The 63,531-nt window shown below is 53.8% G+C and overlaps 1 protein-coding gene across 2 annotated transcripts; it reads left to right on the top strand.

Annotated features, from left to right (window-relative positions):
• Positions 1 to 15,672: 15,672 nt before the first annotated feature.
• On the top strand, positions 15,673 to 62,055 carry TSPAN15 (tetraspanin 15). 2 transcript variants are annotated; one of them, XM_057308706.1, is made up of 10 exons: positions 15,832 to 15,898; positions 40,456 to 40,561; positions 41,139 to 41,250; positions 42,754 to 42,939; positions 44,175 to 44,249; positions 52,751 to 52,846; positions 55,251 to 55,367; positions 59,170 to 59,217; positions 60,600 to 60,716; positions 61,238 to 62,055. In XM_057308706.1, the coding sequence occupies exons 2-10, from the start codon at positions 40,545 to 40,547 to the stop codon at positions 61,385 to 61,387; spliced, it is 918 nt and encodes a 305-aa protein (XP_057164689.1). In that variant the 5' UTR covers positions 15,832 to 15,898; positions 40,456 to 40,544; the 3' UTR covers positions 61,388 to 62,055. The 2 variants fall into 2 exon arrangements, with proteins under 2 accessions (XP_048075141.1, XP_057164689.1); XM_048219184.2 differs by lacking the exons at positions 40,456 to 40,561; positions 41,139 to 41,250 and having other exon boundaries at positions 15,673 to 15,898.
• The last annotated feature ends 1,476 nt before the right edge of the window (positions 62,056 to 63,531 follow it).

Raw genomic sequence — 63,531 nt, 5'->3', positions numbered from 1 at the left:
CTCTCTCCCCATTATCACCCCCTCCTGTGCATTCTACGTCCCAGACCTTAACCCATCTGCTTCTTTCCATTCCCACTGTCTGGCCTCCTCCAATTCCCCGTTCAATTTACAGAGACTCGCGGGCTCTTGCCTCAAGCCCTGGTGTAAGCCAGCGGTTCCCACACTTTGCTGCACATTAGAATCACCTGGGCAGCTTGGAAAACTCCTGATGCCCGGCACCCCGCAGCCCAATTAAGGCAGGATGTAGGGGGGCGGGAGCCAGGCACCAGTGCTTTTGAAAGCTCCCCAGGTGGTTTGAGTTTGCACCAAGTTTAGGAACAACTCTTCCCTTGTATGGAGACCTTCCTCCACATGCTTTCATCTGGCCACTTCCACTTAGCCTGGCAGGCCTCCTTTGAACATTGCCGCCTCCTGGAAGCCTTCCCGGAACACATTCAGATCCAGGCGTTGCTCCTCCTGCATCTGGATGCTAACACTGCATTGTTTCTGCTTTTTCAAATGCCTGCCTTCCCCTCCTCCCACAGCCTCCTTCCGCACCTCCTGCTCCGTGAGGTGTGGAACCAAGAATGGGATGAATCTTTACGCCAACACAAGAGGGAGATTTTATTCTTATGATTTGGAATTTTGTCCCAGGTTTTTATTTCTGCAGTTATTTCTGCAGGGCTTCTCTGCAGAGAAGTTACAGTTAGTCTGTTTACAGTGTTTGAAGCATGAAGAAATAGATTTTCTCTTCAAAAGTGGATGTAATGTAAAGACATCTGTTCTTAATACCCTGAAAGCCATTTTCTATTTTCTGTTTGAAAATAGAAACTGTGGCTAATATCTGCCCAGGGGCCTTGAGACTATGGAAAATATCCAAAATGCTGTGGCTTATGGAAGACTGAAACCAAAACAACAATGTTTTTTAAGAAAGACTTATTTTTTTTAGAGGCAGAGAGAGAGAGCAAGTGTGGAGGGATAGAACGGAGGGAGAAGGAGAGGGAGAGAGAAACACAAGCAGATGCCATGCTGAGTGCAGAGCCCAACTCAGGGCTCGATCTCAAGATCCCGAGTTCGAGACCTGAGCCGAAAGCAAGTGTCAGACACTTAACCGACTGAGCCACCCAGGTGCCCCTAAACAATTTTAACCAAGAAGTGAAACCAGGGAGCTGATGCGCTGAGTTCATCTGCAAGGGTCTGCGGCTGGGGGTCGGGGAAGGGGAGAGGAGGGGAGGGGAGGGGAGGGGAAACTTCTGATCTAGTCCGAGAGGCTGGGGCTCATCCTTGTCCCCTCCTATAGTGATGTACAGGTCACTGCCCATTTTACAAAGGAAGAAATCCTGACCTAAAGGTGAAATGCACTGTCCAGGATCCTGTTACAGGTAAGTAGCAGAGGCAAAATTTAAACTCAGTCCTGTCTGTTTATCCATGTTCTTTCCACTATATCAGGATGGGTCAAAGTTCCCAGGTTCACTGTCCCTTCACTCTTTAAGTATTTTTTAAATTTAATGTTTTAAAAGATTTTATTTATTTATTTTTTATTTGAGAGAGAGAGTGAGCGCGAGCAGGGGAAGGGGCAAATCAAGAGGGAGAAGCCCACTCCCTGTTGAGCAAGAAGCCTGATGTGGGACTTGATCCCAGGACCCTGGGATCATGACCTGAACTGAAGTCAGAGGCTTAACCGACTGAGCCACCCAGGCACCCCTTAAATTTAATTTTTATCCAAGTAATACATTTATATAGTTTAAGAAGCCAATACCATAAAACTTAAAAACAATAAAAAGTGGTTCCCTGTAATACTTCCCTAACCCAGTTCCTGTCCCCCAGAGACAAATGATTTCAATTCTTTGAGCTATTTTTTTGGAATTGATGTCCATGTCTTAATAACATAATAACACTATTTCTTGATTTGTAAGCTTAAGTTATTAAACTCTTTTTTTTTTTTTAAATAAACTGTATGCCCAACGTGGGTCTCAAACTCACAACCCTGAGATCAAGAGTCGAATTCTCTACCGACTGGGCCAGCCAGGTGCCCCCACTCTCTTGCTTTTTTTGAGTGAGGGAATATGTTTGATCTTTTTTTAAAATTTTTTAAATTTAGAAGGTAGTCATACATTTTTAGTCTCCCGTTTTATATAAAAAATAATTTGCGGTCATAATGTTTCCTTTGAGTACATCTTTTTTTTTTTTTTAAGATTTTATTTATTTATTCGACAGAGATAGAGACAGCCAGCGAGAGGGGGAACACAAGCAGGGGGAGTGGGAGAGGAAGAAGCAGGCTCATAGCAGAGGAGCCTGATGTGGGGCTCGATCCCATAACGCCGGGATCACGCCCTGAGCCGAAGGCAGACGCTTAACCGCTGTGCCACCCAGGAGCCCCCCTTTGAGTACATCTTTACTATAATGCATAGGTTTTTAGATGTATTCTTTACTCCATTATTTTCTAGGGAATCTGTTATTTTAATTGCAATTTTCTCATTGATCTAGAAGTTTTATTAGAAAAATGTTTCATCATTTTCAGATAGTTGAGGGAATTTGGGGGTCCATCTGACCGATTTCTAGCTTTACTGGCCTGTGATCAGCATATGCTGTTTGCAAAATCTCTGCTTTTTATAATTTATTAGTTTCCACTGCAGCTAAAAACATGGCTACTTTGGTCAACTTTCTGGGGACATACGGAAAGGATGTATGCTCTTTATTTCTGATGTCAAAGATTCTAAGCATACCTATTAAATTGAGTGTGTTGACTGTATTCCTTAATCATCTATATTACGAGATTATTATTTGCTTCCTTGATCCATCGAGTTTTTTAAAAAGTACATTAAAATGTCCAACTATAACTTTTTCTTAAATTTATCTGTAGGCCTAGGAATTTTAGCTTAATATTGTATATATATTCTGTGTTATACGGACTGTAAATGTATAATATTATTTGGCGCATTCTTTGTAGCTTTTACACAGACTTTTAAGTTACATAATAACTTATTTCGTGCTTTTGGTCCTGTATGTCACATCGATATCACTGGGAGTGGAGGTCCCAAACCCGTCCTTGGTGATACAGGGGCTCTCTGTGGCCTCAGGTGCTCCTTCAAGGGTCCCCCAGACTTCCTGGTTGTTACGCAGAGAGTGAGTGAGCTGGCGGGGGCGGGGTTGGGGGAGGAGTGGGGGTGGGTAAGGGGGGGTGGGGTGGGTAAGGGATGGCAGTCAACGTTCCATCAAGCAAACTGCGGGATTCGCTGGAGGCAAGTCTATAAAGGCTTTGCTTCCGCTTCACGCCTGGATACTTTCTGTACAAACAAGAGTTGGCGATCCAGGTGTGGCCCGTCTGTTCGCTGACGCGGGTCTAGCAGGCTTTCTCTGACGGCATTCTGACAGTACTTTGTTTCGTGTTTTTAAGTAGGCTCCATGCCCAGCGCGGAGCCCCCGGGGCCTGAACGTAGGACCCCGAGATCAAGTACACTTTGAATTAGAGTAGTGATTTGCAACAGCAGGGTATGACTCGTGTTGAAACAGGGATAGCAGAGAAAATGTACGAAGGCATCTTGCTGGGAGGGGGTGTTGTGTTTCGTGGAACTTTTGCTCAGCGGTGTGTTTTGTGTCCACACTGGGCTATTGTATAAAACACATCTCCGGGTAAAATGTAAAGATGTGGGAGCTCTGCTGAATGGGAGGACGTCTGGGGGGCAGCTGGTTGGGCTTCACAGGAAGGTAAACGTAAAGGAGGACTAGATTCCCTACCACCCCTGGCTGACTAGAGTTACCAGGCCCCACGGCATTCACACTTACGATGCCCTGGAAGGAACCGGTGAACAGCAGCCTAAGCGGCCGGCCGTCTCTGCCCAGCCCGCTGTCCTGACCCTCCAGGAGCCCAGACTGGCCTGGTTTCTCTGCGGTCACTGGGACATGCTCCGGGCCGGCCGTGAGCTCGGGCAGAGAGCGAGCAAACGTCCCTCCTCCGTGTTGGAGGGCAGCTCGAGGGAGGTGGTGGAGGAGGGGGCGGAAGGCAGCCTGGGTTCTAGTCCCTGCGCGGCTCCTAAAGGGCCGTGAGTGTGGGTGACTTCGGGCATGCTCTGAGAGGGTCTCTTCGAGGGTCCTTCCTGTCCGTGTCCTGCACAAAGCTATTCTGACCACCCACGAGAGAGAAGAAAACAACCGTTCAGTCAACACATATCGGGGACAGAAAGCGGCCTTTTACTAAGGGAAGGCCTTTGTTTTCTCGAAGCGGGGCAGGGAGGGATGTGGGTAGGCCAGACAGACAGTAGGCGGGCGCTGAGCTGAATTGCTCAGAAAACAGGAAAGAGGAAGTGGAAATGACCTGAGGGAAAATGTAGGAAGTAGGAGAAGGGGTCAGAAAGTCTGGGAGAAGAGCACTGACCCCTCCTAGTGACTCCACAAGTCTGTCATCAAATGCCTGGGTCATTGGATTTCTGGTGGAAGCCAGGGGACGGGCAGGACGCTGCAGTGTGAAATGGGGTCAGTGCAGAGTCAGCCCACATGACCAAGGGCACAGCTGACTCGTGGCCTCCATGTCCAGTGAGCAGCCCCCCACCCCCCGGGAACCCAGATACCAAGGCGGTAGGACGGTCCTTGTCTGCTGGTGCTGACAGTCCGGTGGGGAAGGAGGGTGACATCCGGGCAAGCCTGGAAGTGGCGAGGGCTCTTGCATGTGGGTGAAAGCACTTTGTAAACTATAAACTGTGACGCGCACCCTGGGGCTGTCAGGCACCCCGCAGCAATCACCCACCCAGGACCTTCCTTGGGGCAGAGCAGCAGAGGCAGAGATGTTTTCGGGGTGTGAAAGCCTTCTAGCTCTTCCTCGATAGCTGAAGGAGTAAGTCCAGACCCCACTTCTGTGTCCCCCAGACCCCATTCTTGGTCCCCTCAGACTGCCCGAGCGCCCCGTTCCTCGGAGGCTCCCCTCCCCCAGCAGCACCCAGCACCCAGGCTTCTGGAAGCAGCTGCCCCGCCCTGGCGAGTGACAGGTGGAGCTACGATGGAGCCGTGCCGCCTGGGCACCCGGCCACTCCCCGTGAGTCATGCGGGCTTGGCCCAACACCCCAGCAGCCAGTGTTCCCAGGCCGCCTTCCCAGAATGTCTGGCTGAGCCCCAACCAGGCCAACCCTGCTGGCAGCCAGCGGGAAGCCCCTTCCCCGTGTGCAAGTGCCGGGAGACCAGCCGGGTCTCCTCAGCTCCAGGGGCCCTCGCCGTGGGGAGAAGGGGGTGGGATGGCATTTTCTTAGCCTGTCAGCCCTTCACATCGCCTGCTTCAAAGAGGCTATTACTTAATTGGAAAATGTGCAAAGGAGAAAAACAGGAAATTTATAGAGCTACAAATGGCTAATCAACATATAAAAATACACTCGACCTTACTAATTATCAGGGAAATGCAAATTAAAAAGAGAGAACATTTGTCTTTTCAAAAAAAAATGTTTTATTGTGCAAAACAGCACACACGTAGGCAAGGCGTAAATACACAGCCGTGAGCAGGGCGCTAACCCTTTTTCAGCTGAATTTCTGTCTGTTCACAAAAGGGTTGGACTGATGTCCAAGGAGCCTCCCAGTTCTGCCACCTCCCGAACCACCCCTGTCAGTTCTGCTTTATTGCTAATTCCCCCGGGGGAATATAGTTCCCTGGGGAAAATGTCCTAACCTCTCTCTTTCCTTGTTCCTAGTCGGGCGTGCAAGCATCTACCCACGGCCTCAGTGCTGACAGGCGGCTCCAAAATGTTTCGAAGGACAAAGCCAGCCAACGGGAGGTGGGTGCCAGGCACAGGCCGGCGCCCAGGCTGCGCGGCTGGCTCGGGGGGTCTCCCACGTCTTGCCCTCTCCACGTCTGGTGGCCCTCTGCCGCCCCCACCCGCTGGACTGGCCGAGGCGCATGGGCTCTGGGGAGATTTGACTCCTGCTTATTCAGTGCCTGCTTTGTCCTAGGCTCTGGGCTTGATCATTTCATCCGGGTGCCTCGAAAGGTCCCATTTCACAGATGGCACTGTCATGCTGGGAGGGTACTCACAGTGCCAGGTCTTCAGAGTTGGCTTGCATGTGGCAGGGCTGGCATGTGATCCCCTATGCTGACTCCGAATCAAACATTTTCTACCCCCTGTGCCGCTTCTGGGCGCCCAACTCACCCTCCACGTATCCCATAGGTCTCGCTCCCACCCCAGAGGTCCCTTGAAGGAGTTCTTCCCTTTCCCCCAGGGCAGCCTTGAGTGAACTGAAGACACTGGTCCCCACTGGTCTTCCCTCCCACTCCTATGATGTCCTGGGGCTGGGGGGGGGGGGGGCGTGCTGAGGCCCAAGGCTCTCTCACCACTGGCTATTCCCTCTGAACTTGTACGAGGTGCTGGGAAGCCTGGAAAGAAGTAGGGGGACCGACTTGTCCTGCTTTTGCACAGGACTTTTCTGGTGTTAGCACCAAAATCCTGCACCCCAGGAAACCCCTCAGTTCCAGGCAAGCGGTTATGGCTTCTAGGCACTGTCCTGGATTTTCCGACTGAACACACCACATGCCCCAAAACCCCCTCAGGATGGTTGATGATCCCAGAAAAAAAAGGGACAGAGAAAGGAAACAGATCTTGCCAGGGCATCCATTTTTCCCCCCTGAGGAATCAAGACAGGGAGAGATCGGGAAGGAAGGAAGCCCGCACGCCGTTGGTGTCCCGCCGCTGGACCGGGGTGAGGATCCCCCCCCAGGTACCCGGGGAGCCAAATGTGGGTACCAGCCAGCCTAGGGCCTGGCTGCCTCTGCGTGGCTGGAGCAGAGGCTCCCGTAGGCCATCCGTTGGGGCTGCTGGGATCACTGCAGGTGGAGAGCCTCCCACCGTCCTCGGAACGTGTACCCTGTCACTTGCTGAGGAGTGCAGTCCCAAAGGCTGTGCAGACATACCCGGGGCCCGGGCTGGGAAGCCAAGTTGTATAGGAAAGGACTGGACACTTGCTGGCCTCTCAATTCAGGAGAAGCCCTCCTACCTTCTTCTTAAAACAGAGCCCCCTTTTCGCAGGCGAGACCTCACACTGCACCTTGAGGGGTGGTACGTTTTGGGGAAAAGCTATGATCGTCTTGAACTTACCTTTGGGTACCTTGCTTCCTCCACCTGCCCCCCTCACCCCCACTTTCCCCTTGCAAAACGAGTCATGAGAAAGGCCTTCTGGTTCACACAGGCCCTCCTCACCTGGAGCCCAGCACCCCAACATCGAATGCTCCCCTGGGCTGCCCTGAAATTATGCATCCATCCATAAGCCAGAAGCAGTATGCATTCAGAGCCTGTCCCCTCCCCAGAAGACTCACGAGCCTCAGTAGCCAGCTCCTGGGATGTCAGCCTGGACCCACCCCATTCCCTGTAGACCCACCCACTTGCCAGATCCGGGATCCTCCAGCTTGGTTTTCTGGGTTCTAGCCAGGGTCACACCCCTTAGGACTCCAGAGATGCCCCTTCTGAAGGCTGACAACAGTTCCTCCATAGGCCCAGCCCTCCAGTGACACCACGGCTCTCCTCCCCCACCCATCACTGGGAGCAGAGCCCCAGAAAGCTGTGTTGAAACCCAGACCCCATCCCCACTCCCAAACAGGCAGAGTTTCAGAGTACGAGGAGCAGTTCCCACCACACTCAAGCCTTTCCACATCACTTCCAAAGTCTGCACAGGGCTCCCTGGCATGGCTGTGCCATCATTCAGTGAGTTCCCTATGACCAGCCAGTTAGGCTAACACCTCTCTCCCCCACCCCCCTGCTACTTGCACACACACCCACAGCTGCTCCTGAGGACATCGGCTCTAGCTTGCTGGTCAGGAGCAGTCTTGCTGTGGGGACAACAGGGGACAGCAGGAAGGAGGGCCTGGACTGACCTCCGTGGGAGGAAGCATTTGCAAAACCGGTCCAGGATCCTGTCTCTAGAAGGACGGGTGGGGAGGGGCATAGCACAGTGGGCCTCTGGGACCAGAGTGAGCCTCTAGGACAGGTGGTTTGGTTCCCTCTGCCCAGAAGGAGGCTTTTGAGTCCCCTGAGGCTTTTGAAGGCCTTAGAAGCAGTCTGGGGGTAGAGCTGTAAGAAGGGGTGTCCAGCAGACACGGGCAGGAGAGAGGCTACGGGATGCAAAGGAGTGGGGCTCTGGGGCAGTCAGCCTTCCTCGGGGACAGAGGAGCAAGCTTTCAGAGGCAGCTCTTCAGGGATTTACAAAATGGGAACCGGCTGGAGTGACCTGAGCCCCTCAGAGCACGAGCATCTGGCTTTCCTTGGAGGCTCTTGTCCAGAATTCACCTGGTCCCCAAGGTCATCAATGGAGTATGTGTCCCTCACCCCATGCAGGGCCCTAAGAGGCATGACCACAAATGGATCTGGTTGTGTGACAGTCACAGCAAAGGAAGTTGTATAATTTCGCAAGGTCAAGCACAAAACAGAAATAATCTGTTTCTGATTTTCCTCTTAAATATAACTTTGAAGAGGTCATTTCCAACTTTAAAAGTATCAGAAACCAGTCCCACAGGACAGCATTTCCCAAAGTATATTCTGAAGGATACTGGTTCTTTGAGCCATTATAGCTGGTGTCTGGGGGAAACCGAGTCATGCAATGAGGGACAGCTGAGAAAGGCCACATACCCCCCTCTCTCCTCCCAGAGACGCACAGCCCTGGTTCCCGTGGTAAAGGCTCTGAAGTCCGCAGCATTCCCAGACTTAACTTGGTAGATTCTTCTTTACAAAACGCTTAAAATCTCAGGGAACGACTCTTCGGCAGAAACTTACACTAACTCTACATGAAGTTTCCACCCTCCTCGGTATCGAACTTGCAATGTTTGAGCTGAGTGTTTTCTTCCCAGTTGCTTTGTAAGCCACGGAGTTAACTCATTTCTCTCCAGCAGAGCTGGGGGCTAATCGCTAATAAGCCACGGAGTTAACTCATTTCTCTCCAGCAGAGCTGGGGGCTAATCGCTAATAAGCCACGGAGTTAACTCATTTCTCTCCAGCACAGCTGGGGTCTAATCACATTAGCGTAGAACGTGCATTTCTTGCTGAGGCACGAAACACTTGAACTTCCTAATGGAGAAAAGTCCGTTTGCTTCTCTGAACTTCTGTTTCCTCCTTTGTAAAGTGGGATCTATCATATCAAACCCATGGATTTTGAGGACTTTAGCGCTGAGGGTGTGAAAGCCCACAGCTCAGTGCCTGATGCTAAACAAATAATTGGTAGAGAATAAATGGAGAACCTCGACTTCAAATGGGGACGTGAAGGAGGAGAAGTGGCCTAAAGTCTGAGCGGGGGGGGGGGGGGCGGGGGGGGGCACTGAAAACAAGGAAAGCCTGAAGGACCATCGAGTCTCCTTTTGAGAATAAACATAGACTCAGAAGTGCAGTACTTTGGGACAAGAATGAAAGGAAGAGAGAGAAAGAAAGAGATGGGTATTTGAGTTTGTGTTTTTAAGAATTTTTGACTCAGGGATGCCTGGGTGGCTCAAGTCGGTTAAGGGTCTGACTTCCACTCAGGTCATGATCTCAGGGTCCTGGGATTGAGCCCCGCGTTGGGCTCTGCACTCAGTGGGGAGTCTGCTTCTCCTTCTCCCTCTGCCCCCACTCGTGCTTGTGCTCTCTCTCTCTCTCTAGTAAATACATAAAAATCTTTAAAATAAAAAAAAATTTTTTTGACTCTAAGAATGTACCAGTTAGCTTTTGCTGTATAACAAACCAGCCTGGAGTTTAGTGTCTTAAAACATCAATATTAGTTCATGATTCTCTAGGTTGGCGCATTTGGGCTGGACTCGCGCACATGGGTGTAGTCAGCTGTTCGGGTGATGGTCCGGATGGTCTAAGATGCTGTCACTCACATGTCTGGTAGTTGGTGGCTGTCAGCCAGGAACTGGGGTTCCAGCTCCTGTGGTCTCTCCAGCAGACTAAATCCGACTTGTTCTCATGGCAGGAGCATTCTGAGAGGGGCCAAAGCAGGAGCTGCAAGGCCTCTTGATTCCAAGACGTACAATTCAAGCAGCCTTTCTGCTGCCACATTTTGTTGGTGAAAGCAGGTCAGAAGCTGGCATAGATTCAGGAGGTAAGGAAATCGATTCTACCTCTTGATGGAGAAGCTGCAAACAATCGATGATGGCCATTCAGATTTTCCCAAATAGAGGCCAACTCTTGTGTCCTTGGCCTGGGAGGCTATTTGGTGGACTGGGAAGAGTTTCAAGTGTACATTCCTGGGAAAATGGGTTCTTACACCTGTCTGGGAGTGTATACTGCCCTGTGGTGTCTGTTCTGGCCTCCTCCGTTCCTTCCCCTTCCTCTCTTGGGGCTTTTGGCCCCATTGCTCGGTTGAAAGAGATCTTATCAAAGTCACCAATAACCCACATCTTGCAAAGCTGATGGTCAGTTCTCTGCTCTGTCCCTGCTTGACCTCTGAGGTGTAGATGAATCCTCAGTGTATTAAGGAAAGTTCCCAGGACACTAACTCCCGTGGCACCCCTCTTAATTTCTTGAAGCTCTTTCCTCTCCAGGTTTCCCCGTCACCTCACCTCTTATTCCTTCTCCTCAAGGGCTGTACTTTCTCTCTTTCCTTTGCCAGCCCCTCTTGCTCTCCGTGTTGGAGGGCTCCAGGGTCTGTCTCTGTCTCTCTTCTCTTGCTACGTCTTCTCCCTAGATGATCTCACAGAGACCCGTGGTTTAATTTGACCTGATGACTCTCAAATTTATATCAATCAACCCAAATCTACCCTCTGAGTTCCCTGGACAACTCCGCCTGGATTTTGAAAAGATATCTCAAAAATTTAAATGGCCAAAAAAATTGATTTGTCAACCTCTCCCTGAGCTTCCTCACCTTTGTAAAGGACAGCGATATTTACCCAGTTGCTCAAGGCAAAAACCCTTGGGATCATCCTTGAATTCTCTCTTCCTCACATTCCACATCCAGTCTGCCAGGAAGTCCCGCTGGCTCTATGTCCAAGTGCATCTCCAGTGCTGTGCCCCAACCCAGCCCAGACTTCTTGCTCCGGGATTGACTTTCTCCCCAGCCTCCCTCCCTGCCAACGCCGGTACCCTTCCGTCCTTGCTGGGTGCAGCAGCCCTCCTGAAGCATAAATCCCATTTTGTATCACATCCCTGCTGAAAACCTCTGCATGGCCCTCACTGGAACTGGAAATAAGTCTAAACCACTTGCCAAAGCTGCAAGGCTCCTTCCTAGGTCCAAAGTCACCCCCTCTACCCTCATGCAGTCCTTTGCATGAGCCCTCCCCCGGCTCTCCAAGACTGTCCCTCTCTCATCATCTTTGCCCTTGCTGTCTTCTCCATCAGGAAGCTCTTCTTCCAGATCGTTAGCACATATCAGTGTCTGAAATGTCCCTTTCTTGTGTTTGTTTTCACCTGTGTTCTATGTCCCCACAACTCCCTGCCCAATAGAAGACAGCAGAGACTTGGCTAGCTTGCTTACGGATGTATCCAGAGCCCGGGGCAGGGCCTGATTCACAGGAAAAGCTCCGTATACACTCGCTCACTGATTTGACCATGAGGACTATAGCTAAGGTTGTTAGAGCTAGAAGGGAAAGTGTCCAACCTCATGGCTTCCCAGATGGGGAAATAGAGGCACAGACAGCCTTTTGCTGAGCGGCGTGAGGGCAAACTCACATGAGCCAGGTCGGTCCCGCACATCCTCAGGTTCTTTCTCATAAGCCGTAGGAGCTGCTAAGAGTGGCAGTTAGTTATTTCCTCCTACAATCTGCCTGCCAGGTTATCATGAAAACAGATCTCAGAACAAATTGTGACATCCATAAAAATATCTATAAAACAAACATTTATTGGCAACTAGCCACAAAACCAGTTCCTACAATCTGTTCCGTACAGTCAGTGAAGGGCCAGGTCTCTGCTTTTAGGCGCTCTGCTATCTCGCATGAAGGGTCCGCTCAGGAAGACGCAGCATTCTAGAGACTGCTGGTTGGGTCAGGCCACCGGGTACCTTGGAGCGTGGGATCCTCAAGGATTTAGCCCCACGTATCATCTCTAAGTGACATTCTTCTACTCTGAACAAGAAAGGGGTGGGGTCTCATTTTAGACAATCTGCATATCTGGAATACTACTGATTTCAGCAAAGGGGAGCCCATTTCTAATAACCTGTTATGCTGGGGCGCCTGGGTGGCTCAGTCGTTAAGCATCTGCCTTCAGCTCAGGTCACGATCCCAGGGTCCTGGGATTAAGCCCCATATTAGGCTCCCTGCTCCATGGGGAGCCTGCTTCTCCCTCTCCGTCTGCGGTTTTCCCTACTTGTACTCGTGTTCTCTCTCTCTCTGTCAAAGTAATAAATAAAATCTTAAAAAAAAAACCTGTTATGCTAACTGAGGAGCGGTGAATTTCATGGATGCATTCAGTCATGGTGTACCGGGTTCTCTGGGCTAATCGGTAAAGCTGCAGGGGTGGACTGAGAGAGGGAGAGCTGCAGAGGCATGGGGACCTGTTGGTGTGATTACATCTCATCTTAACGCCCAGGGACCACAGGCAGAAGTATTCCTACTCTGGAAACCAGTGACGGGAGCCCTCCCATCCACTCCCCACCCACGGAGAGGCAGTCATTAAACCTTCACCAGCACGCCACTAGCTATCTGGGTGACCTCTGGAGTGTGGCCTCTCTGATGAAACGACCACCTCCCCCACAGGATTACCTCTGGACTGGGGAGACTCTGTCCTGGCTGCATTTTAGAAATTACTTGGGACCTTTAAGATAATACTGATTCCCAGGTCCCTCTTTGTAGTGATTCTGACTTCACTGAACTAGGGTGGGGCCTGGATATCAGCATCCATTTATTTATTTTTTTAAAAAGATTTAACTTATTTATGTATTTGAGAGAGAGAGAGAGAGAGAAGGCATAGGCAAACAGGGGGAGGGAGAGGGACAAGCAGACTCCGTGCTGAACGCAGAGCCTGATGTGGGGCTCGATCCCACTACCCTGAGATCACAACCTGAGGGGAAACCACGAGGCGGAAGCTCGCCAACGGAGCCATCCAGGCGCCCCTCAGCATACATTTGAAACACACTAGGTGGTTGTGAACTGCAGCCGGGGCCACACTCATACGTGTATGTCACACTATCTATGCCACTCATTCTAACGGTTTCTCAAAACGTTCACAGCAAAACCAGGATTAGCCCTACGCCTGCTGACCCCCAGCCCTGGCTCCTGGCTAAAAGAGGGAGAAGTTCAAAATAAGGTGTGTCACTTCTTCTGAGGTCTCAGTGTTTGCAAAGGTGGCTGGGGGCAGCCCACAGTACTTGGGGTCAGGCTGGGGCGGGGGAGGGCAACAAAGGCGCTCAGGAGCCCAGGGAGGGGTGTGCTAGTCCCGCCGAGTTCCAGGCTTTGGGCAGGACTGTCACAGCCTCCTCCCCCGGGGCACTACTTATAGGGGCTCAGGGAGAGCCCCGAGGGGCTGCTCCAGATGGGCATGGCACCAGGAAGACTTGAAATAGAAGAGAAAGTGCAGCTAGCTAGAGGCCAGAACCAAGGCCAAGGGCAACTGGAAAGAAAACCCCAGTGGGGAGGCTCACCCCCAGGGAGAGGGAGATGGACAGCCCCTGGGGAGGGGGGCGAGGGAATGAGACCAGTACCTCCAAGAGAGGGTGTAGGGTGAGCTCTGCAGGGCTGGGGGAGGGAAGCTAGTCTCCCAAAGAAGGGTAAAGAGTAGCGTCCTCCTCAAAGGACGACTTTTAACACTGTGGTAAGATGTCTTTGCAGCCCTTGGCTACTCCTTTCAGGTAATGTTCCCCGTCCCTACCCAACACAAACACCCAGTCAGGACTCCCTCCCTTTGTACCAGGAAACTGAATTCCTTTTGCTTCTCTGGGCAAGGCATTGCCTTCCAGCGCAGGGGCCAAGGTCTGGCTGCCCCAAGATGGGCCACTTTGGCATGAAGATTATTTTGAATTGAAAAGCATCAAAGCCCAGCAGATTCAGGAAACGCTCTTTACCTCCCCCTCAACTGCCTAAAAAGAATTTGGGTGGAGAATCGGCTCCAGGAAGACACAGATAACTACATTATGATCTAGTGTAGGTATGGTAGGGGCGCCCGGGGGCTCAGGCGGTTGAGTCTCCAACTCTTTGGCTCAGGTCATGATCTCAGGGTGCTGAAATCGAGCCCCACATCAGGCTCTGCGCTGGGCGTGGAGACTGCTTAAGATTTACTCTCTTCTTCTCCCTCTGCCCCTCCTCCTCTCTAAAATAATAATAATAATAGTAATAATAATAATAATAATAATAATAAAGTAGGTATGATAGAAAGGGAGGAACCTAGCAAAGCCTGTTCGAGCCAAGTCCTCTATGTCCCATTGTTCCTGGGTTGGGGGGGAGGCCATAAACAAATATTTGTTTATTAAACATTTACTCCTTTTCATTTTCCTATGAATTGCATTTCCTCCTTGAAGTCCCCGACCCCTATCCCTTTCTCCTTAGTTCAGAATGACATATGTATCTCATTTTGCCTGCCTTTGGAATTTTCACATCTATGTGGATTCCTCATATGTATTCTATTAAATTTGATTTTCTCCTGTTAATCTGTCTAATGTCAATTTGATTCTTAGTCTGTTAGAAGGAGCTTGAAGCGGACAGTACATTCTTGCTTTCCAACACTCCGTATCCCAACCTTCCTTCCTTCCTTCTAGGGCAGAACCCTGGGGGCTGGAGCAGGCCGGGTCTGTCTTGGCGCCTGTCTCTCTCTGGGAGGCTTGGGAGCCCAGGGCAGGGGACAAGGACTAAGGTGCCATTCCTGCAGTCACCACCAGGGACCCAGTTCCAGCACTGCCTTGAACTCGACCTCTGGGCCACGCAATAACACCACCACAAACAACTGCTTGACTCCCAAGCCCCAGGCTGAGCTCGGCCTGAAACAGCACATGAGTCAAGATGGGGCAATGGAAGACAGACTCTGACCCCAGGCAGAGGAAACCCTGGAAGAGGAGAGACTGGGTCACACCTGGGCTGGGTGCGTGCAGGGGTGCCAAGGGAGACAGACTCTGACCCCAGGCGGAGGAAATGCTGGGAGAGGAGAGGCTGGGTCAGACCTGGGCTGTGTGCAGCAAGGGCCAGGGCCACTGACCTGGCCTGAGGATGGGCGGTGGGAGGGCTTCCCAGAGGAAGAGGCCCTGGGGGCAGGGTTGGGATCTCCACCAGCCTCCGAGAAGGGGATTCCCAGAGACTCGTTGGGGGGGGGGGCGGGGAAGGCTAGTTGGGGATCTGTGACAGAAGTAAACTCGCGGCCCCAGCTCCAAGGGGACCCCTTAGCCCCACCGGGTTTGCCACACCTTCCTAACTAAAGTCGGTCCCCCACCCGCTCAGGCTGAGCAGCTCCACCTCCGTATTCCATTCCCGTCTTGCACATTCGTTTGCACGCTTCTAACACAGCGGTTAATTCCTGCCCTCTTCCTACAGTCTGCCCTCTTGACAACAGTGGAAAGCAACGCATTTCTACGTACCCCCAATTAGGTACGCCTGCTTTCTCCCCAGCGCTCCTTTGTGCACACTCTCTCACGCCCCACTCGGCGCCCTTAGCACAGGCCCTCCAGAGCCGCCGCGGGCCTCGTTTGCATAACCCTCGCCCCCTCCCCTCTCTGAGCCTCCCGTGGGTCCGGGGCCTCGGCCCCGCCCCCTGCCCGCCCCCTTCCAGAGGCTGGGCCGCGGCTTCGCGCCCATTGGCCGCTGGGCGGACTGGTCCCGGCCGGGGCTGTGATTGCGGCCCGCCGATGTCAGTCCCGGAGCGAGCGCCGGTGGCGGGGCGCGCGGTCCGGCTGGCAGCCGCAGGTGGGGCTGCTCACGGCGAGGGACCTAGCCCGGGAGCCCCGCAGCCCCGCAGGCCCGCGGAGAGTGCCCAGGATGCCCCGCGGGGACTCCGAGCAGGTGCGCTACTGCGCGCGCCTCTCCTACCTCTGGCTCAAGTTCTCGCTGGTCATCTACTCCACGGTGTTCTGGGTAAGTGACCCCCGGGGGAACCTGAGTTGGGGGGTGTGGCGCCGACACTCTCTGGACCGCCCTACGCCGTACCGGGGTAGGGTCTAGACTTGGCTGCTGCAGGGAGGGCGCGGGGAGTGCACGCCTGGTTCCTCGTCCCGCTCTCCCAGGGAAGCAGGAAATTCTGGCGCCCCGGCTCAGCCTGAATTTCAGCCGCGGATGGGTGCGGAGCGTTAGAGCCCGTTGACTACGACGAAGGAACGCTCAGTGGCTCACCTGTGGGCACCTGCCCAGAGCGTTGGTTTTCCGTGTCTGCAGCGCATCGGCTGTTGGGCCAGGCGGTGATTACTGCGTTGTGAGCGCCCACCGGCCGGCCGGGTGTTACAGAGTTTGCCTCCCCATCAGCTTGTGGGGAAGCAGTGGTTCGGCTCTGTGGTCTGGATTGGGCGGGGAAACCTGGACTCCCACTAGCTACTTGCGGACGTCCCAGAGCGAGATGCTTCCCTACCATGCCTCAGTTTCCTCTTTGGTGGAAGGAGGATGGGCGTGCCTTGTCCGCGGAGTAGTTGGGAGGATTCCACCAGATCGCGTAGGTCTCCAGCAGCTCCTGGCTGTTGGATAACTTCCGCAGCCACTGAGCTTTACCTCTTCTTGTGTATTGCTGGGCGGCAGGCTGTTAGTGGTTGGACATGAACTAGGCTTCGTTCGAATCCTGCGGCTACCACTTTCTAGCTGAGTGATCTTGAGGAAGTTACTTAAACTCTCTAGGCGATAGTTTCTTCATTTGCAAATAGAAACAGTAATTATATTCAACTGTAGGGATGGGTGTGGAGATTGAATGAAGTAGGCCAAGTACAGTGCTCAGCACAGGGACCAGTGAAGAGCTTAAGAAGTGTGATCTATTATTATTATTATTATTATTATTATTATTATTATTATTATTATTGACTGGGAAGCTGGGCCTACCTGGTAAGCTGTCACGAGAGACTGATTTCTTTATGAAGATTTCCGACTAGGCTGGACCCCCATCTAGAAATGAGGACATCTTTCTATAGGCCACTCCAGAATAGTCTCCTGCCCCCAGTAGCCACAAGGCAGACTTGCCCAGGGACTGGAGGGGAGATCTCTGGCTCCTATCCCTCCTGAAACATATGCACACCGTATTCTCCTCTTTAGACCCTCCTTGGATCTCTTCTGTTAGCAGGAACAGCTAGGTCTGCCTGATAACAGGTCTTTCCATTTGACCCCTCTATGGATATAACCTTGCCTGGGGGGCAGGAGATCCAGATTCTGGTCTTGTTCTGTTTTTGACCCACTGGGAGATCTTAGGCAAGTCACTTCCTTGTTTGGGACCTCAGAGCTGTTAAGTGACTTGCCTCTCTAGAGAACAAGGCTGGTGCCTCTAGAGGATGGTAGAGGCCTCAGGGAGGCAGAAGGTTCTATGTGGGATTGGAGTGGGGGTGATTCTCTCCCAAAGTTGCATCAGGATCAACCAGAGACTTTAGAAAACACTGCAGATCCCTGGGCCCTGGCATAGTTATTTAAGCCCCCCAGGTGATTCTAGTTTGTAGTCAGGGATGTAACCTGCTGGGCCTGATGGTCTCACAGACCCCTTGGTTCAGATTCTTGGATTCTTTGCCTGCCCCATGCTTGTCTGGCTGCGGGAGCTCTTGTCTCTGGAGGTCACAGTTGAAGGAGGGAAGGCTAAGGTTGTTGAGGGTGAAGCGTAGGTAGGAAGATAAGGGAAGACCAGGAGTCAGAGGTGGGGCTATGTTTCTGGCTTCACCCCTTCTCTCCATGTGTAATCCCTGACCAGTCTCTTCACCCCCTTGCACCTCCATTTTCCCATCTGTAAAATGGGTAAATGATACCCTGCCCTGCACCTCACTGGATTGTTTTTAGGATAAGTGATATGGGGATATGGTGACATGTGGGTGAGACTGGTGCTATACAAAAGAGAGTTACACGGTTACAGTTGAACTCGAATTGTCAAGGCATTGTTCTGTCGCTGTCCCCTGTGGCCTGGAGGGAGATACTCGATGGCACTTGCTTTGCTTCTCTTGGGCCAAGTGTGGGACTCAGAACTTGGAATCTTTCCTCTCCAGCCAACTGAGCTTGCCTTAGCAAATCCTTGACTTCCCATTGCTGGAAGTATTTCTGCTTAAAAACCTCCCCACCCATGCCAAGAACTCAGCCACCTGCCACCCCTGACAGGGCAGCTCTAGGTGCCAGCTTTTCACTGCAGGGTGGAGGCCCAGCGTGAGGAAGTAATGTGTCCTAGCAGCTTTGCTGCTAATTGGAAACCCATTACAGGAAGGCCCATTATCTCTGGTACCATCCCTTGGGGTGAGAAGTGGGGCCAAGGGTTACTTGCTTTATAAGCCCAAAGTACTAAGACGTCTCTTCATCTCAGACTTAGGTCTGAAAGGGGCCAGAAGTTTTACCATAGTCAAGCACCTTCTGCAAGACTTTCTGCTTTCAATCTTATTATCGAATATGAAATGCAAGGACACTGTACAAAATTTTAAAGTACCAAAGAGTCGTCATCAGTGATAAGCCTCCCGCCTGGCCCTCTCCCCTGGCCCACCCTGTCCAGAGGGGACATCTCTGATCAGTTTCTTATCATTCACTTTGAAGACAGCATCCTAGCGGTGGGCCGCCCTAGGTGCGGACGTGTGCATGCATTATATAATCTTTTTTTTCCATATAAGGGAGCACATGATATACAGTTCTGCCCTTACCTTTTCACTTACACTGAAGTCCATGTGAAGTTCGGAGCTCTGGTAGTGGCCGCCTCATTCTGTCTGATGGCTGCGTAGAGCTCACTGCAGGCTAAGCCCAAAGTCATTCAGTCAGTCCCCAGCTGGGGAACTAGGGTTGTTTCCGATCTTCGGTGACTGCAAGCAGCAGTGCAGCAAGTAGCTTTGAACGTGTCATTTTGCACATGTGTATGTATATCTGCAGGGTAATTTTTAGAAGGAGAAGCGGTGGGTTTAAAGGATAGGTGAATGTATAATATATGTACAGAAATGCACCAATTGTAAACTTATACAGCCTCATGGATTTTTACAAAGCGAACACACATGTATAATCAGCCCCCAGGTCAACCACTAGAATGGAGAGCAGAAGCCAGAAACCCCCCCTTGCGCCCGTTTCCAGTCACCACCCCCTCCCTCCAGCGGTAATCACAGTTGGAATGTCTAATAGCATAGAACTGCATTGCCTGGTTTTGTATGTGTGTTTAAAATTTTGATGTTTGTTAAATTGCCCTATGTAGAGTTTTACCAGTTATAGTATTATTTATTCTATTGCTTTAAACTGATTCACTTTTTAATCTTAAATTATTTTTTAAAAGGAGGCTTTATATCACCACTGCCAATGGGAAACCCGTACTCAGCACTGACAAGAGCATATAACTGTAACACTAAGTCGTGAAGTTGGAAAACAAAATGTTATTAAGTCCTGGCTAGACACTGTGGGTGATGCGGGCTGGGGACCTGAGCTCTGTGTTCAAAAGGCAGGCTGGCAAGTGTTTGAGAGGTTGTAGGACAAACTGACACCAAAACAGATTTGCTCCTGGATGCAATGGGAAGGATGGGAAGGGAAGTGAGTAATGAAAACTTTTTCTCAGTCTATGAGTCAGTATAAATGTGACCCTGAACCCCTCACATGATCTCCTGTCCCACACCTGGGAGCCCTCTCGTTTTCAGCGGGGGACTGTGGGGCTCAGGGCATGTTTCAGGGTCATTCCTCAGCCCCTGTTCAGTGCTCCTTCTGGTAGGTCTCTGAGGGTGTCTCCATGAGGAATGAGCTCACCCGGAGGCATTGGAGCCTCCCCTTCCCACCATGCAGCGTGAATCATTCTGACACATGTGCCCTCAGCCCACTGGGGACACACCTCTAATTTTAGCACTGACCACAGGGTATCCTAGAGATCCGTTTACACGACTGTGTTTCCATGCTAGACTGTGGGCTCCTGGAGGTCAGGGGTGTAGCTCGTTCTTGTCCTCTTCCAAGTGCTGGGCTTGGGGCTGGGCACAGAGTGAGTGCTCAGGGGAAGCTTGTTGCACTGGGCTGGTCAAGTCCCACCCTGTGTCTTGTGAGCAAGGATCAGAGCTGGGGGCCCCTGGATCAGGGCCTGAGTTGGGTATGTAGCCAGCAGTGGTCAGATTCGCTGAGGCCTTGAATTTGCAGAGTGGCCTGGGCTGATCACGGAGGCACTGGCCCTCTAGAAAGCATCAGCCTGCTGCCTTGACAATGGGGTAGGATTTCCAGTTGGGTACAAAAGAGTGTCAGGGCTGGGGGATGTTGACTAATCAGGAAGAAAAGGACTTGGGGTGGGGGAGGTGAGTGGGAAAGAAGTGGGCACGGGCACGTGGCGGGGGGTAGTAAGTGCCAGAGGCTGTATTAATCCTTCCTCGCCTTCTCCAGGGTTGGACCCCGTTATCATAGCTTGGCCTGTGATTCTTTATACTTTCCTATAGTTTAAGAGTGTGGACCTGTACCAGGCTGCATGGGTTCAAATCCCAACTCTGGTATTTATAAGTTGAGTGATTTAGGTACTGACTTCTGTGTGCCTCGATTGCCTTATCTGTAAAGTGGTTGATGCTAGAGGGTTGCCGAGACCCTGAAATGGATGAATATACAGGAAGAGCCTACAGGAATGCCTGGCACGTTAGCGCAAACACTACATCAACTACGTAAGGGTTAGCCAGTCTTCCCACCCTCCTCTCTATTTTTCTAGGAACTCAAGATCCTTAGATTGAGAATGAGAAGGGTCCTTAAGGCACCTCTAGAGTGACCTTTTCATTTTACCGAGGAAAACAGGCCTGGAGAGAGGAAGCGAGTTGCTTTAGACCCCATAGCAAGTTCGGGACAGACCAAGAGCAGGACCCACAAGGCCTGACTGCACTGGGTCGCCATGACCTTCAGCAGCCCTCCCCCTGCCCCCTACCCCCGTGGTCTCCCCCTGCTGTCAGGGCCCAAGGTGTGGGTGGAGGGTAGCATTTCTGCAAGGAGTCATGTCCCTGGCTTCCCAGTTCAACACTAGACGAAGCCAAACAAAAAAGAAAGTAGATTCAGTTTCCAGCAGGAATTTCTAACTTTTGAAAAGAGCTTTATTGTTTTTGTGAACATAATACGTGTGCTCAATTAAAAACCTTTCAGGCAATTCAGGTAAGTACACTGAGGACAGTAGACGTCGCCTTTGTTCCCGCCCTGGGCGAGCACCGCTGTTACACACTGATAAATGCACATCTGGACATCTCCTTGTCCCTATAGGCACATAGTTTATTTTCTGGATTTTAAAAATTATTATTGTGCTTGAGTCCTCAGGCAGGTGCCTCCTCCTCTTGTTCTAGGCAAGCATTTCAAAGAGAAAATAGTGGCATTCAAGCAGAAAGTGACTTCATCCTGGAGAAGTAGCCACCAGGCGTAACGGGCTGGGACTAGGGTCCCCTCTCCCAGCCTGGTCGAGAGGCCTTAAAAATCCGGAGAATCAAGAAGGCAGACCTGGAAGTCACTTGGAGAAGCTTCCAATGCATTCATTTCACAGATGAGCAAACTAAGGCCTCAAGGAAGTTTCTCTGCCCTTAGCTTAGGCTTCTGAGCCTGAGCCCTTCTCTTCCTGTAAGAGAGGCGTTGTTTTAAATTGTGGGAATAGATGGGGACCGCCCCGTCTTTGGCTGTTTGTTCCCAGGACGCAGGAGTAACAACCTGTCCTCCTTCTTACCCAGGCTGGTGCCTCACCTCTCCGGGTGACTCACAATGCCAGCCTGGGGTGGGGCTCAGAGTAAACCAGATAAAAGACCGATAATGAGATTTCTGTACCGGCTGGCTCCATGTACAGGGGGGAGAGAGGTCTTCGGGGTTAGCCCAGAACACAGGACATTGAGATTAACCTTGTCCAGAGCGAACCTGTGGATGGGAGTCGGGTTGAACTGCATCTTAGCAGAAGGCGGGGAGTCTAGTCCTGAACTGCCATGCTCTCCAGGGTGGAGGTGGTTCTTTGCTTATCTGGTCAACAAATAATTATTTGATGCCTAGTGTGTATGCCAGGCACTGTGATGTTTACTGGGAAATAGCTATGAACAAGACAGACTCAGGCCAGGCCTTGGAAGACAGACACACCAGTAAGTAAATGTAGCTTGTGATCGGTGCTAAAGAGGAAATTTGGGAGCAAGGGGAGGAGATGAAAGTTCCTACTTTCATGGTGTCATCAAGGAAGGACTCTATGAGGAGCTGACGTTTCAGCTGAGGTCCAAGGAATGAGAAGGCACCAGCCATAAGAAAGGTCGGTAGAGAGCATCTCAGAGGGAGTAGTCAGTACAAAGGCCCTGAGGTAGGCCAGCATGGCTGAAGCAGATAGGGAAGCCTAAGAAGGGCCAAGTTGTGGGTGGAGAGGGTGGCAGGGGCCTGGTCATATGAGGAGTATGGGGTCCGAGTGACTGAAAGCGGAGGTTTAATTGTCGGGACCTGATGGCAGCTGGAGACATAGATCAAGTGCTGCTTCTGCTGTGTGACCATGGGTAAAGGACCACCTCTCTGAGCCTCTGACACGTCTCCTCTATGGATACACTAGAGGCCTTGGGGAGGCTTCTGCAAGAGGAGAGATGCAAAGGCACAAAGCACCCTGTAGGGCCCAGTGTCCCTGGGGCCCTTGCAGAGCTCAGCGGGGCTGGGACTTAAGATGTGAGAACTTCTGGAGTCTGTCTTATTAGAGGAGGCTACTTTCTGCCAGGGATGCTCTGTTGGCCTAGAGTAGACGACTATGGCCATAGTCTTAGGCTGAGAAGCCTGGGGGGCGTGCATGTGGCCTTTTTCAGGGGCTGGGTCCTTCCCACCCCTTAGTTCCTGGGCTTTAGTGGTGCCCCAGCAGAAGCCGTGTGCCACATGAGGGGCATGCGTGTCCAGGCAGAGGCGTCCTAGAAGTGTCCTACAAGGCTGAGCACTGGTCCCAGCACCTGGGGAGGTTGGGTTGGGAGAAGCACCTCCAGGAGCTCAGGGGCCAGAGCATACCTAGACCAGGGAGTGTCAGACAGGCGGCAGACAGAACTCAGGGTCACAGCCTACATCACCCACAGTAACTAGCTAGGATTTAATAAAGTTGTCCCTGAACAACTCCTGTCCTCCTCTTATTTCTGCTCTGATCATGAGTTCCCCCTTCTTGGGGATGCAAAGAGTCAAGTGGCCACTGCCACGCCTACAGGAGCCCAGAGCCCAACTGTCCATCTACTGCTGACTCAGTGTCCCCGCCAGAGCCTCCTGGGAACGCTGGTTGGCCCCGCCCCATCACAATGTCGGCAGCTGCCCTGAGCTCTCTGCTAGCACTCAGGGAGTGACAGCCTCTCTAGGGACAGGGACAGGGACAGGGCTGGCTTCTCTCTTCAGCCCAGCACAAGGCCAGGCAAACAGTGGTCCCGGGGCAAAGGCTGGGCAGAACCAAGCCAGAGGCCTGAGTTCCAAGCTGCTGCCCGAGTTCTCTGTGGCCCTGCAGGGAGCATCCTTCCTGGCTGCACAGAAGGCCCCACGGCAGGCCTCTGTCCCTGGGCACGAGGGCGGTCCCATTTGCAGTGTGGGCCCCATCCCCCAGATGGAAAGTCTAATCTGGGGGGAAATCACCGAGTGGTGCTCCTCATCCCCTCAGAATGATGGACATGGTTCCACTGGCCACAGAGTTTGAGAACCAGAGGCAGCTGCTGGAGGGTCTGGCGGATTTCCTCCCCTCTGAAAGTAAGGGGTTGCAACAGGTGCCCTCCGCTGCCCTTGGAAGTTTGGCCCAGCCAGAAGTCCAAGTCATATTCTACCTGTGCCCGGTAACAGGTGACATTCCTGTTCTGAAAGGCTGTAAGAGAAGCCCAAATGTTTTACAGCCCCGCTTGGCAAGCAGTTTCTATGAAACTGCTTTTAGAACCAGGAAGTCCTTCCTGAGAGCCAGCTCACATTCCCCTCCCCTGTTTTACCCTCTTTCTATCAGGCTTTCCTTGCAGAAGGCCCCGGAGAGCACAACCGTGGGCCTGGAGTGCGGCAGGGGCTGGGAGGGGGCGGGGCTGAGGGCGGGGCCTAGGGCGGGGCCGGACGGTAGGCCTCGCCCACGCTAGCCGTGCTCCGCCCCCAAGCCCTATCCGGGTCTCCGCAGTCTTCCCCACAGCCCCCAAGAAGGGAAATCGATTCTCCCTGCTCAGCTGGGCACGCTCTAGTGAGACAACCTGGTGGAGCAGAGAGGGCTTGCGTTTCTTTCCTGAAGCTGCCTCCAGAAATCCCAAGTTTCCTGGGGGCTGCCCCGTAACAGCTGGGTGGCTTACGGCAACAGCCGGTCTGGAGATCTGAAGTCTGAAACCGAGGTGTCACAAGGCTCCTGGACTTCCAGGGGTTCAGGGGAAATCTTTCCCTGCCTCTGCCTCCGCCTCCCTGTGGCCTTTCCCTCTGTGTCTGTGTCTTGGCCCAAAGCTTCCCCTGCCTTTTCTTATAAGGACACTTGGCCTTCGATTTAAGGCACACCCAGGTGGTCAGGAAGCTTTCATCACGAGATTCAGAACCTAATTCTATCTGCCAAGACCCCTTTCCAAATAAGGTCACAGTAGCAAACATGGACATACCTATTTTTTTGGTGGGAGGGTGGGGTGGGGTGTGGGACCACCAATCCACCGCGGAGCTCAGCGGTCAGAAATCGAGTTTCCATCCTTCCACTGACTGGTCACTAGCTCATCACCATGACCCCAGACAAATCCATCTCACCTGTCTGGGACTGTTCCCATCCGGGAAATGGGGGCTAGACAACCACTGGCCATGTGTCTCCTGCAGGGGGCAGAACTGCAGATCGCGAGTTCACAACCAACATTCCAAACAGGATGCCCATGCATCAGTAGTTGTCAAGCTGAAGACATAATCTAAGGGGGGGAAGCCCCAAAGTCACCTCCCGAGTGTGAATCCCTGACTCACAAAAACAGTCCTCTGGTTGAAGAGAAACTTCTTAAGTTACAAAGTTAACTACAGAGAAGTGTTACCTTTAGAACAGGTGAAAGAATGTTTGTAAAGATAACCAAAAGGAAAGCCAAATTCTAGAACTCGAGGACCACCCGCCACTCCCCAGGTACATCCCGGTCCCCTGGAGAAGCGCAGCCTCCTGAGCGATCTCCCTCACGCCCAGGCTTGGTGGTCTCCGCAGGCTCCACCGGCCCTTCTCACCGGGGCTGAGCCTGCCGACTCCCTCCTCCAACCCCAGCTAGCCCTGCTGTCCTGTCCCGGACCAGCACCAGCAGCAAGCCTCTTCCAAACGGTGCACTGACTCCCAGCGCACAGACACTGCCCAGATTGTCCAGGGCGCTGGGGAAGCTTCACGCATCACTCTGGATTCACACGGAGAGAAAGGCTTGGAAACCCGGCCAGTCGGGTCCGAGTTCCCTCACAGGCACCACCAGAGCTGCGCTTCCGCTCCAGGCTGCCCATGAGAATCACCTGGGACGTTTAAAAAGTAGAGCTGCCTTGGTCCCACCTCATACCTACTGTATCAGCTCCGAAGCTGGGGCCTGGTGTGTACTTGCAAAATCCTCCAGGGCCAGAAGCCTGAAGCCGCAGTCGAGGTCCACTGATCTAGAAAGTCCTTTTGACCCCAGGAAGTGACCCAGACTCAGAATTTGGCACCAGCCCCAGAAGCCAGCATCCCACTCCACTCCAGCGAGGGGACTTGGCCCCACTCTGCAATGGGGTGGTCCTGGGGGCTGGCCTCTGCCCTCTGCCCTCTGCCCAGCGCAGCACCTGGCCTGCTGTGGGTGCACAGGGACTGAGTGCCTGGCCTCAAGCACCACCGTGGTCCCACCATGCTGCACCCGGCACAGCCCATACTCTGGTAAGAGACTGGAAACAGCACGGAAAGCCCATGTGACTGTCCCAGGCCACGCACAGTATCCTGGGAGGGGCTTCCAGCAGCCCTGAGAGTAGCTGGTTCTGGCTCTCCCAGCAGGAAGGAGGGGGGCTCTGAGCCCCTGAGTCCTGACGAGGCCAAAGCTGTTTCCCTTCTTCCCCTCCATGCAAATATTTACTTCCCTGCAGCCCAAGATGCAAATGCCTCCCTGGGTGAGAAAGTCCCCTTTGGAAAAAAGTAAATACAACACAGCAGGCACTTTCCACAGTGAATAGCTCTGGTCTCTGGATGGATGCAAATGGCGGGTTGTGCCAGTTGCTTCCCTGGTAGGGGCCTCAGTTTCCTCAGCTGTAAAATGGAACAGTGCGTCTGCCTGGCTCACACGGTTGTTCTGAGGATCCAAAGAGCTGGAACAGTGCTGGTGAGGCAGGCACCCGATGGCGTCCCTCCCGTGCCCTCCGGCACCCCCTGACCAACACCCCTGGGGCGCAGGGCTCCTGCCCGGTGATGCCAGCGCCCAGCACTCTGCTGATGCCTGCTGCAGGCACTGCCCCATCTGCCTGGCCCCCGTGGGACGTACAAAGTTCTCCCCTTCCCACGGATAAGGAAACTGGGGCCCGGAGAGTTGTGGCTGACCTGTCCATGGTCACGCAGCCCGTCAGTCTCGCGCCTCACCCATCATCCACGTGATCTTCCCCTGATCTGCTACCCAAGGGGCCCAGCCTTCCCCGGGGGTGCGTCTGACCTCCGTGTCCAGCCATTGCCCCTCTGCTGTGAGCGCCCTCTCTTGAGGCTCCTGTGCGCTCCTCTCTGCCAGGCCTCCTCGTCCTTCAAGCCCCCTTCCTACCTCTTCCAAGTCGTCCCTGATGCTCCTCTATAATCCGGGCCGCCCAACGGGCCAGGAACCCGCACGTGACTTCTGGCAGCTGCTGCCCATGTTAGCTTCCATCCTCCTCACGGGCTGACCCTCTAGGTGGGGGAGATGACACCTTCGTCTTCTCTGTTCCCCCTCTGGCCCAGGCCTAGCCTAGAGCTGGACAAATGTCCCACATTGAGTCCCAAGGGCTGCAGAGGGCACCTGTTGCAACCCTTTCCTTTCAGAGGGGAGGAAATCCGCCAGACCCTCCAGCAGCTGCCTCTGGTTCTCAAACTCTGTGGCCAGTGGAACCATGTCCATCATTCAGAGGGGATGAGGAGCACCACTCGGTGATCTCCCCCCGGATTAGACTTTCCATCTGGGGGATGGGGCCCACACTGCAAATGGGACTGCCCTCGTGCCCAGGGACAGAGGCCTGCCGTGGGGCCTTCTGTGCAGCCAGGAAGGATGCTCCCTGCAGGGCCACAGAGAACTCGGGCAGCAGCTTGGAACTCAGGCCTCTGGCTTGGTTCTGCTCAGCCTTTGCCCCGGGACCACTGTTTGCCTGGCCTTGTGCTGGGCTGAAGAGAGAAGCCAGCCCTGTCCCTGTCCCTGTCCCTAGAGAGGCTGTCACTCCCTGAGTGCTAGCAGAGAGCTCAGGGCAGCTGCCGACATTGTGATGGGGCGGGGCCAACCAGCGTTCCCAGGAGGCTCTGGCGGGGACACTGAGTCAGCAGTAGATGGACAGTTGGGCTCTGGGCTCCTGTAGGCGTGGCAGTGGCCACTTGACTCTTTGCATCCCCAAGAAGGGGGAACTCATGATCAGAGCAGAAATAAGAGTAGGACAGGAGTTGTGGAGGGACCCCCAGTCCCTGTGACAGGAGTGGGGCCTGTTTGTCCCCATCTTCTTTCTCCCCTGTGGACTTCTCTGGGGCTGGCCTCTCTTAGAACCGAACTTTCCTTTTTGCAGTCGAGAAGCCCTCCATGCTCCCCTCTGTCCAGTCTGCTCGTGCCTTCTGGATGCTCCGGTTTTGTCCTTTTAAAGCTAACAATCGATGAGCCCCCCCCCCCCCCCCGTTTGCTAGACATTCTCTCATTTACTCGGCCAGCCACCGTAAGAGGCAACATTATCATTGCCCCGCTCTACACTGAGGTAAAGAGAGGCCCAGAGAGGTTAGGGAACTTGCAAGGAAATGCCCAGCCTCACTCTCCTCGGTTCCTTTCTGTCTCAGGGTCTTTTCCTTGGAAGAACATTTCCTTTTTGGGGACTTGGGCTGTTTGCGGGGGTTGTTGGTTCATTGGCTAGGTTACTTAGGTAGCCATCTAACATTTCCGAGGCACTTGGGGGCCCTCCAGTTCTCCCCGAGGCTCTGTCAGAGGAGCAGGGGCCCTGGCGGCATGGGGAGCAGCTTCCCAGGACTCCCGCAGGGAGGTGGGCTGATGCCGCCCCTTGTGGGACAGGAGGGAGCTGCCCGAAGCGGCACAAGGCCCTGGGGCCCAGCTCTACATCGGGCTCCCTGGAACGGCAGGAAGACAGAAAGGGAGCTGGCATCCCTGTCCTCAGTATCCATCACAGTCCTTTTAATTTTTCCGTCAGGAGAGGGCATGCTAGGGCGTGAGAACTCTTGTTCCTGATGAGGGAGGATAGCTTGTGGTGGTGGGAGCACTGGCCTGGGCGTCTGGAGACCCAGGTCACAGCTGCTGTCCGATGGCTAAGATGCTGTGTGACCTCGTGGGAGTGACAGCCTCTCTCTGGGTCTCACATTCCCATCTGCAGACTAAGGGGGTTGGGCCAGGGCAGCATCCATCTGCTTATTCCTGGTGGTTCACAAGAAGCTTTCAGGCAGTCCCTGGGGCAACAGTTTAAAATGTCATAGATATGGGGCGCCTGGGTGGCACAGCGGTTAAGCGTCTGCCTTCGGCTCCGGGCGTGATCCCGGTGTTATGGGATCGAGCCCCACATCAGGCTCTTCTGCTGGGAGCCTGCTTCTTCCCCTCCCACTCCCCCTGCTTGTGTTCCCTCTCTCGCTGGCCGTCTCTAATAAATAAATAAAATAAAATGTCATAGATATGCATGAAGTGTGATAAGTGCGGAAGAAAAGAATTACTATCTCAAATCTACGATTTTGTAGGTATTGGTAGGTTAGGTCAGGATCATGTTTGTTTTACTAAGAAAAAGCCAATTTAAAGAAACATAATGGCACCCCCTGGTCAGCTGTAAGCCCTTAACATAGTCTTTGTATCTGCTGACTTTTAAGGGAAAAAAATGGGGATTTTCACTACGTGTTAGAGCACCTTAGAGTTTCCAAAGGAGTTTCCCTGTCTCCCGGGGTCCTCTGAGTGACCATCGGGCAGGCGTTAGCATTCCTGGTTAATGGCAGAGGACACCAGCGCTCGGAGAGGCAAGTGGCCTGTCTAAGGTCACACAGCTCCTAAATGGCGGAGGGCCTCCGGCCGGCGAGCACTCTTTGCCAGGTCACACCAGCCCAGCCTCAGGGAGTGGCCGGTCGGGCGGCCCCCACCTCCTCTCACTGCTGGCACTTGGTACCGGGGCTTCGTGGTGCTGGTTTGTGGTGTGTGTGTGCTCTCGTCCTGATTTTCTTAAAGCAGAGGAGGAGAAAATTGAGGGTGTAGAGTGACTCCCTTCTGCCTTCGCTCTCTCCTGTGCACAGGGAGGAGCGTGTCCTGAAGCCTCGGGGCCCCGTTTTCTAGTAGGCTTTCTTGGATGTATAATTGGTAGGTTCCCACTCTAACCTATATTTAGCCCCGGTTAGCAGTTAGCAGACATCTGGTGAGGGCATTAATTCTAGGCCACAGGAAGCTGCCTGGCCCCGGCCTCTGGTGACAGGCCCCTGGCTGTGGCCACGGAGACTTCCCAGGCCAAAGGGGAACTCAGACCTGTAAACAGGCTTCCCCTGGGGAAAAAATGGAACTTGGATCTTGCCGGCTTTCTCAACTTTTTATTGTAAAAAGATGAAAACATAGAGAGAAGGTGAAGGAAAGGCACAAGGGACACTCAGATACCCATCGACCAGAATGGAGACGTTCGGCCATGTCAAAGTAAGTTGCAGACATTATGACAGTTCACTCCAAAGAGCCCAGGGTGCATCTCCTAAAGAAGAGGAAAAAAAGAACATTCTTGGCTATAACCACCATTATCAGGCCTAGGGAAATACAAAGTCCATATTAAAATTTCTCCAGTCCTCCCTAAAATATTTCTCAGAGTGCATTAAAAAAAAAAATCTGGAGAGATCTCCAATGCTGGAGAGTTCCTGCATTGCCTTGAATCTCATTTGGACAAAAAAGGTCCCAGAGCATCTGAAACATGAGTGGAAATACCTCTGTGTCTCTGAACGTTATGTGTTCTGGAGGCCTGGGAGGACGACTGTGTGTCCCCTGCCTGCCCTTGCCTGATCCACCAGGACCTACTGGGGCCTTGCCCTCTGCTTGCTTAGGGAAGTTCACCAAGTGGATAGGAGGGCCTTGCTGCGCCTGGGTATTGATGTGATGCAGGGGTCGTGGGGGTCCCCAGACCGGGGACTCCCTGAGTGTCCGCCCTGACCACCAGCCGCACATGCCGGGCCCTGTGCCAGGCCCTGGGGGAGGTGCCGGAGGGAGCTGCACAGGCCAGGGCCGGCCGCCCACAAGCCCTGGCGTCACTGGATCGGGGACGCTCCTCGAACAGCCAGTGTGTACGAGCAGGTTTTCGGGGAGTCCGTGTGCCCACGGATAGGTGGGACGTGGTCTTTGGTTCCCTGGCTGGGATGCTTCGGGGAGGGTCGGGGTGGGGCAGGAGAGGCCCTTTCTCTCTTGCAAGCTGGAGAGCCCCCGTTGCCAGAGAAGCCTCGAATCAGTAGGTCCGAAACCACGTTGTGAGAGGGGGAATGAGCTTGAAAAAAAAAATTTTTTTTTAAACCCACAGAAAAGTTGAAAGAAGAGTTTAAAGAACACCTGCTTGCCTTTGGTTACCGATTGTTAACGTCTCATCTTAACATCTCTCTCTCTCTTTGTCTCTATCAATACAATACTGCTTTGCAAGCTGAGCCGAAAGAAAGCTGCAGGCAGTCTGACCTCATCCTCAGATACTCCAGTGTTCAGCTTTCCAAAAAAGGCTTTCTCCCACATGCTGCCATTGTCCATCTGAAAAAAAAAAATCTCCATAAAATAAAACCTCATCTTATATGCAGTTCCTCTCCACAAATTTCCCCAGTTTTCCCCCAGGCGTCCTTTGGGGTGGATCTTTTACTTGACCAGGATGTGCTCGAGGTTCACACACTGGCTGGGCTGGGACGCGTCTCTGGAATCGCCCAGTCTAGTCACTGCCTGTGATTCCTTTGACGGCTCCGGGCCGGTGACCAGTGGACACCAGCTCTCGGGATTCGCTTCTCGGTTTCTTTGTCCCTGGGCTCAAGCCACTCATTTCCAGTACAAGCGCTGCACGGGGGCTGTGGCAGGAGGTCCGGGATGCTACGTTCATTTGGAGGTGAACGAGGTCCGGCCACCCCACTGCTGGCTGTGCCAAGCCAGCCCGCCAGCCCCCTCCATCGTCAACAGGCATTTCCCCTTGATGACAGATAAGCTGTGGGATGACTCTTTGGGCTATGTGAATATTCTCTTTGATGAAAGCGCTTTTTTTTTTTTAAGGATTTTATTTATTTATTTGAGAGAGAGTGAGAGCGAGAGAGAGCATGAGCAGGGGGCAGGGGCAGTGGGAGAGGGAGACTCCCTGCTGAGCAGGGAGCCCGATGCAGGGGCTCAATCCCAGGATCCCAAGATCATAACCTGAGCCAAGGCAGACACTTAACCAACTGAGCCACCCAGGCGCCCCACGAAAGAACTTTTGAGAGCAAATCTGAGCGTGTGACTCCCTGCTTAAATTATTTCAGCTATTTCCCTATTGTGACTTCAAAATGTATCTTAGGTCTGCCTGCTTCTTGCCCCCTCCCCATGCCTACCCTGGTCCAGGCCACTGCCACCTGGCATCGGGGTGACCGCAGGAAACTCCTGACTGCTTTCCCTCTGTGCCTCCACCCCCCACCCCCAGTCTGTACTCAGCACAGCACTCAGTCCTAGGAACTCTTGTGAAAATCGGGGTCGGTCAGAGGTTCCTCTGTAAGCCTGTGGGCCTCCCCCGCACTCAGAGCGAAGTCTGAGTCTTTTCAGTGGCTTCTGATACTCTACCTGACCTGCTTTGCCCCGCCCCCATGCCCTCTGACCTCATCTCCTCCATGGTCCCCCTCCGTCAGCCCCAGATGCTCTTCTGTGAGCACAGGAGCACATTCCAAGCTCTTGGTAGCTGCTTGAACATCCGTCCATCCATCGAGCGGATGTCAGAGAGCCCTCCCCGACTTCAAGCCTTTGCTCAAACGTCACTTTCCCTGACTAAGCCATTTAAAATGACAGTCTCCTCCCCCAGCCTCCCCAGCCTCCTTTCCTGTTTATTTCCTTCAGAGCGCTTATAACCGTGACATACTGTGTTTTTCTTGTTTGTGTCTCCCCAGCTAGAATGTGAACTCCCCCAAAGCTGGGACCTGTGTGTTTGGTTCGCTGCTATAGCTGTGTTCACTCCCCCCCCCCCCCGCAAATAGCTCGTTCCCCAACTAGCTGCTGTCAGAGTGTGCTCCAGCCATCCCTGGGGGGACCCTTTCAAGGGGTCCCTGAAGTCAAAACTATTTTTATAGTGATACCAAGCTGTTGCTTGCCTTCCCCACTGTCATCCTCCTGCGTGTTCAGTGGCGTATTCTGGGGCACAGGGTGGTGATTATGGCAGCAGGCAGAGCGAGGAGCAGCCAGGAGACCACAGCCATCTTCCTATCAGCCACATGGTGTTAGCAAAAATGTAAAGCTCGGGAATGAACATTTTGGTTTAACCTGAGAGACCTGGCCTTGGTGGTCTGGCCTCTGTGGGCCTGCCTGGCCTCCTCCCCTCCTCCAGCCACCTGTGCTTGGCTCCAGCCGTGCGGACCTGCTGTCCCCCTGGCACCTTCATGGGCATCCAAAACTGCTCGTCCACTTCAGAGATCTTTGCTGTCTATCCCATGCATTAAATGGACTCCATTCAAGCATTACCTTCTCCAGGAGGCCCTCTCAGATTTCACTGGTCTTGCTTGTGAGTTAGCATCTGCTCCTCTCTGGCCCGTCTGCACACTCTGCCGCAGCGGTTCCCTAACTCTGCGGCATTTGCCGGTGTACGGGGGTGTCCTACCAGATTGAGTTCCTTGAGGGCAGGAACTAAGTCTTATCTTTTTATGCCCAGTGCCTGGTACATAGTAGGTATTTAATAAATGTATGTTGAATCAGTGAATGCTGCCTTGGAATTCAGAACAGGGACTCCCCTCTCCCTGAATTATCCTTGGAGCAAAGTGCCTCTGAAAGGGGAAGTGAGGGGCGCCTGGGTGGCGCAGTCATTAAGCGTCTGCCTTCGGCTCAGGGCGTGATCCTGGCGTTCCAGGATCGAGCCCCACATCAGGCTCCTCCGCTGGGAGCCTGCTTCTTCCTCTCCCACTCCCCCTGCTTGTGTTCCCTTTATGCTGGCTGTCTCTCTCTCTGTTAAATAAATAAATAAATCTTTAAAAAAAAAATAAAAGGGGAAATGATTTCTGGCATCTAATTTGGAGGCGTTGGTGTTAGAACAGTATCTCTATCTTTACTGGGGAAGGAGGAATAACATGTCTTGAACACCAGCAACTTTGCATGGCATCCTGCTTTGGGGACAGTGTGGTTCAGCAGGCCACTGGGAACAGGCCCGGGCCCGGAGCACTTTTCATATGGCTTCTGTGGGGAGAGTGTGGTCTGGGAGCTAAGCCACCAAACGTGCTGTGAACTAGTGGAACTAACACATTTGCGGACTTTGAAGTTGTGGAGGTCAAAGATGGGATGTGTGCTGCTGGGTCCGGCCATCGTGCCCTGCACGCAGTCGGTAATAAACACCTGGCATTATTTGTTCAATGGGCATAATTAATACGATGACTGTCAGTACTGGTGAGGGCTTCCCATTGTTGGTTTCATAGGTGATCAGAGGTGGAGAGAGATCCCTATGGCTGGGGTGATCCAGAAAGGCTTCCCAGGGGAGGAGCTTTGAGCTGAGTTTCGGTGGATGGGTATTAGCCCCCTTATACCTTTACGATTTCCAAAAAAACAGTTGGGGTGCGACCCACTGCTGCTGTAGGAGACAGTGCAGGGGTGTGCGCCTTGGTGGAGGCTGGAGTGGGAAGGGCACCTCTGTCTCCTGCAGGGCTTTTTCTCATGCTGAAGCGTGACATTCTGGACCGGGTAAGAAAGCAGGAGGATCCCAGGAGAGGGGTCTTTGGGCCACCCTCCGTCTGCTGATGGCTGGGATTCTAGGTGGGGCTGTCCTTGTATGAGTGTCCATGGACTTCTGGAGCAGTGAAAGGATTTTAGGGCTTGTAGCCAATCCCTTCCCTTTTGGAGCAGGGAAACTGAGGCCCAGAAAAGGGACGGGTCTTGCCCAACGTCACATGGGAGCTGGTGACAGACTGGGATTAAAGTTTCCCCTCACCCCCTATGCTCCTTCCAGTGTATGGTACTGCTCCTTTCCGCCTTTGTCCTTTGAACTCTTTGGAGTCATGAGCCCTGGGAGTGGAAGCAGTTTATGTTCTGTAAGGCCCCGCACATGCCAGGCACCGACCCTTGCGGTCTGATTGCCCCCTCTCCCTTCCAACTCTAGCTCAGGGGCAAAGGGGGAAAGGATGAAGCAAAGGCCACATTTATATAAAAAGCAATTTGATTCATTTTTTCTTAGATAAAAAACTACATCTAATGTTAAAAATAAGAGACATGAAACACTTGGTGTAGAAATAAGCCTTAACTTAATATGGCCAACTCGGCAGGGTGACCCTTGGGAAGCGGTTGCCTGGCCATGGGGCTCAGCGCCCTCTGCACCCCTGCAGGAACGTTCTTCCTCTCTTCCTTTTCCTTCTCCCTCCTGCTGCCCTTCCCTGCCCTACCCACTCCTGTTCAGGCAGCTGCTTCCTTTTTTTTTTTTTTTTAAGATTTTATTTATTTGAGAGAGAGAGAGCACACAAGCAGGGGGAGCAGCAGAGGGAGAGGGAGAAGCAGACTCTCCGCTGAATGGGGAGCCTGACGCAGGACTCGATCCCAGGACCCTGGGATCATGACCTGAGCTGAAGGCAGACGCTTAACTGACCGAGCCCCCCAGGTGCCCTGGCAGCGGCCTCCTTTATGGGTGCCACTTTCAGTAGCCCAGAGGGTCAGGGAGAAGTGAGAGCACAGGAGGCCCCTGCCTACCCACCAAACCTATCCCTGAAGTTCCTCTTGGTTTCACTTTGGGTTGTTTCTGGGAAAAGCCCCAGGCCAGTGGAAGAATCGGGGATGCCTGGCCCAGGACCTGGTGGACACACATATGCTCTAGAAGGCTGCTGGGACCTGAACTGGAGGCCATTGTCTAGGACAAAGCCCCCTTGTCACTCCTGTGAGCCTGTGTCTCCTTTTAAAAGGTCTGAGAGGTGGGGAGGCCTGGGCCACCTTCCCCGCTCCTGCCCACAGCCCACAGCCCTGAGCGGGAGAGCCTTCGCTCCCTGGATGCTCTGTGCTGCAGGGGAAGGCACCCCTGGGCCGGAGGGAGAGGGTAGCCAGTGGTGGTTTGGCACAGGGTGTGCTCCCGCGTGGGCACCCCAGCAGGAAACACCCCCAGCCCCACACTGGAGAGCTCTTCCTCCTGAGGGGCCCCGAGCCCAGATCCCCATCTCCATTCCCCATTCCTCGCCTCTCAGCAGGAGCTCCATCCCTAGGCCTAGGGCACTGCCTGCAGTGACCAGAGCTTGGGGACTTCCTGTCCCTACTGCGAGGCCCACCTGTCCACTGTCCCCCACTGCCAGGCCCACCCATCAAGGATGCATCAGGGATCTATGGCCTTTTGTGCTGATTGGCCTCTGTTAACGAGCCCGCCTGGCAGGGGCCCACCTGGGGCCGAGATCTGGGAAGATAATCACCCAGATGTCATGGGAACACAGCCCTGGGAGCCGGCTTCTGACTCTTTGTCCTGACACAGCGAAGGGATTGGGGGAGAGAGAGGCCTGAGATGGAGGGAAAAGAAAACCAGGGAGTGGGTTGGGTGGAGGTGATTTGCTCTTGACTCCTTTTTCCCTTGGCTCTTTCCCTGTTTTTCAGACGAACCACAAGTCACTCTGATCTGTAGGCCTTGGCAAGCTGTGTTCTGGAATGCGATCACCAGAGTTTCTTCTTTGGGCTTATGGGCATCTGAAGCAATATCACTTCTCAGATTCACTCCTCCAACAGGGGCCAGTGGTCCCTGCACCGTGGAGGAGCCAGTGGTGGGAAGTCAGACTCCCTTGTACCCTTCAAGGCTTGGCTCCCGTGGGCCTTCTCTGATTTCCCAGGAGGAAGTAATTCTGCCTCTTGTCTCAGAATATCCTGATCGGTTATCTGTTTTACCACTTCCCACCTGTGTGTCCCCAAACTTTTCCTAAGGAGAGTCCCAGCTGGGTCAGCTCTTGGTACATGTGCTCGGTACATGCGGGGGGTTCTTGATTAGAAATTCCGCTCTCCGCCCTGGCTGGGTCGAATAGCTGGGGCTGCCGAACGTCCCAGCTCGGCTATCTTGTAGCCTGGAATGTGCTGTGTGCGTGTAGGAGTCTTTGAAATCAAGCTTCTCTAACTGTTGGCCACAGGAGGGGAAGCAAAACTGACTGGGGTGCCCACCTTGCTTCCTAGAGCTTTGTTTTCCAAAGGCCGTGTTTTCCACCCCTGGACCTAGCTGGGGGGCCCTCCGGCCTTCCAGAGGCCTTTCCCCATTTCTGCCCGAAAAGCTTGAAGGGGATGGAGAGCACTGTTCGTAGCGAATAAAGAAGACACGAAGAAGGAATAAAGCCTGCTCGTGGGCAGGAAGCCCCGATAAAGATGTCAGTCCTCCCCAAAGGGATCTAGAGATTCGATGTGATCCAGTCGAACCTCAGTAGGTTTTTTCTTGGAATTTGATTAGGTGACTCTAAAATGTATCCGGGAGAATCAAGATCGAAGGATATCTAGCAACTCTGAAAGAAGACAGGAAGGGAGTTGGCCTTCCAGATGCCCAGACGTGTTATAAAGCTGTCGTTGCTATGATGGGGAGGTTTGTTTGGGGATAACTAGATCGACCGAGGGATGGATAAGAAGCCACAAACAGACCTAAGCCTATGTGGGACCTCAGTGTGTGACTGTGGGTTCACGCCACATCAGCGGGGGCAGAACTGGGTAGTCAACGGTGCTTATTACATCACAAGCGAAAGCGGGCTGTGTCAGAGAGTGTCATGGACCAAGGACTGCAATTAGCCAGGTTCTCTGCACTTGATGTCTGGATTTGGTTAAAAGAAAGATGTCCTGTCCAGGGTCAAGGCAGAGTTGACAGCAAAATGCCAGTGACAAAGGCCAGAGACTGGCTCCTCCTCTGGCAGCAGGAGAGAGCAGCTGCTGCTTTCCCAAGGGGCTGGCTTTGATTTGGGGTTGGGAGGAGCCCCACTCCGCAAGCAGGGGCTGCCTGTGGCAGGGCTGGGGCCAGGGTGGGGGCCCTGGGCTCCAGGACCCGAGAGCTTGGAACTGCCCCATGGTCCTAGAGGGGGGTCTGGCACTCTTCTGGAGGAGACAGAATGGACCCTCTATCAGTCTGGGTTGGGGGCACCGCCAGGGCCTTCTGGGTCTGGCCTGACCCGCTTTCCTTGGGGGCAAGAGGAGTGGGACAACATGAAGTGAGCTTTCTTGGAACAACCGGGAGAAGAGACTGTTTTCTGCCGAATGAGGTCAGTGAAGACGAATCTAACCCTCTCTAGCTAGTGGCTGGATGATTAGGGCCCGTGATTTCTAAATAAGGGTGGTCACTGTGACTTCAGAAAGGAGCGTTGTGGAGAGCGATGAGGGACAGCAGCCAATGGGGGACACTCCAACACAGTGGCCCCTAGCTACCTGCGGTCACGTTTAAATTAATTACAGAGAAAAAAAATAAAAAATGTAGTTCCTTGGGCACACAAGTCATATTTCAAGAGCCGGCTAGCTGCACATGGCAAGTGGCTGCCGGGCCGGACGGTAGCGTCATCATAGAAGCTGCCGTGGGCTGCCCTGCTCTCCTCGGGGTGCCTTTCTGTTTTGCTAGGACATTTTGGACCAGTTCTCTCCAGGTCTTCTCGAAAGGCCTGTCCGGGGGCGCCTGGGTGGCGCAGTCATTAAGCGTCTGCCTTCGGCTCAGGGCGTGATCCCAGGGTCCTGGGATCAAGTCCCACATCAGGCTCCTCCGCTGGGAGCCTGCTTCTTCCTCTCCCACTCCCCCTGCTTGTGTTCCCTCTCTTGCTGACTGTCTCTGTCAAATAAATAAATAAAATCTTTAAAAAAAAAAAAAAAGAAAGAAAGGCCTGTCTGGAAGCCTTAGCGGCAGGTCAGACAGGCCTCAGTGGGGAATCCTGACTCCGCCTCTCCCACGCTCTCACTTGGTTTAGCCGAGGCCCTGGCCTGGGACGTGAGACTGGTCCTTTCTCGGACGCATGAGGGGGTGCGAAGGTTATGGGAGGGGATGCAGGTCTAGCATGTGCGGGCTCCTGCGCGGCATCATCACCCTGTAAATGGCAGCGGGCTTTATTATTTGACAGGTGACAAATGAGGCCCAAAGAGGAGGCGGGACATGGCCAGGAGCACCGAGCTGATAACAGTGGCCCAGAATGCCAGCTCCCATCTCTTGTCTCACCTCTGCTGCTCCTTCCGCACAGGAGACAAGCTGGTACGAGCATGCTGAGGAGAAGGTGGCTGTCTGCCCAGGCACAGGCAGGGTTGGCCTGGGGCAGATGGGCTGATGGATGTGAGGTCCGGATGCAGGGTCCTGCCAACCCCATCTTATTTAGAATCTCACCTGGGCCTTACAGTTTAGCTGCTCCCTACATCCTTTCAAATCTAGAAACTCAGGAAAAGTGCTTTGTTTGGGCCCAACAGAGAACTCGAGTGCCTCATGAGATAGTTCCAGAATGAAGCAGTTCTTGGGACCTTCCGGGAAACACTGACTCCTCCAGCAAGCCCATCCTGATTTACTCATGTTCCCTTCCCCCCCTCCCCCCATACTTCTGTTTGAATCCCCAGCACCCTCTGCACCTCTCCATGGTAGGAACTACAGCTTGCTTCTTACAGACCAGGAAATCGTCACCTTTTTTGTGCCAGAAACATTTCAGCTAGAGATTAGCAAAAGTAAAGATGACTTTTTTCTCCATCTCTAGTTCAAAGACCCACTGAATTCCTTCCACTGGACTGTAGAGGTCATTTCCAGCCTCTCTGACCCCTTTCTTACGCCAGTCTTACCCCATCTAGTCTTGTGACTCCTGTGACCTCCAGGCCTGGAACATAATAGGTGCCTTGTATGTGCCTTTTAGGATGAAAATGGGTCTTGCAGGTCTGCTGTGAGACTGCCCCAGCTGGGGATGAGCCAGCAGATGGGTGGTCAGATGCTTCCCGAAGGAGGAGACACAGGTGCTGGAATGCTTCCCAGGGCCTCCTGTTTCCAGGATCCATATGAAGCTGGACCTCTCTGTGCAGATGAGGAAGCTGGTTCCAAGCTGCTGGGCTCCCCAAGGTCCTACGGGCTGGTTTATGCTGGGCCACAGGGCTCCCCAGCAGCTTGTTGAAGACGGCACAGGGCTTGCAAAGCCTGGGGCTTTGGGCCTGGTCTGGGGGCTGCCAGCGGCATCCCCTCTTTGGCCCCAGATGGGCATGGCCATGTGCCCCCACCCCCAGCCCTGTCTAGCTGCAGCTGCATGACAAATGGGCCATTTGCTTCTGGCTGGGGCTGGAGTGGTCGCCTGCAGCTTTGGGGAAAGGCTATAATTAGCAGAGAGTTCTGGATGGGATTGCATGCTCGCCCTAACAGTTAATTTTATAGTCAGATGCAAACATAAACTGATGTCATGGGAGATGTAAATATCATCGGAAATCTCGAAGTTCCTGGGAGGGGTACGGCTGCCTCTCCCGTGCCCACGGCCCCTTGAGCACTTGAGTGAGGAGCCCAGAGCACCCTGTGCTGTGTGGGAGCCCCCTCAGGGCTTGTTGGGTTGGACCAGGAGAAGCGTGTGTGTGATGGCTCGGTTTACACAGTGCGGGGGGAGTCGAGACGCTTGGGTTTGCGTTTGCCACAGGAGTTTTTCTATGGCTTCAGTGGTCTGGGAATGTTGCAAGGCTGATCAGCGAGGAAAATGCGATGCTTTGCCCCAGGAGGGAGAGCATGCCAAAGGAAGTGTTTCCTGCCAGCAAGGCCATCCTGGAGTGGGTCCCGGGGCTCTAGGGCGCTTGTAAAAATGGAAGAAGCCACTTTATGCCTTTATGGAGAGGGCTGGGGTCAGGTCTGCTCTGGTGTTTTGGAGATGGTTTCCAAAGCAGGCCATCTTAGCCCAGAAGCATAGCCTCAGGCAGGCATGAGCTAGGGGCCGGGAGAAGTTGTCAGGGCCCTGGGCCCTCCTGCCCAGAAGACCTTTTTATTCTTTAAAACAGGAAACACAAAATTCTTAGAAGTATACGGAATCAATTCTGAAAATATTAAGATGTTATCTTGTTGGGTCAGCAACAGCATAAGAAAGACATTTTTCATCAAGACAGAGGATAAAACCCCACCTCTGTCGCCCGCATGTACGCTATGTCCTTGCATACTTAATTCAGTCCCTGCCTGGGCTCTCAAGGCTTCCGGCTGTCTGTCTGTCTGTGTGGGGTCTTTTTGAACCATCATCTTCAGCTTTGGGGTGGAGGGATCTCTAGGCTCTGTGTCCGGTCCAGGGTTGGGGTTGAGCGAGCGATTCCTTAGAGGTCTGGTAATTCGGGGGGGATGGGGCTTTTTTACAAGTTGCTTTGCTCTTGTTCTAGGGGCCCCACGGGGCTTAGGCCGGCCTTGAACAACGATCTCACCTTGTTCTTGGTTTCCGAGTGTGAACTAACCAGATAGCCTCAGGCTGATGTCGCTCTGTCAAAGGTAGATTTTACTTCCTGGGATCACTATCTTCCTGTAGAAAGTATCGTGTGTGTGTGTGTGTGTGTGTGTGTGTGTGTGTGTGTGTGTGTTCTGCCTTATAAATTTAAACATTCACCCAAGTGGGTACTTTTGATGACATCATTTCACGCATGGTTTTCCTGATATGGTCAACTTGTCCCAGGGGCACGGCTTCCTGGCCATCCTCTGTCATCCGGTGTTCTATGTAAGCTCGTTCTGTTTGACTTTCGGCATCCTGGCCACCTGTCAAAGCTTCAGAGAAAGCAGGCAGTTCCCGTTACCCAGGATGGTCTTAGTACTCTCCAGAAGGATGTCAAGGGGATCTATTTTGAGGGCACATTAGAGCCAATTTAAGGCCAGTGAGGAACTGGAGAGGCGGGCTCCTCTGCGTCCTGGCTGTTGACTCTAGGCATCTCACAGCATCCTGTCTGTGTTATCCCTCACTTCCTTTGCTCGGACCTTAGCTGGCTGCACCGCGCGTGGCTCTGGTTACTGTCTCACACCACCTTCTCCTTGGTGGGGAAGCCCAGCCTATCTAACGATGTGTCCTTGCCCTCAGGAAGGTATGGCCCGGAAACTCAGAATCCTCGGACAGGCAGGAGATGGGGTACACAGCGTCAGACTCCAACCCAAGGGAAGTCCGGCGCGCGTCCAGTCAATACACAATGATTGTAAGCACTGACTGTACTTCCTAAATGTCAGGACGGTCGTGGTTGCTGGGGGTGCCCCAAACAGTTGGAAAATCCCTCCTATCATGGAGCTTAGAGCCTCGTGGAGGAAGACAAACAATTACAAAGTAAAAGAAAAAAGCTGCATGTTAAATACTGGTCAGGGCAAAGGAGAAAAATAAAATGCGGAATGGGATCGGGGGTTTCAGGGCTTTTCTACTTTTAAATCAGATGGCCTGGGAAGGCCTCACAAAGCAGATGACAACTGAGCAAAGACAAGAGGGAGGTGAGGGAGTGAGCCATGTGGATGCCAGGAAGAAGAGCATTCTAGGGAGTGGGAACAGCCTGTACAAAGGCCCTGGGGTGGCGCACTTAGTGTGTCCCTCCAGCGTAAGGAGCCCAGTGCTGCGAAAGCTGAGTGAGGAAGGGAAGGAAGTGAGAGGGGAGCTCAGACAGGTCGTGTGGGCCTGTCGTCTGTGGTTAGGGCTGTGGCTTTCATTCTCGGCGCACAGAGAACCAGCCTGCTCTAATTAGGGTTTGCCTGGTCACTCTGGTGTGGAGAATGGACTGAAGGGAGCCAGTCAGGACACTCCAGTGGGATCCCAGGGCGGCAGTGTAGCCCCAGACGTGTCTGAGGCTTGGGAGTGGTGTCAGCTGATAAAACTCCCCGAAAATTTAGTAGGAGACTTTAAGGCTGAGAGACAGAGGGGCCCTCCAAGGGCTTCAGGACCTGGTTTTTCCTGACACAGTGCTACTCAGCTATCTTCCCACTGTTGGGAAAGTTGATTAACAAGGAATTTGACTTAAAAATCCCCTCAAAATTCCTCCTGCGCCAACCTTCCACCTTCCCGACGGTCCTCCGGCAAATACGGTCCACAGTTAGGGTACCACGCACAGCACCTCTGAAATATCCCCGGGCTGACCTGCCCACGTAGCAGGCCTCACAGTGGCCCCAGGTTCACCGGTGCTTTCCTCTAAACAGGGTCTGTGCCAATTTGCTCGGGTTGCCGGAGCCAAGTGCCACAGCCCGTGTGGCCTCAACCACAGAAATTCACTTCCTCACAGCTCTGGGGGCTAGAAGTCCAAGACTAAGGTCTGGCAGGGTTGGCTTCTCCGGAGGCCTCTGTCCTTGGTGTGTAGATGGCCTCCTTCTCCCTGTGTCCTCACGTGCTCTGCCCCCTGTGTGTGTCTGTGGCCTAATCTCTTCTTCTTATAAGGACACCAGTCCTATTGGAGTCAGGCCCACCCATATGACCTCATTTTCACTTAATTACCGCTTTAAAGACTCTGTCGCCAAATATAGTCACGATCTGAGGTTCTGGGGGCGGGGGGGTCAGGAGTGCAGCGTACGAACTTTGGGGGAGCACCACGCAGCCCATGGCAGGTTCCATCATGTACGGCGAGCCCCCCCACGGCAGGCACCGTAGCCCCCGGATGAACTCTTTGTAGGATAATCAAGTGGCTGTCAGTCCTTCCTCTCTCTCACTCCCTGCTTTCTTGCTGCAGCTGATCGGAGCCCTGGTCTTGTCGGTGGGGATCTACGCAGAGGTGGAGCGGCAGAAATATAAAACCCTCGAAAGTGCCTTTCTGGCCCCGGCCATCATCCTCATCCTCCTGGGGGTCATCATGTTCATTGTCTCCTTCGTCGGCGTGCTGGCTTCCCTCCGAGACAACCTGTGCCTCCTCCAAGCGGTGAGTGGGCCCCACGTACCCCTTGGCGGGGGGCGGGGGGGGTCCTTGGAGTCCCCCAGAGAGCTGGGGAGACAGACCCTGGGGCCCTTGGCAGCCCATTTTTTTCAGTCCTTGCCTCAAACCAGACGTTCTAGAGGGTTCCTGGATCAGCCTACCTGTTCACATTGTGCCAGGAGAGCCCAAGCCCCCTCCACTTTTGCCTGTCAAGGCTGATTTGAATACTGTGCTTATTTGAACCCCGTGTTGGTCTGGCCTCTCAGTACAGGGGGAGAAACCACACTGGAATGAGAGCAAGCAAACCCCAAAAACGTGGGCAGTGAGTCACTGGCTCACGTAAGCAGCAAACGCACACTGGGACCAGGGGTTTAGATGGCGCCGTTGGGCTCTCTCTCTTTTGCCACCTCCCAGTCCTCACGCTCTCTTTGCAATGGTCACCAGCAGCCTCAGGCCAAGCGAGTCCTTACAGCTCCAGATCCAGGGAATCTTTCCTGGTAACCTCTGGCCAAAGCCCCAGGACTCCGATGGGCCTTCTCGGGCCAAGTGCCTGCCCTGGGGTCAACCCCACCTGGCCCCCTTTCCGTGAAGTGAGGACTGGCTCCCCAAAGCTGGGGGGACGGGGTTGGCAGGTCCGCTCACTCTGCACCCACGTGTGTGTTTGCCCTCCCTGTCCCCCCTCACATGGGAAGCTCCTAAAAGCCCGTACAAGCAGGGTATTGGTGCTGCCTGAGGCTGGAAGTTGCTGGCATCAGTTTGGACAATGGCTGCCCTGTGATAAGGGGCAGGGGAGGGGGTGTATATCCCTCAAGCCTCAGACATCGCGTCACCCACTCCGGGGGTCTGGGAAGTCGCTTCTGAGGGGCTCTGCGGGCAGAGCTGGAGATGCTGCCCCAGCCTGCCCATCAGGCCAGGCCTGCCTCTGGGTCAGCTGCTGTGAGGACCCGCTCTCGTCACGGCGGTGCCGGTGTGGGAGGGGGTGTTTTTCCACCCAGACTCTGCTGAGGGCTCCTGAGACAAACCTCAATGGCAGTCTGGCCCGGACAGCTGAGTCACCCTTCCTGACCACTGACTGGCTCCAGAGATGGGGTTTCCCGGGGAATATCTGCCCGCATCCTGTGTCCTCACAGGAAGAAGGAGCAGGAGGCCCAGGAGCCAGGAAGAGCTCCCGCAGACTTGACCTCGGAGCAAATGGCGCTTCTCTTGCCCCTCTAGGTGAATCTCTGAATTTTGTTTTTCAGTTTATGTACATCCTTGGGATTTGCCTCATAATTGAGCTCATTGGTGGCGTGGTGGCCTTGATCTTCCGGAACCAGGTGGGCCTCTGGCGCAGGTGTCAGCCACACGTGTGCTGAGCTCCCACCGTGCGTGCCTTGGGCTATAAACTAGGGGTGTGCGGAGAGGAGGGTAGATAATTCCTTGTGGAACGTCATTCTGCTGGGGAGATGGGCACTGAACAGGTAGACCAGAGAACAATAACACACAACTGGTGACAGGTGAGTGCCTGGGGCAGAGGAGGGAATGAGGAAAGAATGAAAAGGAACCTATCAGGTGAGGCTCAGGGGGGACGGAGGTCCAGGCAGAGGGAACCACTGAGGCAGAAAGAAGCTTGGCAGGTCTATGGACTGGTGTGCAGGCTGCTGGGCTGAAGCAGGTGAGTGACAGGGAGGGACAGAAGGCGAAGTCGGAAGGGCCACCAGGGCAGATCTCGTAGGTCCTCGTAGGCCATGGTTAGGGGGCTCGGAATTTTTTCTAAAGGTAGTAGGAAGCCTTGGAGAGTTTTATGGGGAAGGGATGTGATCTGACTTACAGTTTGCTCACTACTGAGTGGAGAATGGACAGTAGGGAGGCAGGGGGATTTATTCTTTTGCATGTGGATATCCAGTTTTCCTAGCACCATTTAAGAGACTATCTTTTTCCTATTGTGTATTCTTGGCATTTTTATAGAAAATCAGTGGGTATGACTGGGTTTACTTCTATGATCTCTATCCTGTTCTATTGATCTATATGTTAGGGGTATTTTTTTTTTTTTGGTCAATACCATACTATTTTGATAACTATAGCTTTATAATATAGTTTGAAATCAGAAAGTGTGATGTCTCCAGCTTTGCTTTTTGTGCTCAAGACTGCTTTAGCTTTTTTGGGATCTATTGTGGTTCCTTACAAATTTTAAGATTTTTTTTTCTCTTTCTGTGAAAAAATGTTACTGGAATTTTGATAGGTATTACATTAAATCTGTAGATCACTTTGGGTAGTAGGAACAGTTCAGTAATATTAATTCTTTCAAAGAACAAGGGATATCTTTCCTTTTATTTGTGTTGTCTTCAATTTCTTTCATCAGTGTTTTGTGATTTTCAGTATATAGATCTTTCACTTCTTTGGTTAAATTTATCCCTAAATAATTTATTCTATCTGTTGCTATTGTACGTGGGTTTGTTAATTTATTTTTTGGATAGTTCGTTGTTAGTGTATAAATGCAACTGATTTTTGTATGGTGATTTTTGTATTCTGCAACTTTACTAAATTCATTTATCAGTTTTAACAGATTTTTGTTGGAATCTTTAAAATTTCTTCCTTTCTTTCTCTTTCTTTCTCTCTTTCTTTCTTTCTTTCTTTCTTTCTTTCTTTCTTTCTTTCTTTCTTTCTTTCTTTCTTTCAGTAGGGTCCATGCCCAGCTTGGAGCCCAACAGGGGGCTTGAATTCACGACCCTGAGATCAAGACCTGAGCTGAGGTCAAGAGTTGGACGCTCAGCTGACTGAACCACCCAGGCAACCCTGGGGTCTTTAAGATTTATATATATAAGATCATGTTCTATATATAAGATCAAGAAAATTTTACTTCCTTTATGATTTGGATGACTTTTTTTTTTTTTTTTTTTTACTTCTTTTTCTTGCCTAAGTTCCTTGCTCTGGCTTAGGATTTCAGGACTATGTTGAATAGAAGTAGTGAGAGTGGACACTTGTCTCTTCCTGATCTTAAAGGAAAAGCTTTCACTTTTTTTACCATTGAGTATGATGTCAGCTGCAGGTTTATTATGTATGGCTTTTGTGATATTGAGGTACATTCTTTCTATACCTAATTTGTTGATCATTTTTGTCAGAAAAGGATAATTGAATTTTATCAAATGCTTTTTTTGCATCTATTGAAATGATCATATGATTTTTGTCCTTCATTGTTATTGTGGTGTATCACATTGATTGATTTGCAGCTGTTGAACCATCCTTGCATTCCAGGGATAAATCCCACTTGATCATGGCTATGATGCTTTTAGTGTGCTGTTCAATTTGGTTTGCTAATATTTTGTTGAGGATTTTTACAGCTATGTTCATCAGAGATATTAGCCTATAATTTTCTTTTCCTGTAGTGTCTTCGTTTGGCTTTGGTATCAGAAGAGTGCTGGCCTTGTATTGACTTTGGAAACATTTTCTTCTCTTCAATATCTTGGAAGAATTTGAGAAACATTAGTATTAATTATTCCTTAAATGTTTGGTAGAATTCACCAGCGAAGCCATCTGACCCTAGAGTTTTATTAGTTTACCAGTTCCTGACCTGTTATTGGTCTGTTCAGATTTTCTATTTCTCCATGACTCATCCTTGGTAGGTTGTATGTTTCTGGAATTTATCCATTTCTTTTCAGTTACCCACTTTGTTGGTAGATAATTGTTCATCGTAGTCTCTTATGATCCTTTGTATTTCTGTGGTGTCAGTTTTGGTGTCTCCTCTTTCATATCTGCTTTTATTTATTGGAATTGTCTCTTTTTTTCCTAGTCTAGCTAAAGGTTGTCAATTTTATCTATGTTTTTAAAAAATCAACTCTTAATTTTGTAGGTATTTTCTATTGTCTTTCTAGTCTCTATTTCATTTATATCTGCTCAGATCTTTGTTATTACCTTCCCTCTACTAACTTGGGGCTCAGTTTGCTCTTCTCTTTCTGCTTTCTTGAGGTGTAAAGTGAGATTTTTCATTCAAGGTCTTTCTCTTTTTTCTTAAGGTAAATGTTTACTGCTATAAACTTTCTTCTAAGAACTAAGGTTTTTGTTTTTGCTTTTGCTGCATCCCCAAAGTTTGGTATGTTGTTTCCATTTTCATTTGTCTCAAAATATTCTTTTATTTCCCTTTTTCTTTGTCCCATAGTTGTCTTTTCAATCTAGTGTCACTACCTGCTCCTCCCTTTTCCCCTTTTCTGCCTTTCAGATCATCCTCTCTGAGCTGGAAGATCAGGGTATTGGTTCACATCTCCGCAGCCCGAGGGGAGAGAAGTGTTTATTTCATATGTCTGTGGGGTTGCGTTTCTGTGCAGTCATTGGGCTCCCAGCCAGCCTATGGCTTTCCAGAGGTTTTGTTTTAGTGCTTTCTTGCTGGAGCCCAGGTCCAGGTTGTGGTCAGCAGCATCGGTTGTTTTAGTAAACAATCCCCTAAATGAGGAGCAGTTCTTGTTTCCAGCGTGCTCTCACAAAGGTGGGCTGGTTTGTCATTGTCTAGTCCCCTATGGGTCAGTAGCAGCCATGACACCCACCGCTCCTTCCAGCCGGGGGCCTGAGCTCTCTCGTCCTCACAGCTGAGGGTGCCATGGGCCGAGGTCGGGGCTGAGAATTTCTCATTATCTCATTATACCCAAAGCCTGAGGATTGGACGGGGTGTTCCCTCACTGGGTTCTGTCAGGGGAGGATCTCTGTATGCAGCACAGGAAGGACCCTCACTGTCAGGGCTCTCGGCTCTTCGGAGGCTCATCGTGAGCCGTGTTCTCATATGCCTGTGATACATAATTCAAAATAACTGAAAAATGAGACATACAACTATAAATGCAGTAAGATCTCCACCATGAAAAAAATAGGCCTGGAAAAATCTGGAAGAAATAGAACTCTTACATATTAACTCTTATTTCCTCTGAGGGGTGGGGCTAGGGTAATTTTTATTTTCTCTTTGATATTTTTTCCCCTGGCTCCCAAATTTTCTTTTTCTTATAATCATAGGGGAAAATACCATATACAGAAAAATAATGTCCTTTCTAACTCTAACGTAAAATATGAGACTGGCCAATGCTGAGGATGGCTGTTGACAGAACCAGGAAGGGGCTGTGTAAGGTGGAGAGGAAAGGTGGGGAACAGTGAAGGTCAGCTGCCAGGAGGAGGTGAGTCCCCAGTTCCATTTTCTCCTCACCAAGAGAAGAAACATTTCTCTGAGCCCTCCTGTAACAAGTCTGGCCCCACGGGCTACCTGCTAAATCTAAGCATCCACTCGTGGTGCCAGATGAGGACAAATTAGGCTAATGACCTCACGCTCAGGTCTCAGGAAGGGGCACAGGCCATGGCCACCACTGGCAACAAAACATCAACAGATACCTGGGTATGAAGACGAGACTCCATCCCTGATCCTGGGCGGGGTTTCTGCTATTGAGCACTACCTCATGGTCAGACTCAAGTGGCTTCTCTGTTTGTACGGAGTGTAGTGGCTGGACCCTGGGGAGCTGGCCATGGAGCCCCAAGGGCCCAGGCATCAGTAGTGCGGTGTCCTGACCCCAGCCAGTGTGAGGAGAATCTGAGTGAGCTCCGCAACTGTCTGGGTCTCACCTTCACCGACCAGTACTTCAGCTTGTTCCAGGGCCTCTCTTGAGGGTGCGGGGGTGTCAGAAGAGGGCAGCTCCTGCCCATGTGTCCCCAGTTAGGCAGAGCTGTGTGGGACACCCAGAAGGGGCTGGGCTGTAGCTGGTACATCTGTACCCCCAGCCCAGGCCTCCTGGCCTCTACCTTCCCTCTACTGCCAAGGCAGGGGTGAGGAATGGACTCTTTCTTAGCCTTGATCAGAGGGTGCTGGGGTCACACCCAACACCGGGGCAGGGAACAGTAGACAGGCCCCGGCCTGTTTGTTTTATCATGGCTCCAGCACCACCTGGCTCTAGACACACCCTTGAAGCCAGGGGGAGGGAAAAAGGAGATGACATGTGGCCCGCTTGACGGAGCACATGGACACGTATATATCCTGCCCACCCAGAGCAAAGGTTCTGCACTGAGGTCTGGCCAGACTCTCACAGCTACTGTGCCCCACTGTGGACAGTGTGTGGGAGTGAGAACTGCTCCCTGCAAAGCTGAAGCAGGATCTCTTCTCCTCCGGCCCCACCCTGGATTAAACCTGTGACCTCTGGCCAGGTTGGAGGAAGGATCTGGCAAATATTCCAAGGAACCCTGTAGCCCTCTTTCCTCCTTTCTTCTTGCTCCCTGGGTTCTCTTCAGGCCTTGGTTGTTAGATTGAGTCCGTCTCATTACTGGAGGCAAGAGGACGCGTCCCCACAGTCTGGGGCATGGAGGGAAGCCCAGAGATGAGGGTTCGGCCCATGTGCAAGGGAAGGAAGGGTGTTCTAGGCTGAGCACCCTCCCCCCCCATGGTGAGAACTGGGCTGGTATTGGTGTCAGCGGGACCTCTGCAGCCTTGGGTCTCAGGGTGTGACGTTCCATCCCTCGAGGCCAGGAGCTCCTGTGGCAGCCCTTCCACTCCTCCCTCCTCCCCCTGCTCCTCAGCCTCCCAGCCTGGCGGAGCAGCCGCCACATGCCCCACCCCCTTGATGCCTCATTCACTTAAAAACACTAAGCACCTCTCCAGGAAGCTGGGCTGCAGAGGCTTTGGATAGCTTTAAAATTAGATTTAAAAGAAAGAACTAGAAAGGACAGTTCTTTGTAGCTTGCCACTGGTGGTTTAAACCATGTGCTCTGAAAATCCTGTGACCTTTGATGTTTGGTTAGGCTTTGCTTAGTTTAGCCCGGGCCATGTGGCCCTTGAGGCCTCGTCATCCTGGCGGGGGAAGGTGGTTTTCTCGCCCTAGTTGGAGCTGGTTTCGAGCAGGCCGGGGGTGGCACTGGGGGTTTGGTCTCCGGGAGTGGGAGCAGCAGAGGAGCCAGGATTCCCTGCCATGCCCCACAAGGCACATCCTCCGAGTGGCTCCCCCAGTCCTGCAGAACGTAGCTGAACACAGCCGAGCACTTTGCAGTTAAATTCATGAGCTGGACAGCTTGCTTGTCTCGCTGGAGTTTCTCATCCATCCCCAGCCCCATCATGGCACAAGGACCACCTAAGTATCCTCACATCTCTGGTATACGCATGCACATGTGTGTACACACACACACACACACACACACACACACACACACACACACACACTCATGAGAGCACAAGAGCAAGCCTGATCCAAAGAGGTCCCTGAGGGAGCTGGGGCAGCTGCTGCCCACAGAGCCTGGGGCCATCTGTTCCTCCTGTCCATTCGGAGGGGTCTCCAGCGGGGTCTCCCTTCCCGGTGGGGCCCAGCTCAACTTACCAGATGGGAGGCCTGATTTTCACAGAGGCCTTTTTGGAGTCAGCATGTTTGGAAAGTACCCAGAGACTGAGTTGGTCTGGGGAGAAAGGTCAGAGCTGCTTACTGAAAAGGGAGGGAGAGCCTTTCCCCATTGGGTCCCTGGGCATTCCCTCTGTGGACCCTGCCCGGGGCTTCCTGCCCTCATCCCCTGCCCACCCCCATCTTCAGCCCCAGGGGAGTCCAGACAATCTGTGACCCAGGGGAGGGGCCCGGAGGTGACCAGTGGCCTGGGGTAGTGCAGAGGGACGTGGAGGCCAGGACTGTGTCTGCAATGCCCCGAGAGTCAGCTACAACAAGCTGACATGCCCCTATGCACGTGGCCCTGACCCTGGCATCCCCCCAGCCTCCGCCCCGCACCTCTGTGCAGCCAAGGGCCCCCTCCCGCATGCCATTCAATGCCGTGAGCGAGTTCCCTTGCCCTCCCCTGGGTGGTGGACTAACCCCACCCCTGTGTCCTGTTTCTCAGATGCCCCCAACCATGGCCCCGGTGGCTGACCTGTCCCTTCATCTGCTAGACGAGCAAGCACCCCAGATTGGAAAGGCTTCATGACCTGGGGGTCTCCAAGAAGGGTGGGACGGAGGTCGTGGGGTCCCTGCTCTGCCCAGGTTGTGTGACCAGCAGGCTCCTGCCCTGGGGTCAGTGCAGGACTGAGGGCTGGCGAGTGCGTGGTCTTTCACATGGGAGAGGGCCTGTCCCCTACCGTCACGCCCCCCAGGCTGCTGTCAGGTTGTTGGCTCCCCAGTCTGTTTCTGAGCGACTGATCTCCATCAGCAGAGGGTTTTCCTTCTGGCCACAGAGATGGGTTTCCCTGAGCCTGTCCCTTTGTTGCCTTGACTCTGAGCAGGGTGAGTGTCGGGAAGGAGGTGGCTTATGTACCCTTTGTTCCTCTCTTCCCGCTACTGGAGATGGTTCAGGGAGATGACCCCACACTGAACCTTGAGTTCTTACTTTGGCTTCCTAAAGTGTTATCAGGCTGGGAGTTTGCCCCCTTGCTCCTAGTATCTCTCTGCCAGCGACCAGTGGGGCCACCTAGGTCCGATTGCCTCTCTGGGCTGCAGGTATTTGTGAGGGGTCTGAGGCTAGCGGCTGGCTCTGGCTTGGGAGGCTGCTTCCACCTCAGGAGGCATTTTGGACAAGACTTGAGGCCTCGGTTTCCCTTGGGATTGGCCATTTTCCACTCACGATATGATGGGTACAAAGCAGTACTGTAGGGTATATGTCTCCTGGAAAAGGAGAGAAAGATCTATAATAATACCATGGCCTACCATGTGCCTGGCCCCTTGCTAAGCACATTTGCAGCTTTAGTTTCTCTAAACTTAAATCTCTCCAAAGCAGAGGTTGTCCTCCTCATTTGGCAGGTAAGGAAGTGGAGGCTTGGCGGCTAAATGAGGTGTCAGGCCCGGGTGGCTGCTGGAACTGTTCTTGACCATGAGGCTTGATGGCCCCTCTTAGCCTCATCTCTGCTCCTCAGAGCTGGCAGTTATCTCAAAGATGGGCCTGCAGGTTTGGTTCACAGGTGGGAAACTGAGGCTCAGAGAGGGAAGGTCACTGTGGTGGGGCCTGCAGTGGCAGGACCAGGCCTGGAACCCAGGGCCCTGTTTTCCCAGTGGCGCCCACAGGCGCCTCCCCCGGGGATCGTCTGGCTCCAGAGCCAAGAATGCCCCCTTTGTGCCAGCACAATGTCTGCTGATCCGCGGGCCTCCCTGCACTGAGAGCCCTGATTGTCACTAGGAGCGTGGGGTTGGGCTGCCCACACTCCCGCCCCCACCCCTTCCCGCTGTGGGGCCTTTTGTGCTCCTGGATTTCAGCACAACAGCCGGGCTGTTGATCCAGAAGGCCCGGCGTGACCGGGAGAGGGCGATGTGCCAGCGCTCCTCCCGGTGGGGATTGTCCCCGCCCGAGCCAGGAGGTGGGCCCTGTCCTTCAGCCCAGAGCCCTGCAGCAAGGAAGAGTAGCCCACTGCGGAAGTCAGGACAGCCGATTTCCAGTCCTGGCCAGGCCCCTACCCAGCCTGCTCTGTGCCCCAGGAGAGTCAGGTCCTCACGCTGGGCCTCAGTTTCCTTATCCATAAGATAAGAGCTTGGATAGCAGAAAAGAGTGGAGAGGAGGTCTGGAGGACAAAGACTCAGTTCGGGCCTGTCTTTGGGCAATGGAAAGGGCAACAGGCTGGGACCCGGGCCAACGAAGTCCCAGCCTGGTGTGGCTGCTTCCCCATCTGGGGCCTGGGCTCTCTGATTTGTATAGGAAAGGGGGTGAATTACTCCTGCTCAGACATGGCAAAGGGACTCAGGCATCAGATGGGCACCAGGGCCCAGAGAGGGTGTGTGGGCAGGGAGGTAGTGCAGGTGGGGTTGGGACTACTTGAGCTTGTGGGCACTCTGCTCCAGTCCCGAGTTCTGGGAGCTCTTGGGTTGGACTTTGAGGGGGTGGGGAGTTGTCTGTTTCTTTTGTAATGTTTCTGTCTAAATAGACCATCGACTTTCTGAATGACAACATTCGAAGAGGAATCGAGAACTACTATGACGATCTGGACTTCAAAAACATCATGGACTTTGTTCAGAAGGAGGTGAGCCAGGCTCTCTGGGTCAGAGATGCACCTGCCGTGCCCTTTGCCCCTGGCTCGGTAGCCCGCTCAAGAGGGCGAGGACGAGGGAGCAGTGGCTTATCCATTCCCAAAGCAGGTGCTGGCCAAGTTGGGAGGCAGTGGCGGGGCCATGGATGGGCACCAAGGGTAGGGCCTGACCTTCTCAACTAGTCCTCTGCCCACGTGCCTGGCCCATAATGTCCTACTCTCCCTGTCTCTCTTTATTTACATAGATATCCCCCCATCAGAAAAAATAATAAGGTCAGCTATAGCTACAAGCTGCTTTGCAGGGTCCCAGGGTACCCTCTCCAATGGGCAAAGGTCCTACTTCCTTGAGGTGGGAGAGGCAGACCTCCCAGTTGCCCAGTTCAGAGACCTTTCTGCCGAGACCCTTCAGTGACAGGGGGCTCACCTCCAATAAGTAGGGACAGCCCTGAGGTAGAGAGCGCTCTTCCCTGATTCCACTTCCCCCTGAATTGGGGAACAGAACACGACTTCTCCTTTTCCTCCATAACACTTCTTTCCATGCCATGATTATCATTTGGGGACACTGTCCCTGCCCCCAAGGTCCCCCGCGTCTGTCGGTGTTATGGTAAGAGCAGCAGCAGGCCAGCGCTGCCCTTGGCGGCTTCTGCTCCTCCGTCTCACTTAGTTCTGAGCCTCAGGTTCTCATCGGCAGCAGGGGGCTCGGGTGGCCCCTACCTCTTGACTGTGGTGAGCACTGCTGCCACGTGCTCCTGGGCGAGACTCAGCCCTGGCAGTGCTCCCTGGGACGTGGTCCAGGGGGGCTTCAGCTGGCCTGCTTCCCGGGGGCTAGCCCTCAGCGAGAACCAAACCTCCCTGCGCCCACGGCCACCCGCAATGGCCACTCCCTTGGCTCAGGCCTTTGCTGTAGTCACAACAGGTGCAGCCTCCGGGAGGCCCCTCTCTGCCAGGGGTGTGTCGGCCAGCTGCGGCCATCGGGCGAAGCATGATATTTTCATTGGAGCCAGCCTTCCCCTGGCTCGGGGATTTCATTTCTCCCGGGCTGGGATGGGGGGGTGGTTCATGCTTGGTGCCAGACCCCAGGCTTCGTGCATGGCCTGACTTCGTAATCCTCGGCTCAGCTGTGCAAAGCTGGCCTCGCTCATCCTGCTTGGCAGATGGGGCTCTGAGGCCCAGAGAGGCTGGTCAGCTTGCCCAAAGTCACACAGCGAGGAATGGTAGGATGAGGATTCGAACTCTGGTCTCTTGGACTCTTGAACTCAAAGCAAATGCCCTTTGACCTGCACCCTGGGGAGGCGCTTCCAGGTCCTGAGAGCTGACAGCTGGAAGGACTCTGTGGGGACACCTTTGTTTTTCTGCTGGGACCTCTGACCCTATCACTCCCCTAGTTAACCCTGCAGTGACTCCCCATCACTCCGAATATGACCCCAGCTCCCTACTTATTCTGGCTGACTAGGCTTTGCGGGCTGTGGCCTAGGCCAGCCTCTCCACCTCATCCCTCCCCTCTTGCTCGCCCTGCTGCAGACACACGGGCCTCCGAGCCCGCTGCCCCCTACAGCTCGCTCATCCTGCGTGGGGCCTGTCGCCGTCGCCTGGCTTTCTCCTGCTGTTCATGTTTCGGATTAAATGTTGCCTCTTCAGAGGGGCCTCTCCTGACCTCCCAACGTACAGCCACCCCCCCAGCCCCCTTCTCCTCCTTTCCCATGCCTCTGGCACACAGCACCACCCCACTGACCTTTCCATGTAGGGGTTACTCCCTGTCTCCCCAGCAGAGCCTGTCCCCCGCGCTGTGTCGCTTTGGCTCACCCTGGTCACTCCATGGCACGCCACCACGCCCGACACACAGCAGCCCCTCAGTGGAGTCACTACTCCCCTGGGCGCCGGCAGCAAGCAGGGGGAGATGCGGGGAGAAGCTAAGCTAAGGGGAAAATGAGGCCCACTTGCCAGCCCTTGGGTCCTGAGCCCGAGGCAGGATGTGAGGTGTGGGTGCCCCTGTGCTAAGGGCTGACAGGCAGAGCTGGGGAGGCTGTGGCGTGGGGGCCACGGGCTATGGGGGCCACGGGCTGTGGGGGCATCGTCCATAGAGTCCTAGTCTCTGGGACCTTCAAGGGTTGAGCAGCTACCCTGGGACGTGAAGATGGGGACGTCAAGGAAGGACTTTCCCTCTAGCATCTAGTCATCAGCCCCCCCACCGTAACCCTCGGAGAGGCTGTCCAGCCTTGCCTTGCATGCCTCTCCAGGGATGGGGTGCTCCCTGCCTCCTGGGCAACTGGCTGATAACCACAGCCTCCATTGCCCCCTCCCAGGTGACCCGCTCATAAATCCTGGCGGGGCCCCTTCCCGGCGTGCACCTGGGGCCTCAGCGGTGACAGCAGCCCTTCCCTGCTTGCCTTCCTCTCAGTTCAAGTGCTGTGGCGGGGAAGACTACCAGGATTGGAGCAAAAACCAGTACCACGACTGCAACGCGCCCGGACCCCTGGCCTGTGGGGTGCCCTACACCTGCTGCGTCAGAAACAAGGTACCCACCCCGGCCCACCAGACGCCTCTCGTCTTTCAGGAAGGGGGGCGGGCAGGAGGCGGTGGTCTTTGCCAAGGTGTCCTGAATCTCCAGGGCCACGGGAAGGGGTACATCTGGGGGTGGGGGCAGGGAAGGTCATCTTTGCTAGTAGCTGTCGTGACTAGCGGCTAACACTTGCCATGCGCACCTGTTCTAGGCTCTCTAGTTGCGGGAACTCATACAGCTCTTTCCGCAGCACCGTGGGGTGGGTCCTGTTATTTTACCCACTCACAGATGAAGAAGTTGGGGCACCGAAGCATTAGGTGCCTGCCTTGCCCAGGGCTGGCGGGGTTGGAATGAAATGCAGGCTGCCAGCGTGGGAACTGCGTTCTGGACTCCTACACGGGGGGCCTAGAGGGGTGGCCGGCTCTGCAGCCTTCACTGGAGGGCACCTGGGAAGGGGTGTGGTGACATAATGCCAGCCACTGCCTCTCCCCAGCAGGACCCCTGCTCAGCGCTTGTCCCCTCCATGGCCACTTGGGAGGCTGTCCTCTGTAGTCACCGCTTACAAATGCGGGGCTTCGTCAGTCCTCTGTGTTTGACTAATGTGTCCAAAAACTGCCTGGTTTCTGGATTGGAATGAGGTGGCGAGCTTTGCAATTACTCATGCCCTGAAGAGTCATGGAAAATTTCTTTTCGAACATCTCTACCATTCTGTGCCCACTCCTGGATTCTATAAACCAAGCAGCTGCCGATGGGGGCGGGGGCCTCCCCCATGAGTCAGGGAGCCAGTGCCAAGTGCATCAGCCCTAAAAGAGCCTGGGCCGGGAGGGAAGGCTTGTTTGGAAATTTTAGCTGCCATTTTAGGGTAGCTTTCTGGGAAGGGGGAGCGCTGGGGAAGAGCCCAGCGTTTTCAGAGAAGCCCGTGGGGGGTGATCGTGAACTTCCTCACCTAGGGCAGTGGCACCCGAATGTCCAAGGCAAGCTGTCCAGGTCAAGCCCTACATGTATTCATTCATTCAACAGAGATTTGTTGAGGCCTACTATGTGCCAGATGTGATTCTAGGTTCTGAGGAGAACATGGAGAACTGTCTGCCTGCATGGAGCTGACACTCTAGTCAGGACTGATAAGATAAACAAGTGACAGACAGAATGCTCGAAGGCGCTAAGTGCTAAGGAGAAAAAGCAGGGGCGTGGAGGATTGCAACTTCAGATACTGAGAAGATAGGTTCTTGGTAAAACCCTGAAGGAAGCGAAGGGGTAGGCCATGTATATCTGGGGGATGGGCATTCCTGGCAAAGAAACCAGCAAGTGCAAAGGCACTGAGGTGGGAATTGCCCTGGTGTGTTTGAGAAACGGCACAGAGACCAATGTGGCTGGAGCAGAGTGAGCGTGGGGGAGAATAGTAGCAGATAAAGTCAGGGAGGTCCCGGGTACCCTGAAGGCCATGGTCAGGACTTCGGTATTCCCGTGAGTGACGAGGAGTCAAATGAAGGGCTTTGGTAGCTGAATGGCAGCTCTGACTTAAGCTTTACCGGGGTCACTCTGACTGCTGTGGGGGGCAGAGGTGGACGTGGGGGGTCTGGTTAGGAGCTGGTGCAGCAGTCCGTTTCAGGTCAGGCTGCCGGGGAAGCAGGCTCTGAGATTCTGGTTAGCAAGCAAGCTCTGCAGGACCTCCGACAGCTGTGCCTGTTGAGCCCTTGTGTCCAATTGGCCTAGCTCCCCACTCTCATTTTTGGCTACCCTTTGGGGGCCTGTCCCTCCAGACCTCTCTCTTAGCCTTCCCACTCACTTCTCAGACCTCAGATAACCCAGCTCATCGGTCCTGGGCCAGAGTGAGAGGAAGCACCCACGAAGAACCCTTGTGAACCTCGCCGTGTCCCTCTTTGGGCTGCTCAGGAGTCCCCTTCCTGACCTCCCGTCCATGCCGCTGTGCCAGATGGAAGAGGCCACAGAGCAGCCTCAGAGTAGAGCTGCTCTCGGGGCCTGTAACCTTCAGCAGAGCCTCTGGAGAATATCGGTTCTGTGGTCAGACCCAGGCAGGCTTTACATGTAGAAAGACCACGCATGCCTCTTATCCCCCTCCTTGGAGGGGGCTCTCCTGGCGGGGGAGGCGAGTCCGGAGGAGGGGTCGGGGCTCTGGGTGCAAGGAGGCCTCTGCCAGTGGCACGTCTGCTGCCTGAGGGCGGGGGCCCTGCCTCCAGGGCTGGAAGCACGGGGCCAAGTGGTTACGCTTGTCCCCTTCTCTGACACATTGTCCACTTACTTACTGCGTTCCCTGTGTGAACAGAAGTTCCACGATGGCAAAGACTTTCTTTGGTTCTTCTACATCCCCAACACCTAGAACAGTGACTGGTACATAACGGGTGCCCAGTTAATATTTGTTCAGTGAGTGAATGAAAGAACGTACCCGTAAGGTAGAAAATACCGTTCCCGTCATTATATCAGCACCTGCTTCCCGGGCCTGGCCTCCGCGGGGGTCGCGTGCACCGTCCAGAGGAGCCACGAAAGCTGAGCAACGTTAAGTGGGTGCTGGGCAGATTTGGCTGTGAGGGCACCCAGGGTACAGTCTAGACTGAAGGAGGTGATTTTGCCTGCAAACCAGGTCCTGACATCTGAGATAAGGCCTGAGGGGCAGCCCACTCTCGTGGAAGGAGAGCAGACAGCCTTCCTGGCCTTCCAGGGCCTGGGATCCTGTCCAGTCACTCCAGCCAGCGCCCCTGCGTTCGTCCATGCGTCCAGCCCCGAGATAAGCCCCTGATGGGTACCCCTCACTTCGTGTTCAAAACAGCCCCATGACGTGGGGTCACTGAGCACCACTGCTTTATGGGCGAGACCGAGGAACCTATGCATCCCTTCGTTCACGCATGCGTGCATTCACTCAACAAACACTTACCCAGCGCCCCCATGTTCCGCCCCGTGACGGCACATCTAAGACCGGCCGCAGAGCTCCTGGGGAGCAGAGCAGGATCTGGGCCACCACGGGACGCCAGAGGCCGTGCTGGCCACCCCGCAGCTCCTGCCTGGCTACCTGCGCCCGGGCCCCCTGACCCCACGGAGGCTTCCAGGCACATGGAGAAGGCTGGGGCCGGGGCACTGGCTTCCTCTCACTTGGCAGGAGGAAGAGGAGACGACACAGGGCCTGGGCAGTGAGGGCCTGTGCCCTGGGCCGCCCTCTGGCTGGGGCCTGCTGGGAGGGGATTTGGTGGCATCCGGGGCCCACCACAGCTTTCCCTGCTCCTGGGGGAGTCGGCAGCCGGGGGCTCCCGAGAGCAATGCTCTTCCTGGGGAGGCTCGTGCGTGGCACGTGGACCGGTGGGATGGCCGTCTGCAGGGGCAGGGAAGTGTGGTCGGGGGCCCCGGGCTGGTCCTCAGGTAAACCGCAGTGTGCTGGGGCCCTGCTGTGGTCTGAGGTTTTCCTCCGTAAGAGCCTGCGGAGCAAGAACGGCCGGGCCCCGACCTCTGAGACCACGATGTCAGCGTCGGCCTGTCGGCAGAGCCGCAGCCCTGGGGCGGCTACAGCAGGGGAGCCTGGGAAGGCACGCTTCTCTCGGGGTTCTTGGGCCGCTCTCAGGAGCAGGGAGTGCTCCTTCCGCCCAAACATCTCAGAACTAGCTCCTGGGCGTTTCTTGAGTGGGGCGTGGGGGGTGGAGGAGGGGGGTTAAGGGGCAGACTCCAGCCAGACTGCCTGGGTGGGAGTCTCAGTGCCATCCGTCCTGACGGTGCCACTCTGTGCCTCGATGCTTTTGTCAGGGAAAAGGGGAGAATAGTCCTTCACAGTAGGCGCGATGGAAGTGGCAGCTAATACCCATTTCTGTTTCAGACAGAAGTGGTCAACACCATGTGCGGCTACAAAACCATCGACAAGGAGGTAATGTCTTTGCAATCTCTTTCCTTGAGAACGGTTGCTCTTCCTGTCCCATCCCCAGAGTGATGGGAAGGGTTCCCAGGGGTGGGGCTCTTGGCTTGGAACAGGAGTCGGGGACTGCCAGGGTTTTCCACCTGGGCCCACACACGGAAGGGCTCAGGGAGCCAAGAATCCCCCAGGCTGGGAGAGCCTGCCTGTCTGTGTTTGCTGAGCACTTACTGTGGGCTTGTCCGTGTTAGACCACCGAGCCCTTGCCTGTACCCCTCACCCCCCCACATGCCCGTGTGCCCAGCTGTGCCCAGCACCGGCCTGTCTTGCAACTCCGCTGGGCTAAGAGTGACACTGGGGTGGTGCTGAGAAGGGAGCTAAAATTCATGACAACTTGAGATGCCTGTGAGTAGTGGTTCTTGAAGGGAGATCCCTGGACCAGCAGTGACAGCAGCCCCTGGGAACTTGCTAGCAATGCACATTCCGGGGGTGGGGCCCAGCAGGTGCTTCTGACACACATTTCAGTTGGAGAGCCATGGACCAGCAGAGGTTCTCAAGCCATCGGACCCAATGGCCAGGTTTTATCATAATCATCTGGTAATGTGCTAGTTAGTATCTCGAAATGAAATTCACAGATAATTACCTGCACACCTCAGTTCAGAACAAGTGACAGATCTGAGATAAAAGGAGAAGTAGAACAACTTACAATCATATAGCCTATTTCGCAGGGAAATGCTCGGCATGAGACACCACAGAAGACACAACAAAGCAGTCAGGTGTTTGCGGCACACGTGGAAGGCGGGGTTGTGCCGGTAATGTGAATACCATGGGCATTATTTTTGCCGTGGACGTGGTCTTTAAAAATGGACAATTCTTGATAAAATTCCAAACAAAATACAATATAATCCTTCTTGAATTTACATTCTTAATTCAGTAGTATTTCTGCAAAATGATACACAGTGTGCACACACGTGTGTGCTGTGTATCTGTGCATGGTAGAACCACGCAGAAAGCACTTCGGTTTTTATGAGTCCCTGGAGTTGGCCTTTTGGCTCAGGTAATTCTGGCTGGGATTTCAGCCGTCTAGGTGTCCCCGGGGGACTTCTGAGAGGTAGGTAGACAAGATAGCTGTTTGTGGAGTAGGATTGCCCTTAGCTCCGCAGCCCCTCAGTCCCCACACCCACTGCTGCGACAACAGTGCCACCACAATGTCCTCAGTGCTCTCTAGGGGACACTGCCGCCCACGGAGACCCGGTGGTCTAGAGCCATCTGCTCCTATCGCATGTGAGAAACTCAGGCTCAGAGAGGTTGAGGACTGGCCTCGACCTCGAGCGAGCAGCAGAGTTGGGACGGGGGCTCTGCCAGGCGAGGGGTCAGCCAGGCTCCTCCCTGCGCAGCGCCTCAGCGTGCAGGACGTCATCTACGTGCGGGGCTGCACCAACGCCGTGCTCATCTGGTTCATGGACAACTACACCATCATGGCGGGCCTCCTGCTGGGCATCCTGCTCCCTCAGGTGGGCTGCCCCACCCCCGCGCGTCTCCCAGGGAGCGGAGCCGGAAGTGGAATGGTGGGCTAGGTGTCGGTTCAGAGAGGTGGCTTGGTGATTACAGAGAGCAGAAAAGGTACAGAGGGGTGGGGTGAAGAAGGTTCTCGTACCATCAGTCTGGGCTCACCCTTGGAGGGCTGCAGGGCCGGAAGGAGAAGGCGAATGGCAAGAGCTTTGCTTGTAAAGCTCTTTCGAGTGCTTCACAGGCACGGCCATCTTCAATCCTGTGAGGTAGATACTATTATCATGCCCATTTTACACAGGAGGAAACTGAGGCTTGGCAAGGTTAAGTGACTTGCCCAAGGTCCCCTCGATAGTGAGCGGCATAGCTGGGGTGGAGACAGGAGTCCCAGAATGGAGGGGCCTCTGCTGATGGGGCACAGGGAGGGTCCCTGGGATTTCCTGGGAGGGGTAGACAAGGGCCCGGGCTGCGAGCTGCCAGAAAGAGCCACCCAGATCCCCTCACCCACCCTGCCCTTGTTCCTCAGTTCCTAGGGGTGCTGCTGACATTCCTGTACATCACCCGGGTAGAGGACATCATCATGGAGCACTCTGTCACTGACGGACTCTTGGGGCCCGGCGCCAAGCCCAGCGTGGAGGCGGCAGGCACCGGATGCTGCATGTGCTACCCCAATTAGCGCCCCCGTCTGGACCGTGCCGGGACTGCACCGCTCAGGCCACACCACGGAGGCGCGACAGGACTGTGGATCCTCTCCCCACACTTGGCACTGACCAAAACCCTGGCTGTGTTTGCTCTGGTGGCCTGTTCAGGCCTCCCACGGCCACCGCCTCCCTGGGGAGCAGAGCCCCTCCCCAGCTCTGGGGTCCTGTGCCTGCCCGCACTCCTCCGCGGGGGGAACAAGGGCGCCCCTTCTCCAGGCTGGGGCCACCGGGGAAGGGGGTGCTCAGCGCTCCACTCAGGGCGCATTCATTTCTGGCAATGCCGTGGCCTGTGGTGTTTATGCCCCTTTGAGGGCAATTTTGTACTGCTTTGTAAGCAAGGATGGGGGAGACCGTGTGTGCCGTGATGGGGAGCAAAGTGTGTGGCCCCCAGGGCCCCCTTGGAGTCCCTCAGCCACGCTCTAGAGGCCAGGTTGGGCCCATTTCACACCCTCCCAGGGACCTTGAGCCCTCCCCAAGGCTGCTGCTTTGCTGGCCGTTTTCTACGTGATTTTTGTAACATTCGTTTTATACACAGTTAACAGGAGTTTCCGACTAATCAAAGCTGGGTGTTTCCCCACATGCCCCAGTCTTGCCCCTCCAAGCCAGTTTATTAATCAAACAGTAAAGACATGATTTTTTTTTTTTTTTTTGGTGTTTCATTTGTGTTGTTTGGGTCAGCAGGGGGTGGGGAAGCCCTCCGCTTGGGCCCAGAAGCTGTTCATTGGTGCAAGGATTGAAGGGGGTACTCTGGGGCCAAGACCTGGGGTGGCTTGGGACCCCACGGCCCAGGAGGATGGGCAGCTGGTGGGGGCTGCCTGCTCCGGGTTTGGAACGGCCTCTCCCATTCTTTGGTGTTGCTTCTGACAGAAACGGCTTTTCCCAGCTGTGCTTGTGGGCTGGCCTGCCGTCCCCCGGCCTGCCCTTTCTGCTAGGGATTCACCTGTGGGAAATCTGTGGAGGAGGCAGAGATGACCACACCTATTTTATACACTGGGAAACTGAGGCAAAGCCACCAATGGCAGGAGGCTCCTCCCTCGGGAAGTGGGGCAGATGGGAACTAGGAAAGTCAGGGGTCTGGGAAGGAGCTGTGCCCACAAGCCCACCCGCAGCTTTGGAACCTGAGATGCTCTCCCTCCAACAGTAAGCAGCGGGTGTTCCTGGTTCTGGAAGGGGAGGAAGCAAGCTCAGTGCCCGGCAAAGCTTGGTGCCATCGCCCCCTGCTGGACATTGCGGGACCTGCATGGGTCAGCCCACCGGAGCCTCCCTGCCCCAAGGCTAGGGTTCCAGATTTCCCCGTGAGGTTCTTAGCAGTCAGATCAATGGAAATAAACAGCACGAGCCCCCAGACCTGAAGAGCTCAGGCTGAGGGTGTTAGAGAGCTGCCATCACGCCCAGAAGCTAAGTGGTCGGATGCTTGCTCTGCGTGTGTAGGGGCCTGAGTCGTCTGATGGGTGTGGGAAAGGGCAGGAGAGGGGTTTGTCGAAGCACAGACCAATGTCACAATAGCAAACACATCCCCGAGCGAGCTCTGTGTTGGGAGCTCGTGTATACATTTCACAGCTACCAGCTCCTTTAAGTCTCACAACCGTGTGGGGTATCCCTCTTGTCGTGTCCATTTTATTGCTGGAGAGACTGAGGTATGTTAAGAGACTTGCCCAAAGCACCTGGCTGGCAGGCGACAAAGCCATGATGGGAACCCAGGTGGAATCTCCCTGGCGTTCAGTCCCTCTGTCCTACTGCCTCTGTCGCCTGGTGTGGACACAGGTGTGCAATTGGGCATGCAAAGCACTGATGGCTGCTAGCACAGCTGTCCCCGTGCATGTCGTGGCCATTGCAGCTCCTGCTGGAACCACCACCTGGTCCCCATTTTGACCTATGCACGCAAGGCCAGGTCGCACTCTGCTTCTGGTTGGTGGCCTCCTGGCTGTCTGGCTCTGGCTAAATCTCAGGATTCTCTCTGGGCACGGGGGGGGGGGGGGGGCAACTGCTTTTGGGGTGGCAAGATGGCAGAGGCACTGAACAGCTTTGGGACTGTGCTGAGTGTGTTTATCAGAAGTCATATGACCCTGTAACCTGAACACCTCTGGTCACATGTCCTCCCTCTTTCTGCCACCTCAGT

This window comes from Ursus arctos, unplaced genomic scaffold (assembly GCF_023065955.2).
Source record: "Ursus arctos isolate Adak ecotype North America unplaced genomic scaffold, UrsArc2.0 scaffold_7, whole genome shotgun sequence".
NCBI classification, from domain to species: domain Eukaryota; kingdom Metazoa; phylum Chordata; class Mammalia; order Carnivora; family Ursidae; genus Ursus; species Ursus arctos.
The sequence above is the reverse complement of the archived record's forward strand: the minus strand, read 5'-3'. Positions and strand labels throughout refer to the sequence as shown.

Bases quoted from the DNA above. Each gene is read 5' to 3' on its own strand.
- TSPAN15 (XM_057308706.1), top strand. The intron at 42,940-44,174 runs GTGAGTGGGCCC...TTTGTTTTTCAG, and splicing joins ACCTGTGCCTCCTCCAAGCG to TTTATGTACATCCTTGGGAT. The intron at 59,218-60,599 runs GTAATGTCTTTG...CTCCCTGCGCAG, and splicing joins ACAAAACCATCGACAAGGAG to CGCCTCAGCGTGCAGGACGT.